We start from the raw sequence: 72089 nt of genomic DNA, 5'->3' as shown, positions 1-72089 counted from the left end.
ACAAATCACGTGTACTTGTGGTGTAATGGTTAGGGATGATTGGTCAGAAGATCACAGAGTTGCAGGTTTGATTCCCACCTTTAATTTCCCTACACCTCCATCCATGACTGAAGTGCCCTTGAGCAAGGCACCTAACCCCACATTTCTCCAAGGACTGTCACCAATAGGTGCTAGGATAAAAAAAAAAGCATTCACTTTTATAATGTAATGAATAACTATAAACTATGGTAAAACCATGGTTAGTTTTCATAGTAAAACCATGGTTAATTTTTTAAGGGTATAGTTAAACCGTAGTGAAATCATAATTGAACCATTGTCACGAACCATGCAAAAAAAAAACATGCAACCCATTATGTACCATGGTTAATTTCCATAAGGGAAGTCAATCTTGTGTGCTGTAGCAAGCGCTACCTGTCCTGGGGGACTCACCTGAGTAAATCCTGATAGCATATCTGAAAGGTTGTACGAGGCTAATGCTTTACTTGGTAAGGTCGCCTGGGTAAGGCTAATGAGACTAAAGCACACATGCATGCGTTGTAGTCTCTTTTTATTGGCTTTCACATTCTCCATTACGCTTTGAGAGGCATTATCAGAGACGATAGACAAAGAGGATAGATAAGCAAGAGACAGTTCATAAGTAGTTTGTTCTGGAATCAATATGACGTAAGGTTCTAAGCTGCCATTGGATGGCAGGCATTCATGCCCCTGTTAGGAGACTAGGAGACAAGGAGAATTCATACACATTTTGGAGACCAATCTTGATACCATTTCCTTACACATGCTACACTTTGATATTACCTTTCCAACTGGGTAACACTGAACCATGTCTCTTTACCATGAAGTTAAAACTTAAAGTTTTTGACCTACCTTCCCCAGAAACTCTGCCACTTCCCTCGTCACTCCAAAAAGCTCCCACTGACGCCCAAAAATGCTTTCATCTCCAATCGCCCTGTCTGCCTAGTAGAATATGAATAATTTCCACCCAACCCCGCTGTGTTTGGTGTGAAGTGTACGATAAGCCGTCTTAGCATCACAGAGGTAAAGGACTTACTCAAGGCTGTGTGCCAGTTTATTTCCACCGTAAACAACCACAGACACAACATGCCACAGGCAATAAACGTCTAGGCTTTGGGAGGTGACAGGATGAGTCAAAACAAGGCCTCAGGAGTCCAAAATATCCCACCCATTCAGTTCAGGTCAGGGGTCTGACAGAGCATCATAAGTAGACCGTCAGAGGCATCATTTTGGCTGTCAGTTAGATCTATGATTCACTACTCATGTCTCACACACAACACAACCACACAACATCACAAACACACACACACACACAGCCCCTCCGACACTACACACACACAAGCACACACTTACACACCACACACACACACACACACACACACACACACACACACTACACACACACAACACAACTTTTCATCATCAGACGCGCACACACAAACACCATCATTGTTTTTCTTCCTTTCCCCCATCTGCCGGCTCATTCAGTTCCCGCCAGTGAGGTATTACTCCACGAGAGAGAGTTGGGCATACAGCCCTGTGTTCCCTCGAACCACACACACACACACACACACACACACACACACACACACACACACACACACACACACACACACACACACACACACACACACACACACACACACACACACACACACCAGAGTACTCACTATGGTCTGTGTAATTGGCGTTTCGAGTGAGAGACTTGGCCAGAGGCCGCAGACAGTTATGGATGACAGGCCATCCAGTCATTCATGAAAGACTAGTGACTGGAAATAACTCCCCTCATTCTCCTTCCTTCTCTCTCTTGTAATGTATGCACAGTGCACAGACACACACGCACACACACACAGAAATGCAGAAGAACCAAAACAACTAAACTGTTCATATCCTGGAAACACACATACGGAAAACATGACCAACACAAGTTTGTTTGTGTGTTTACCAACAAAAAGGCAACTCACGGTTCACAACCTTGCACCAAAAACATGAAAGTCTACACCATCACATACATAACATCCAATACAACACCTACTTCAACCACACACATACACCTACAGGATAGCTATAGAAATGTCTCGTCTCTCTCCTCATCTCTCTTCTTTCTGTCTTCTCTCTCTCTCCTCCAACTCAGTCTCGATTCCCCTCGCTCTCTCCTTCAGTCTCCTCTCTCCCTCTCCTCTATCATTGGTCTCTCGTAAGGTTTTCCAGTTGAAAGTGCTTTTTTTATTTATTATATTCTGTCTTTGTTGTTTGGTTTGTTTTTTTGTCTATAGGTTTGTCTGCGTCAACTGGGTCTAAAAAAAAGTTTATTTTGGTAGTATGCATTGCTGAAAAGTTATTTGAAAAGAATTGAAGGTCTTGTATGGGACCATATATTCATGAACTAGAAGAAGAAACAGAAAGAGAAGAGTGGGGGAGTAAAAAAAGGATGGTGATGAATGATGACCGATGACGATGATGATGATGATGATGATGCATGATGATGATGAATTTTGTTTATATTGAAAATTAACTGTAAGGCCTTGTGAACAGTCCCTACCAATAAACCAAAGTAAGCAAAACAAACAAACAAACATGAAAGTGAGTAACTTTACTCACTAGTTCCATTCAACAAAACTTTTTAAAAAATAAAAAAAAACGACTGCTGGTGCTCTAAAGGAACAGATTAAGACTCCGAATTGCCCCGGCTCAAGCCGAGACAACAAGAAAGGACCCCCACCATGGGTGTTGTTGCTAGTTTTACCCACATAAAGGAATTTCACAGGTTTTCAGTAAGTTTAGAAAGAAACTCCATGGTGGGTTGGGGGTATTGGGGTGAATAGAGCAAACCAGAAAATATGAAAATAGAGTTGTGTGATTTTAATGCAATATGAAAAAAGAAATATAGATGCTTGGCCTTCAGGGCCGTACTTAACAACTCTTGGGTCCCGTGGGCCTGCCTCCCTGTAATGGCCAGTGCAGGTAATGTTGAATGAATAGAGTTTCTTTAAGACCTGAATTGGCTCCATTCACATTTGGTCCCACCCAAACGTTTTTTTTTCATCGCAATTTCATTTCAACAATTTCAGAGTTAATTCTACTCAATATCGTGTAAGCATTAAAACAGCTGCAGAGTTGAAATTACACTGGCCACCTGCAGAAATGTATTCTGACTTTTGACTACATGTTTGAGTAAACTTGACTCATCACAATGCTGAAAATATTTATGGATTCATACGAGTTAACAGATTGTTTTCTGAAACATTTTATACTCCATTGTCCACTCAAAATTGAATGCAAAATTAAATAGAGATTGAGTATTTCTAGAGGGCAGCTGTTGGTAATTTTAAAAAAAAGTTTTTCAGACACAGCACAAGTCAATATAGATTCTTATACATCCGAAAGAAAACTACTTGCGTGAATCTGAAAAATGCAGTACAGAAAAATATTCAATTAAACACAAAGCCCTGTGTGATATGAAGAATTTGAACTCAGCGACCCAAAAACTAAAAACAAATGAAAAACGTTGGAAATGTTGGAACTTGACATTCAATCCACTCTCCAGGGGCTCATCACACACCACTGCGTTCTCACACACAGAGATACACGCACAGTGTGTGTGTGTGTGTGTGTGTGTGTGTGTGTGTGTGGTGTTTGTGTTCCTGTGTGTGTGTGTGCGTGATCCTGTGAAAGAGTGTGTGGTGTGTGTGTATGTGTATGTGTGTGTGTGTGTGTGTGTGTGTGCGTGCGATTCTGTGAGAGAGTGTGTGGTGTTTGCGTTCCTGTGTGTGCGTGTTTATCAGACTCCGCAGGGCCACACCCCAGGTCGCGGTAATCCCAGCGTGATCCTGGGCTCATCTCCAAACCACGCTGACTGACTGGGCCAGCCAAGAGGCAGTCAACACCAGCTGATTCACCATAACATGGGCAGCTTTAAATCCATTACATAGCCACTCAACACTTATAAACACTATACCATGACACAGGAAAACAACAATAGCCAGTAAACAGCTATTTCCATCACTTTTGTCCATACCATGACAAAAGAACTCAAAAACCACTTTGAATTCCTTATCATGACATTGACATTCAGCAATAGCCTTAACTCAATACCATGGCATGGGTAGTCAGCAACAGGTTGAACTCCAACCTCATACAATGGCAATGACAGCTCTAACCTAAAACATGACGTATGCAGTCAACAGCTTTAATAACCTTAACCCATGGCTATAACATCACATAGGCACTCAACAGCTTTAACTCTATACTATGACATAGGCAGTCAACATCTATAAACCCATAACATGACATAAGCACTCAACAGCTACAACTCTGTAACATGACATACATTAGACTATCAGCAGCTGTACGCTCACACCATTAGATAGGCATTCAGCCTTAACTCTATACCACAACAGAAAATGCACAGTAGGCCCCTTGTGGTGGGCTTCATAGAATCACCTCAGTTACAGACTTACTCATTAATGCAAGGTGTTTTGTGATGCACAGTTGTAGTGAACAAATGAGTAAATGAAGAGTCTAGAGAAGAAGGTTTAGACAGAGATATTTATTGCTCATAACAGAATAAACACTGGTGGTTTTTCATACATATCCATCCATCATATATAGCAAAAAAAATTAAACAAAAAAAAGACAGCAAGTATTTAAAAATCACATCTGAATATTCTGCCCCCTGATTCCATGCTACAAAATAAAAGTCCTGGGAAGATCATGTACGAATCTTCACACAGTTCCAAACTCTGGAAACTATTACCTCAGTACATTGTTCAGAAAACAAAAGGAGGAGTACTTACTGTGTCATCGAAGTCACGTCAAGTCATGTAGCAGCTGGTACCAAAGGAAATGGTGAAACTTTGCATGCCACTCAAAAGCTCACGTTTCCTCCTGATAAGAAAATTCAAGTCATGGGTTCATCTGTGGTTTCCCACCAGAAAAAACAAATGTAAGACGGACTTTAACTTGCCAGAAAAATACACGGCAAGGTCAAAGGTATAGAACATTTGAGAGCAAAATAAAGTTAAAAAACATGTTTAACATTTGTATTAAAACAGGATGTCATTTGTATGTGTTATTATGTTCCATTATGCATTCGCAAAACTTACCTTGGCCAGAGCAGTAAAACTAAAATAGCAAAACTAAGTAAAACTAGACAGTCAGCTATTACGCTAATGGTATTGTTACACCCTTAAAGGGACACTGTGAGATTTTTAGTTGTTTTAGTATATTTCCGCGAAATTCCATGCTAGCCCATTCACTAATGTTAGTTACCTTTTTCATGAATACCTTACTAGCCACCAACAAAATTCTAAGTATTCATTATGACTGAGAACATTGCACTTTTCATACATGAAAAGGGGGATCTTTCTCCATGTCCCGTCATTTTGAATTTCCAAAAATAGCAATTTTTAGCTGCAAAAATGACTCTACTTGGACCATACTAGAAAATATTTGTTTATTACTTAGTAAACTTTCATGTAAAGATCGAATTTGGCAATAGGCAGCCCAGTTTCAATGAGCAGTATAGTTGAAGTACCTTTTTTGACCATTTCCTGCACAGTGTATAAGTCTTCTATATGCGATTGTGAGTGTCTCCTCTCTAACTATTGAGCATGTGAGTTCATGTAGTTAAGTGTGTGTGTGTGTGTGTGTGTGTGTGTGTGTGTGTGTGTGTGTGTGTTGTGGTGTGAGTGTGTTGTGGTGTGAGTGTGTGCCTGCAAGCGTGTGTGTGTGTGTGTGTGTGTGTGTGTGTGTGTGTGTGTGCGTGTGTGTGTGTGTGTGTGTTAGTGAGTGTGTCTGTGAATGTTGTTAATCTAACCACCAATGTCTTTTGCTTTCTATGTGTGTGTGTGTGTGTGTGTGTGTGTGTGTGTGTGTGTGTGTGTGTGTGTGTGTGTGTGTGTGTGTGTGCGTCTCAGGTGTGAAGGGTCAGGTGCTGGATGGTGAGGGCACTCCTGTGCAGGATGCAGTGGTGGAGGTGGAGGGCAGGAGGAATCTGTGCCCCTTCCGCACCGGCCCCCAGGGAGAATACTACCGCCTGCTGCTCCCCGGCAACTACACCTTCAAGGTGAGCCAGCGCCCTCTGCTGGTTAAAGGCACAATTACAGCCATCGAGATACTACTGCATGCATAGGCTATGTATACATTTCCAAATACTATACAACCAGTTGAGGTTACACAGTTACAGTCATTGAGCACACTTAATTGCAGAGTATTCAATTTTTGAATAAAATATTGTCAGTATTCAGTTCACAACCTGTTCCGGAATATTCCACATACATGGAACAGCTTTTTGCAATGAGCATTCCGGAACACGGCCGGGCCACATTTGGAATGAATAAAGAGTTGGGGCTAACAAATATACAGATAGGCTACATATATACACATCTTGTCATGTTGCTAAAATAATTGTCCAAGAAGACCTTAACAAAACAAGGCTACAAATTCCTTCACTTTTCCTAAACCCTCACAGCCCTATAATCTGACATCTGACATTATAACCCCCCACTTTAGGGTTAGAGTGTATGTTTAAGAGATAATTATATGGTGAACATTTATCCCCTCCCTGAAAATACCTACTACGCCATTATTTATAATAATAAAAGGGGGAGGGGATCATCGTCCACGTGGGGTGTTTGATAGTAGACAGTTAGGGTATTAGAATTGAACAGACATGTCCACAGCGAAGAACATTAATATCACTGTATTGTATTGTTACTGTAACTCAAGTGTGTGTGCGGAAATGATGAAGTGCTACAGTATAAACAGACAAACTCAAGAGCAAATCTTTACAAATAAATAGACAGTAAAACAGAAAAAAAAGAGCTTCCATCTGCTGCTCAGAAGTGTAGCCTAAATACGAAGGATGGATTAGTCTGCGCTCAGGGAAGCTTCACATTCATGAGAATTTGAGGGCTTGGGATAAATAAATAAGGAACTCTTAAGATCAACCCCCTCGCAGTCAATTCAACAGTGTTATAATCTGAGACAGGGGCCAAATTTTTAAAAAAATACACTTGCTCTCCCCTTGCACCTGGATTACCGCCCTCACTTGGGCCAGAGACGTAAGGACGTGTGGTGTGTGTGTTGTGTGTGTGTGTGAGTGTGTGTGTGTGTGTGTGTGTGTGTGTGTGTGTGTGTGTGTGTGTGTGTGTGTGTGTGTGTGTGTGTGTGTGTGTGTACACGCTCCTCACTCTCTCTCCCTTTGAAGATTTAAAATTCCATTCAGTAAATATTTACATGATAAAGCCAGGATTCCATCTGTGTGGATAGAAGCAGAGAGATCAGAGAAAGAGTGTGTGTATTTGTGAGTAAGTCTGGGCGTAAAACGTGTGTGTGTGTGTGTGTGTGTGTGTGTGTGTGTGTTTTGGTGATGTGGTAAGCGTATGCCTTGAGAGAGTAGAGCCCAGTAAGTGGTGCATGCCTGATCAACTTTAGTCCACTAAGTCCTAAGAAGGCCGCCCTTGCTGCGCTGCCAGACATCCTCTTCCTGTGTGTGTGTGTGTGTGTGTGTGTGCGTATGAGAAAGAGAGAGAGAGAGAGAGAGAGAGAGAGAGAGAGAGGAGTTAGAACTGTCTTTGTGTATGAGAGAGAGAGAGCTCTGCAAGTGTGTGTGTGTGTGTGTGTGTGTGTGTGTGTGTGTGTGTGTGTGTGTGTGTGTGTGTTCGTGTTTCCATGCACACGTCTGGCTGTGCTGCTGTCTCTTCCCCTCTGTGTGTTTCTGAGTCTTTGGGGGAAAATCCCATCGTCACGCTGCGGGGTGATTTCACCCCGCGCTACAAAAAAAAAACACGCTAACGCCTACAAAAAACGCTACGCTCCACTCCCTCCATCCGATATAACATTCTTCCCTTTCTCTCCTCTCCCACCCCTTTCTCTCCTCTTCTGTGCTGTCCTCTCTACTCATCTCCCCTCCATCCAATTGCACTGTTACTCTCCACTTCTCTTCTCCTCTTCACCCACCCCTTTTCTCCCTCCTCACTCCACCCCTCCTCTTCTGTGCTGTCCTCTCTACTCATCTCCCCTCCATCCAATTGCACTGTTACTCTCCACTTCTCTTCTCCCCTCATCCCATCTCTGTTAAGACTTGACTCTTCTCTGTTCCAATACGTCCCACTCCTCTGCCCTGATCTTCCCTGTTCTCCTTTCCTCTCTTCACCCGTCGTCGTCTCCTCTCCCATCTATTCACCTCCCTCCTCTTTCTCCTCCTGCTCCTCCTCCTTCCATTTTGAACTCTGCTCATCTTCTTTTCTCACCTCTCCTCCTCCGTCCTCTTTTTTCCCCTATGCTACTCTTCTCTTCCTTTCCCTCCGCTCCTTCTCTCCGTTCATCCCCTCTGCAATCGACTGTGCTCTTCTAATTATTCTCCCCTCATCTGCCAGAGATTCCTTGTAAGTATAGAGATAGTGTCCAACATAATAGTTTTTTCTATGGCACCTAAACACGTGACCAGGTTCCGGTCCCCGGGGGCGGAGTCCATAATGCTCCCTAGCATTGAATAGAACAGTCCTCAAGGTCTGCCTAGGTCTGCCTAAAGGGGGAGTTTCCCCCCCAAAATAATAGAAAGAACCAGAAAACACTAGTCCCAATGATACCTCTCTCTTCCTCTACTCGCTCTCTGCTCTCCGCCTTCTGCTTCTCTCCCCCTCATCTTTCACCACTCCGTTTCGAATCCTAACTTTCATTCCCCTTTTCTCCTCCTCATTCCGCTCTGGGGATTTGGAAAACAACTAGCGAAGGAATGTGGAACGGACGGTGCACACTGTGAAAAATCTCCCACTACACTTTGGCCCAGGAAACTGTACTGGCTGGGGAGTCATGAGCGCACAGACACACAGACACACAGACACACAGACACACAGACACACACACACACACACACACACACACACACACACACACACACACACAGACACTCCCATTCACTCATCTGAGAAGTGTACACAGAGGGACTAAATAAAGGTCTCCAAGGGGGCCCCAGATTGGCCAGTATTTAACTGTGAAAATAAACATCGCCAGAGAGAGGGAACGGATCCTAGCCACCCAAACATGCCGTCTTCTGAGAAAAGGTTATCTAGTACGAGAGACCAGTCCCCAAGGACAAATCAAAACAAATACTGTATATAACCTTATTGCCTAGATCATTATGTTCACCTAAGACCTGGTCACATCCGCTGTCTATTTGAGCTAGTCTATTTGATTTACTGTACATACTCTAAGACCAGGGCCCCGACAGTAACAATGCTATCTTTGAATCTGGCTCCCCTAAAGCAAGGGCCCAATATGTGCAATATTTCAGTGCAGCTCCCCATATATGCGAGACTACAGTACATGTAACCTTGAGAATCACTAAGCCCTGAAGCCCCCCCTAAACTACTACATGACACATATTCCAAAATGTGGCTTTCCTGTAAGACAGGGCCATCATTCGAGAAGAGAGAAACCCATGCCTCCAAATGCACCACCCTCCAAGGACTAAAAGACCCAAGCATAGCATACCATTTTTGAATCTCGCCCGTCACCGTGTATGAGAAACCAGCCTTAAGAAATCCTAACACCCAGCCCCCCCCTGAAAGACACACAATCTCTGAATCTGCTCCCCCAAATAACAGACCAGACCTCGAGAATCACCAAGATAAGTCCAGGCCTCAATGGTGGCTCTGTAAGGTGAGGATTACTGGTAGGCCATGTAAGTGGGGGGTCATGGCGTGTCAAATGCAGACCGCCAGGATTACGGCCATATGGCTGTGTTTTGGGCCTGTAGAGCCCAGGTTGTTTGTTTTGGACTGTTGGTGGAGATTTGTAGGGACTATGAGAGCAGGAGTGTACGGTAGCCAGGGAGGAATTATAACATGCAAGCCCACTGACAGGTGGGTGCAAATGGGTTAGTTGTAATGGGCCCAAAGACAGAGAGGTTGGGGGTAGGGAGTGGGGTGTGGATTGGTTCCGAATTACACTGTAGGTTATGTCAGTGATTCCCAAACTGTGGTCCGGGGCCCACTGGTGGGCCGTGAAGGTATTCCAGGTGGGCCTTGAAATCATTTTCTAAAAATCGAAATAATATTTGTGCGTGTTGTTATTAACTACTTATTTGATTTGCATTGTTCATTTGGTGAGAGGTAGACCACAAACATTGGGAACCCCTGGGCTTGGTTATTTTGCCCCAGTCCAGTTCAGGCTCAATGACTTAGCCTGGGAACTCCCCCATAACTGCCCTTTAGTTTCTACACAATAGTTTCGATCTGAAAGAGACAGAGATGGCGAGGTATGACTCATAAGATAAAACGTACAAGATCATTGGAATCTGTGTCATAATGGCCAAGCATTTCCCGAACCTTACAACATTTCTTCTATTCTTTCCCTCTGCCCAAATCATCGAGAGCAGGGCATTGTGGTCCATATAGCCCAATATTTTTATCATCCGGCCCCATACTGAATGTAACAATAGGCAACGTCTTCCCCAAGACCCTAATCTCGCACCTGTGGATTAGGTCTGTGTGTTTAACCACAGGCAAGGCATGACTATCAGGCAACATGCGTAATGGTGAGGAGGCTGACACAAACGTAGCAGATGCACATTATGTAGGTTAGTATTTGAACTAGTCAACCAAATAATTATGAAGAATTCTGATTAGGTGCGCTGGCAAGTCGATGGGGTACACCCCACCAGGCTAGGGTTAGGGCAATGTAAACACACTCAGCTGATGCTATGGACGTCAGCAGCTTAGGTCTTGTGTTAACATGGCATGTTAAGCTTGCATCTAGTTTGCCTGAAGAGAGGACTATGGGGACAGAATGTGCCCTTTTACAATCAGTGAAAGACCGTACGTCAATTATATTATTGTATACAGGCCTTGGAAAGATTGGCTGCCTGAGCCACAGTATCATATCTCCCTGCAGCTACTTTCCTTTCAGAGATCTGTGTCTGTGTGTGTGTGTATGTGTGTGTGTGTGTGTGTGTGTGCGTGCGTTCATGCACATTCCTCTTAAATAAGCAAGTTCAATGTCAGCAATTGCAATGCAGTGCAAAGCAAGAGCCAACTCTTGTCAGCCTAAATTCCAAAGCTTCCTATCTCAAAACTTTAGACTTCATGGCTACAGCACAGAATGCAGACACAGACGCAGACTTGCATAATGAAGTGCTTTTCTCACAGTCTTAACCGTCCTGGACATTTTTGATGCCATCACCCTTTTACACACATATACGCACACATGTACACATATATACGCACATATATGCACGCTAGCACACACACACACACACACACCTCAGCAATTCAGTTGTGTCTGCATTCTTGTTCAACCAGCAAACATAATGCGTAATAGTGGCCAAAACTGTGAGCTCTGAACGACAGGGCCTGCAATAATGCAAAGCTGATCTATGCGTGCCAAACCTCTCGACACTCAAATAGGTTGTTGGCCATTATGTGTGATCAGAGGCCAAAGGACTGCTATTCCGATAACTGAACACATAAACACCTCTCCATCATTGGCAGCACTACTATCATCATGTCATGACTTAAGAGTTGTCCCCTCTCTTCTCTCTAATGAAGACATGTGGCGTCAAAGAGCAAGTCTTAATGCACTGTTAATGGAATAAATAAGCGCAAATAGAAAATGTCTATGCTGCACCAGTTTTTTTTTTTTTTTTTTTTTTTTTTTTTTTTTTTTTTTTTTATTTTTTTTTTGATTTATTTTTTTTTTTTCCATTTTATTTTGTGCCCCCCTCACTGACTTTAAATGGTTGGTGTCCCCCTGGACACTATGCCACTGACCTTTATGGATATAACAGTATTTTGCCTCGCTAGTATAGTACCACCAACTGGGCCGTTGATGCATAGCGGGAGGCTCGTGTCAGTGATGCACATAAGACCTGGCTGCAGGGGCATTTGTTTTTTTTTTATATTTTTTCTTCCCTGAGACACACAAACAAATAAGCAGAGGAGAGATGGAATGTTCGCAGTCAAATGATTATGCAGACATCCTGCTTTCTAAATGATCCACACTATCTCAGATGCGTGTGTGTGTGTGTGTGTGTGTGTGTGTGTGTGTGTGTGTGTGTGTTTTCTGTCACTGCCACTCTGTCTCATGTCTTATGCAAGCGCTCCAGAAACATTTTCCACTGAGGCTAAATCCACTGGAGTTATGGGGGAAACACAAATAAACAGGACAAAACATTTGTGGGTAAAAGTAACCCCAATGCAACCAAGCCTGAGTCTGGAGGGATGATTTGAGACATCAGGCCGACACATTATATTTGTTTTTGTTTTTTTAAAAGAGAAAACATGGTAGAGTACTTCAAGAATTGTTCAATATCCTGGGGGTTTATTATTAATTTATTGGCATCGCATTATTTTACGGGATTAATACTACAATTGAATACAATTCAATAACATTGCATGTTGGGATATTTATATTTGAAGCAATATAAGGTGGGGGAGTCGAGGGTTGGGGTTTGAGGGGATGAAATAGGCTGGAATGACAGAAGGCCCAGAGGTATTCTGATGATTTCCAAGTCTTAAGGGCACCTTTACCATAAGATAACCATGAGACTGCATGCGAGGGTGCAGTTCCTCCTGCTCTGGAAGTATGCAGAACAAAAAAAATGTACGAAAGGAACATTATATGTATATTTAGAAAACCCTTCAGGTCAGGATGGTCTCAAGAATATAGAACACCATAGAGCTCTAATGCAAAGATTTCTCTTTGGACAGAGAGGACTCATTTCATAGGGGCAGACAGAACTGACACTTCAATTCATTCTACTGCAAGCTGCTACTAATGAATGGAAGTGGTTCAGCTTCAGTAGAGAGTTTGTTGCCTGAAGAGTGAAGGAAGAAAATAAGCACGTCAGTTAATGAATGCAGAGATCCTGCTTGGAAATGTTCGCAGTCTTTAATAGGCTGATAGGAACACGCGCGCAAGCAAGCAGACACATGCGGGGGCACACGCGCGCACACACACCAAAGACCACTGGCAGGCACTGTGTTAGTCACAGCCTATCAACATGTTCTCATAAAGTGGGTAATGTCAGTCGGTCTTTCCCTGCTGAGCGTAGAAGAGGAACTTAACAATGCGTGAAACGGTCTCCGTGAGGCTGTAATGTCCGCCGTAAGGGGTAGCAGGTGTGTGCAAGACGAGAGGCCATTAAAGAGACTAAGACCTGCAGTGTGGTAACTGCAACCACAGCATTGAGCCCACATTATAATTGTAGGGGAGGTGGTTAGGCGATTTTGTCCTAAGCCTAGCCAAGGTTATTATCTGTGGCCTTGTTGACGACGTGTGTGAGCCTGGCAAAGAAAAGAGATGAGCTTAGCGGAAAACACAAAGGTTAGTGTTCCTACTGAACTAGTTAAACTAACAATATAAAGAGGTCAATCATCAAAGGCAATATACAGTATGTAAAACACACTCAGCTGATGCTATTGATATAGTATTGTGTTTACATGACATTGTAGCCCTTTCACGGCAAAAGGATCCCAGGCGTCCTCACTCTATGTTTGCTGAAAAAGCTTAACTTTATCGTAACAATATTACTATGACGTTACCTAGAGTCTCAAGTAACTAATTAAGAAATGGTTATTACCATTTGGGTAACCACAAGGTTATAGAGCAGCAGGCCTATTTGACTAGCGGACTGTTTAAAAGTGCCTGCAGCCCAGCAACTGATTTAAAGTTCAATCATTGTAGGTGATGAAGTGCATTTTTTTATGTTGTTATATTTTACTTATCGCCCCAGCAATGTTTTTTCTTTTTTTCAATTGAGCCTAGGTACTGAAGTTTAACAGCACTCTAATGGAGGCTCTGTGTGAAAGGGTTAAGCTTACACGCAGTTTGCCTGAAGAGGGCTATTGGGGACATTGAAATGTTCGGCCACAAGGGGTAACGCTGCAGTGCAGGTGCATTTACTGTAAGATAAGACCGGAGGGGCATTAAAAGGGGCTCAAGTTGAGAGGCACTGCGGACTGCGGACGGTTCGATGGCTGCTAAGTGCTAAGTGTTTGCTTTGAGGAATTTTCTTATCTGAACAGCCTTATGTCATCATCGGAGAATACCCAATGGGGCAGCCAAACGGGCTTTTTTGTCCCCGTCTAAATGTTGGCCCACTGGGACCCACCTGGGATATTTGAAAGGAAGTAGATCATCCTTGATTTGACTCTGTGTGTGTGTGTGTGTGTGTGTGTGTGTGTGTGTGTGTGTGTGTGTGTCGGCCTGGACTTGTAATATGGCATACCTGGCATTTCCTGCAGGGGCCAACGGTCCTCAGGAGCCAATGTTTTTATTTTCGTTTGCTTGTTTTTATCTTAAGAGAGTGGTCCACTATTTAAAAGCAATTTACAGGCCATAGTAATTAAGAGATCAGTTAGCACTCAACATATAACAGGGATAATCCCACACCCACTCCCCATGAAGGAATGTACTGAAACCCTTTAACTCCACACACACAGCATGTTGTTATGAATATTACATAACCAAGAGTTGTGATTAACGACTTGTCTCTCTCTTGTATGTTGTTATGAATATTACTGTCCTGAGGAAGATCCCACTGTGGATCGAAACGTTTCCATTTGTATAATGAAATAAAGTTCATATTTTTGGAGCTCATGCCCAGCGGACCACTTAATCACACCATGAATATTACATAGCCAGGAATTACAGTTACGCCTTGTCTCTCCACACAGGTGACGTATCCAGGACACGACACGCTGGTGGAGACGGTGGCTGTCCCCTACGGTCCCGAAAGCTTCTCGGCGCTAAAGCACGACTTCCAGCTACAGCGGATTGTCAACACAACAAGCACCATCGCTACACCCACCACACAGGTGGCCTCACCGCAGAACAACAGCGCCGCCCTGCAGTTGGCACCCGTCACTGCGCTCCTCCTGTCCCTGCTGCTGCAGTGCGTTTCAACGCTACTATGATACGAAACGAAGGACTTTTTAGGACTTTTTAAAATTGTACTTTTTGTTGTTTTTGTTATTTTTGTAATGGACGCTGAACTCACCATTTGCCCTTCTTGCAAAGCCACTCAAAGCATTCTAAGCAGATATCAACTTTTTATTTGTTGTTTCATTTGCAAACGTCCGTCTTGTTATTTACACACATAATAGCTACATTGGGCTCGCGTTACTTCAAGCCAAGCATGTGTGAGCCCTGGTTAAGAGGACTGAAAGGATCTCCAAGTGCCTCGAGAGGTTAAACAGATAAAGGCAAGAAACACGAAACCTTGCTTTTCAAGTTGAGATAAACTTTCATCTACAAAAAAAGTCACGCAAACAGTGACTTCTCGGATTTATGGTTGATATGAATACATCAACACACACACACACACGCACGCACGCACAGCGTCTGTGCTGAGGTGATCCAAAGCTTCTCTTATCGCGCCTGTGTGCAGATAAGGAGCTGTCGCCTAAACATAAACGCGACACTTGACTCTGGGATATGGATCAGTGTTAAGACATGAGGAGAGATGTCAAGGAGGAAACCCAAACAAGACGCAGGAAAGAAACACTCAGGAGAGGGAGAGTGTGTGTGTGTTTGTGTGAGAGAGTGGCAGATTTCTCTCTCACCCATCAGCTGGATGCCAAAGCTGCTCCTCAGCCGTTTATCACTCCCAAACAAGTCACAATTATCATGGGGGAATTTGGAAGGAATGCGCTTTGATGTTTTTTTTTCTCGTTTTTTTTTTTTCTTTTCGTACCACTATGTATTTTCCCAAGACAAGTTCCCTACATTCCAAGATATCAGAATAAAAAGAGACGTAAAGCCAGAATACACTAAACTGTATCCACCACACACAGTCAGTCACATAGTACCATTTGTCAGACAAACAATAAAATACGCAGTCTCTACATTTCCCCCACTAGAGGGAGCTATTGAATTCTGAATGGCCACCGTGGAGTAAAAAATGAATATTCATAGACTGTCTTAACAGAAACAAATATATTGTCTATATAACAGAACAAGGAGCAGCTGTCCCAGGATAAATTGTGAAAGTGGGAATGCACTGTGCCCCACTCTCATAGACACAGATAAACAAAATCTAATCTTGTTCCCAAGTCAAAAAGCCCAACTTATGATACCGGATGATTCATGATTTCACAAACCCCTTGATATCCAAAGTATATCAGTAAACACCACTTGCAAACCCCATGTGGAAAGATCTAGTTTGATTGAAGGAAAATATTGAAGGGGTCCTCATTAATGTGTATCAAAATGTCCTTTGCTTTTTTGTACGTTATTCATGACTCATGGCTGATATTTTATTTAACTGATAATTCAAAATAACAGGATGCGTAATGTTTTTCTTCTGAGGAAATTCAGCTGGGAATGCCAAGCTTATCCATAACAATGTGAGAAGATACATATTATGCACAACTTACCAGTGTGTTAAAGCGAAGGCCTGTGAGATACATATTTAAAGGGTGGTAAGACGGATTTTTTCTGATTTATGTCAAGGCCTACTAAATACTTTGAGGGTTGCCAGATATGCTTGCTTTCAGTCTGATTCATGTTCAGGCATACCGGTAGTTACTTTTATACCTCACCACCAGGGCTTGACACTGGCACTAGCCAACCGGCCAAATGCCTGGTAAAACTTGGCTTTGGCTGGGTAACAATATCAGTGTCACTAGCCAATTTGGCAGGTATAGCTTATTCTATGGCATGTCATACGAGACTAAGCCGATTCTTCTGCACTTCTAAAGCTATGCACTCATCTTCTAAGGTTAGATGTACAGCGTCATAATAAACAAACAAACAAACAAAATCTAATTTTTGGCTAGTAGAATAGCTGGATGGCTAGTGACTCTGGAAAACCCACTAGCCACAGTGGCCAGCAAGGGCAAAAGTTAGTGTCAAGCCCTGCTGACCACACTTGGTTAAATGAGCTATCCACCTCCCCCTGCCCTGCCAGACAGAGAAAGACACACACATTGCACATACACAACCAGTTCCATGTTTATGATATGCTTAGAATAAAGCATTTGAACGTGAAACCTACAGGTAGTGAGGAACAGACAGACAATGTTCTTTGCTGCTCCCAAGCGTTTATGATACTCACTATAATTCATAAATGAATCATTCCATAAATGAAGTATCATGTCATACCATATCATTTTTTGAGAGTTACATGTGTGTGTGTGTGACTGTTTTATCTACTGATCATCCCAATATTGCTTTTTTTTAAATGTTGCATTTCACAGGACTGTTGCAAGGACAATCCAGGAAGCATGAGTGTACAGTACTCTACACACACATGCACGCACGCACGCACGCACACACACACACTACCGGTAATCATCCACTCTTCTACCTCATCCCATAGCTTGTGTTCTACGGCTATGTTGCAGTGGTGCCTCTTGACAATAAAATCAGACCAACAAATGTGTGCATTTGTATTTGTGTGTGTGTGTATGTGTGTGTGTGTGTATTTGAGAGTTATCCACATCCATAATACCCTATAATGCCATCATCAGGCCACCATTTACCCAAAAAAAATCACTGATCCTTCGTTTGAAAAGGAGTAAGTGTACACACGCAACATCAAACGTATACATCCTATTTTCACAGCACTAGTAGCTATATCTACGGTACTTGTGTGATATACTTGTAGCACACTTGCTATATCCATACTTGCCCATCATAAGCACCCTTCACACCTGATGTGCTCTGCATCAGTGGGATGAGAGAGAGTCACAAACACAGTGGAAGACACACAAGGTGCAAGCCAAACTGCTTCCTCCCATCCTTTTCTGTGGCCTCTGGCCTCGTGGAGCAAGGGTCGTTGACATTGACGATAAAAAAGTTTTTTATTTAATACTGCCTCATGTAAAAGCTCTCTCAGAGTCATTTGCAATTGGAATTTTGATTTGGGAAAAGCTCCCCCAAATTGGGTGATAAGTCAAGAGGCAGGGAACCCAAGTAAAAAAAAAGTGTACTTAATATATACTTAATAAGTACGTTTTATTGTATTTAAAGTGTACTTCAAAAGTGTGTATTTAAAGAATGTTATTTTGGGACAACTTATAGTATACTTAAATGTACTTGAAATATAATTAAGTAGAGCTTAAACACATTTTAAGTTGACTTTTTTGTACTAAATTAAACTTTGTATAAGTGTACTTAATATACTAAAAATATATTTAACTTTAAGTACATTATTAGTATACTAACCAAGTCACTTTAAAATGTGTTTAATGTTTACTTTAGCATGCGGATAAGTGCATTTTAAGTACATTAGAAATCTATTTTAACGTCATGAGAAAGTACTTTATAGTATACTGCAGAAGTACATACTTAAGTTGTGTTATTTTGGGACAACTTATAGTATACTTAAATACACTTGAAATATAATTAAGTAGAGCTTAATCACATTTTTAAGTTGACTTTTTTGTACTAAAATCAAACTTTGTACAAGTGTACTTAGTATACTAAAAACATACTTAATTTTAAGTACATTATAAGTATACTAACCAAATCACTTTAAAAATGTGTTTAATGTGAACTTTAGCATGTGGATAAGTGCATTTTAAGTACATTAGAAATCTATTTTAACGTCATGAGAAAGTACTTTATAGTATACTGCAGAAGTACATACTTAAGTTGTGTTATTTTGGGACAACTTATAGTATACTTAAATACACTTGAAATATAATTAAGTAGAGCTTAATCACATTTTAAGTTGACTTTTTTGTACTAAAAATCAAACTTTGTACAACTGTACTTAATATACTAAAAATATATTTAACTTTAAGTACATTATAAGTATACTAACCAAGTCACTTTAAAATGTGTTTAATGTGAACTTTAGCATGCGGATAAGCACATTTTAAGTACATTAGAAATCTATTTCAATGTCATGAGAAAGTACTTTATAGTATACTGCAGAAGTACATACTTAAGTTGTGTTATTTTGGGACAACTTATAGTATACTTAAATACACTTGAAATATAATTAAGTAGAGCTTAATCACATTTTAAGTTGACTTTTTTGTACTAAAATCAAACTTTGTACAAGTGTACTTAATATACTAAAAACATACTTAATTTTAAGTACATTTCAAATATATTCACAAAAATCGCTTTAAGTACATTTTAAGTGTATTGACTCTAAATGTATTTTAAGTATACTACAAGTAGATTTTACTTTAAGCACATTTCAAATATATTTATTTTAAGTACACTTTAAATATATTTCAAAAGTATATGAAAAAAACATTGATGTAATCCCCAGTTACTCATTTCCATTGTACATTGTCTTGTTCACAACCATCAGCCATTCACATGAACCTTCCTTTCACCTTCACTTCAGACAACAACCACTGCCTCAACCAGGATTCGAACCCACAATTCACTGAACCACAGACCTGCACTCTAACCACTAGACCACAACTACCTGTTCTTTGACAGGCACAATTACGTTCTTGAAGTAATAGTCTTGAGTAGTACACTTTAAGTATACTTTTATATACTTAATTATAATACTTAGAAATCATTGGTGGTGGTATGCTTTTATCGAATTAAAGACACTTTTACATGTTTAATTTGTGCACCAAAAAGTACACTTAAAGTGCACTTAATACACTAATAACACAACTTAAGTACAGACTTCAGTATTGTGCTTAAAAGTTTAATAGGTAAGGCCTTACATGCCTTTTTTAAGATCTGTTTGTGCTCTTCAATATGGTGTTTTTACCATGAAAATACATTAACAAAATGGAAGGTGGAAGGTTATTTAATGTTACAAACCATAAATGAATAAATAAGCCTAGGTTAAAATACACTAAAATGATGGTTTAAAAAAAGTACCCAGGTGAAAAAAGTGTATTTAATATACTTAATAAGTATGTATTTTTGTATTTAAAATATAGTTCAAAAGTGTGTATTTAAAGAATGTTATTTTGGGACAACTTATAGTATACTTAAATACACTTGAAATATAATTAAGTAGAGCTTTAACACACACAAGTTGACTTTTTGGTACTAAAAATCAAACTTTGTACAAGTGTACTTAATATACTAAAATCATACTTAACTTTAAGTACGTTTCAAATATTCTTTCTAATACCAAACTTTAGCACATTACTTTTAAAATACAAATACACTTAAAATACACTTAAAATATACTACACTAACAGTATGTTTTCAAATACAGCACTTAAGCACATTACTTTAAAAATACAAATACACTTAAAATACACTTGAAGTGGTTCAAGACAACAAGAAAAATAACATAAAATCTTTATAAGTGAGTACATTTCATTAAAGACAATTAATATTAGTGTCAAAAAGGCAATATAGTAAGTATGCATTTTTTAAGAACAAAGTTTAATACATTAAACTAGCAGTACATTTTCTAATACCATACATTACTATAATGGTGTACTGTGTATGATTTTTTGTAGTTTATTTCCAAAATTCATGCTGGAAAAAGGGGAGTCATTCATCATCATCATAAATTGAGGTTCTTGTCCATGTTCCAGATATAGACTTTTTTTTGCTAGGAAAATGACTGTACTTTAGCCAGTAATTAGTTTATTTATTTTGTAAATATAGTTACAATACATTTAAATACACAACACTAATAGTGTATTCTCTAAAAAACAATCTTTAGCACATTACTTTAAAAATACAAATGTACTTAAAATACATTTAAATACAATACACTAATAGTGTATTTTATAACACTACACTTTAACACATTACTTTTAAAATATAAATGTACTTAAAATAGACTTAAAATAGAATATACTAATAGTATATTTAACAATACCACACTTAAGCACATTACTTTAAAAATACAAATGTATTTACAATACATTTAAATACAATACACTAATAGTGTATTTTTTAATAAAACACTTTAGCACATTACTTTTAAAATACAAATGTACTTAAAATAGACTTTAAATAGAATATACTAATAGTATATTTAACAATACCACACTTTAGCACATTACTTTAAAAATACAAATGTATTTACAATACATTTAAATACAATACACTAATAGTGTATTTTATAATACTACACTTTAACACATTACTTTTAAAATACCAATGTACTTAAAATAGACTTTAAATAGAATATACTAAAAGTATATTTAACAGTACCACACTTAAGCACATTACTTTAAAAATACAAATGTACTTACAATACATTTAAATACAATACACTAATAGTGTATTTTATAATACTACATTTAAGTACATAACTTTTAAAATACAAAGATACTTAAAATACACTTAAAATATAATACACTAATAGTATACTTTATAATGCTACACTTTAGCACATTACTTTTAAAATACAAATGTACTTAAAATACATTTAAATAGAATATACTAATAGTATATTTAACAATACCACACTTTAGCACATTACTTTAAAAATACAAATGTATTTACAATACATTTAAATACAATACACTAATAGTGTATTTTATAATACTACACGTTAACACATTACTTTTAAAATACAAATGTACTTTAAATAGACTTAAAATTGAATATACTACTAGTATAATTAACAATACCACACTTAAGCCCATTACTTTTAAAATACAAATGTACTTAAAATATATTTAAATACAATACAATAATAGTGTATTTCATAACACAACACTTAAGTACATGACTTTTAAAATACAATTGTACTAACAATACATTTAAATACAATACACTAATAGTGTATTTTATAATACTACACTTAAGTACATAACTTTTAAAATACAAAGATACTTAAAATACACTTAAAATATAATACACTAACAGTATACTGTATAATGCTACACTTTAGCATATTACTTTTAAAATACAAATGTACTTAAATTAGACTTAAAATACAATATACTAATAGTATATTTGACAATACTACACTTTAGCACATTACTTTTAAAATACAAATGTACTTACAATACATTTAAATACAATACATTAATAGTGTACTTTATAATACTACACTTAAGTACATAACTTTTAAAATGCAAAGATACTTAAAATACATTTAAAGTATAATACACTAATAGTATACTTTATAATGCTACACTTTAGCACATTACTTTTAAAATACAAATATACTTGAAATACATTTAAAATATAATACACTAATAGTATATTTGACAATACTACACTTAGCACATTACTTTTAAAATACAAATATACTTAAAATACATTTAAAGTACAATACACTAACAGTATATTTTATAAAACTATATTTAAGTACATAACTTTAATAATACAAATTATTTTAAAATACATTTAAAATACACTTAACTATAAGTATATTTTTAAATACCATACTTAAGTACTGTACTTGATAAGTAGAGTGTACTTAAAATATACTTTCAGAAAATTAAATATATTTAAAGTACACTTAAGTACACATTTTTTTGACCTGGGAAGGACAGGAGGTGGTAGTAGGACCTGCACCCACAAAGTGTTAATTCCCTGTCCATAAATGGGTGGTACCCGATCAACCCAGTCCTAAGGAGGGGGGGCCCGCACATGTCCAAGGGGGGCTGGATGAAATGAGCCCTCCTGTCCCAACCCCTTTTCCCTTAGGGGTCTCGTGTACGAGGTAGCATAGAACACCACTATGGCAGGTAAATGATAATAACAAAAATGATTTCATTCATACAGAGGTAACTTTAAAGGTTTTTTTTTTTTTACTGAAGTGCTCGAGTATGGCAACCTTTAAATACTCCCTGTGATTCAAGTTGTAGAGATAAAGTGCACCATCAAACAGACAGGAGGAGTTTGGAAGTTCCCCACCTGGTGAAGAGGTTCTTGTCACGCATTTCTGTTGCCACGTCGACCACCAATAACAGTCTGGCTCCAGCGGTGCTCAGTTCGGTGGGGCACTGACAGGAGTGGGAATGCTGCAGCGCTGATGATGGCCTCTGAAAATGATGAGCACACTGGAGAGTCAGTAGCATTAGGTTGTATCGGGTCATTGATTGCAGTGACATCTGAAGTAGTTGCATTAAGACGCAAGAAACAAATCAACTTTTCTTTCAGCTGTAAAATGCTGTTCCCAAGATAATTTCAGTGGTCCCATTAAATCTGGACATTTTAAACAGCACTTTGGAATTTAATTTGTGACTGTCCCCTTCCACTTGTGCAAGCGGACTACTACTATGTTCATTTGGTCAAATGAGACCGTGTGTGTTTTCACTTCACCTGCCAACCTGCGGAGCGACTGGTAGGTCGGATAGGCGACTGTGCACATAGATTGACATATTGACTTGCCTTGTTATGGCGTGTACCAGGAGCACATGCAAAGGACTTTGATTGAAGACCTTTTATTGTGCTTTGTTGTGCATTTACTGTAAAAAGTAAAGGAAAGAAAATACTGTAGTTTTCCTTTATTGGGGCACCCCTTATGTCTGCCATGTTTATTACGAGCAGATGGTATCACCAGCAGACCACATCACCCAACTGCATTCACACAACAAAGCAAACTTTGGTTCTTGAAAGGGGATAAGCCTCTTAAGTATATAGAAAAGGCCTTTTGCAGAGATGAAGTAGACCTTTGGACCTGATATTCAATGTTTACTGTTGTGTAGTCATAGCTTGCAGCAGCAGTTTATGCTCCCCAAATTTCCCAGACGCCAAAAAGAATACCTTCACCAACCATAAATTCATTTTCAGCGTGGCAGTCACAAAAGCTGAACAAAGACTAACTCAAACTGTAAATAAATTATTGTTTTTACTACGCAGAATGTATGACAAAAAGTTCAGTGCACGTTAGCAGAATTCCTCCTACATGGCTACATTCAATACATAGACATTAATGAATAAAATGCAATACAATGCCAAAAAACAATGATGAACCTGGTGGGAAAAAACATACCAGGAGGGGTGCTTTTATACTCTTGCGACATAATGCATCCAATAACCTGCATACCATGTTAAATAATAAGAATATAATAAAAAAAAACACCATCACCCCATACATTTTTTAAAACAATGTGAAATAGTCATCTCCATACACACACACCGTGCTACATTTGCCCTCTCCAGAACCTAAAACCTCCACCACTAAAGTGCTCAGAGTTCTCTCAAGAGAGAAAAGGATTTGGATTAGTAGCAATAATGTCTTGCTTGCCTATGTGTACGTGTGTTAATGCATTGTTTGCCTCAGTCTGTGTGCGCTTGTGTGTGTGTCTGAGTATATGTATGAGTTGCCTGGGAGGGGGTCTACACAGGACAGGCCGAGACATGCACATCCTGAGCAGTTAATGAAAAGTGGCTTCCAAGCAACCACAAAGGACTGCTCTACCAACAAAGACTTAATGACAAAAAGCCCATCAGTTTCCAGGCTGTCAGATCCACACGGTACAGCAAAGCACCACTCCACCCCACTCTCCTAAACACCACCTTTAAATCCATCTTACAATATTTAGATAGCAAAATATTACAATATTTTTTAGATAATGTTACAATATTTAGATACCTTAGCATCACCACCTTGTGAGAACATTTACCTCGCTTTATTTTATTTACATTTATTTTAAACTGAGAACATAAACCTTCAAAACAAAAAAATAATATTTTTAAAGCAAAAGATTTAAATTAAAAAAACAAAAACTATTTACAATGTGCCAGAGGTAAGAGAGAGAGTGTGTGTATGTGTGTGTGTGTGTGTGTAAGCAGGCCTCAGCTAACATATGTTAGCACTACACTTTGAATGGGCTCTCTGCAGACAGGACAGAGTTTGTTGCGATTCTTCAACTTCTTGGCGCAGGTGTAGCAGGCCATGAGGTGGCCGGTGCGGCCGTGCACGATGCAGCCGTTCTTGGGGCGGCTCTGGCAGATGACGCAGGGCTCCAGGCAGCTGGCGGGCAGGCAGGCCTCCGCACTGTTGAAGCGCTCCAGCTCTGGCACCTCCTCCTGGCTGGAGGCCAACCTGACACACAAGAAAAGGTTAGTTTACAAATATTTTGTACAGCACATTCCATCATAGCATATAGGCTCCAACTCCATATCTAACCTCCCGTCCTCTGCTTTGGCTTGTGGCCTTGTGCCTCGCTGATGCCTCAGCTCCATGGGAAAAATAATAACGCTACCCTGCCTTCAGAGAAACTTTTGGGGGGATTTTCCCATTCAATATACTGATAGCAAATGTGAGCATGACCTTTGAATTAGGCTATCGCGAAATATTGAATAACTTAAAACTTCTATTGTCAATGACATTTTGCCTCGCCCCACAAGGCCACAAGCAAAAGGAGAGGATGGGAGGGAGGTACGCTATTGAGTTGGACCCATAGATAGAGGCAGCTCAATGTCCTTCACAAATTCAAAAGCATTATAACACAGATCGTATTTCACACTATCAGCAAACATTTAATAATTTTATTGCCACCGTTTTTGCTCAGCACACACACACACACACGCGCGCACGTGCGCGCACACACACACGCGCACACACACACACACACACACACACAGCGTCAGAGAGACCAACCTGCTGGTGGATGCAGAGGAGGTGGAGGGCTGCGAACAGGCCGAGGTCTGGGAGTCGGGGAGGCAGGAGGCCGGAGAGCCAAGTGCACAGGACTCGTCTACCTCTTTCTCCTTTAAAACATCAAAAGCAAAGCCGACGTCATTATCAGTTCACTAAGTAACATCAAGCATTGCAAAAGAGGATGTACGCAATGTTCCACCAAACACCAAATCCATGCAACTTAAAATGTGCAGCTCAAGAGAAAACCAACAACCTAATGAGCCAAAAAAGTTAACAGAATCAGCATTGTTAAAAAAAACAATTGTTTAGCAAATAATAATGAGTTAAAAAAAACCTTTGTTTAAGGTAAATTTGCTGAACTGCTGCATCTGAGAAAAGTTGAGTTGCACAGATGTCTTCCTCTGTCTTAGTTATTTTTCTTTTTTCTTCATTAAAAAAAAACACATGCACTCACACACACGCACACACAAACCATTCGAAACACAGTGAATAACACGGATATCAACGATAAACCGATGGTAGACATACGGTAGCATCCTTGGTGGGCGGAGAGCGAGGGGTGGAGGAGCGTTTTCCGTCGGGCACGTCCAGGCCTTCATCGCTACAGTCCACTGGCTGCAATTTTGATGCCAGGGGCTTGGAGTCCGGGCTGGCCTCGGCAGCAGGCGTGTCGGTGGGTGTTGCCGTGCCGTCGCCTTTGGGGAGCCAATCATCCCGCAGCATCCAGCAGCGCCTGCAGTTGCGTGGCAGCGGCGGGTTCAATTCCTCACACTTGGGGCAGTTCCAGTAATCCTGATGAACAGCAATGAATATTAATTGAATTGAAAAGAATCAATTGAATATTAAACTATATTTTGGCAACATATTAAAAGATGAACATACAATTGTCTTTCATTTTTTTCAGTTGGCTATGGGAGGGCATTTTACCATAAGATAGTGGATGATGATATAGTGGATGTGGATGACTATATACTCATCACAAATAGAAATACATTCTACTGAACAAAACAAAAGCAGCACACGCGCCATAAACATCAAATGACTGAAAATTCTAAACCAGAAGATAATGTTGTATATGTATATGAAATTAACACGTACAGCTTCTGAAATCTCTGTGTCCTCATCAAACGAGTCTTCATCCTCGGCTTCAAAAATGGTGACCTCGTAGACCTAAGCAGTGAGAGAGGGGTGAGGGAAAGACAGATATGGACGGAGAGTGAGACAAGGCCTCTTGGACTTCTTGGCATAACCAGACTTTCACGAGGATTGTGACTGGCAAAGCCAAGATAATAAACAGAGCACATTTTGTTACTGGAGCGTTCTACAGTGGTTTCATTACGTGAATTATAAATTGTGAGTGTTAATGGGATTATGATATGAAATGCAAAAAGGCGGCAGAGAGAGAGCAAGAGCGAACCTGAGACAGACCAGAAGAGAGCGAGAGATATAGGGCTTTCCAGTGAGAGCAAGAGACACAGAGAGGAATAAAGAGACGGAGAGAGAAAGGTCGAGGCAGAGCGAGACCTGGTATGAGGAGTGAGACATCCAGACATGAATGCTGGATAACTGATACAGTGTGGGTGTGATAGGAGGACGCTTTAGATGGCCCAGCTACGAGTGTGTGTGGTGGTGAGGTGCAGTTTGAGACCTCGTCCTCGTCAGACACGGAGGCCTCGTCGCGTTCGCTGTAGGTGTCAGAGTCGATGGACTCCACCTCGAATTCCACGCTGAACCTGTCTGCGTCCGCGTCAGAGTCCTCGCTTGCGCTGTCATCTGTGTCATCGTGAGTATTAGAAATACCTACTTCCTGTGGGAGGAGAAGGGAAAACACGGTCAGTACACTGTTTTTATATGCATTTATGCCTGCATACATGTCAATACAAGACACAAGAAACCAGATGTTTTATTGTCATATAAGTAATAAGTTGTGTGCTCAAGTAAAGAAATTACATATAAATAAGTATTACAAGACAGTAATACAGTATTAGAGTAATACAGTATTGTTGAAAAAGAAGAAACCCCACACACACACACACACACACACACACACACACACACACACACACACACACACACACACACAATATAAAACCACTCACAGTGTTACTGTGGGAGTCCGAAGACTCACTGCTGCTGCTTCTCCTGTTGCCGCGGAGACCGCCAATCACGCACCAGGACAGGCTGTCGTCAAACGTCAACGAGAGGCTATCGGACTTGTGGCGCTTCCGTCGCTCCTGGGGCTCGTCCTCGGTGGTGGACCCAGCTACAGAGAGGAGGAGGAGGGGGTAAAGAATAAAAATGCCATTTGAAAAGTTGCTGCAGAGAGAAAAACAGAACATGAAGACACACAAACAATCTTTTCTGCCACACACTAGCAATCCCATTTCTGCCTGATGAAGGTCTAGCAATAAGATCAATAAGCTTGACGAAGACTTGAAGCGCACAGATTGTGCTCTTAAATTCAAAAGATGTCAAATATTTGCCACTAGGCTGTTATCTTCATCTCAGATGTTCTTTCATATGGTTAATGAGGTTCTCAAATATCTGGCATTACACTTGTGTCAGCCTCACAGCTCACAACTTCGGTCACTTACTTATTTCTAGAGATGTGTTACAGTAAAAACATTTGAGCGTTTCATCGCATTCTCAACAACTGTGCCATGACCGATGTATTGGGAGATTGATAGCATTGGGCAGGGAGCCTCTGTGTGTGTGTGTGTGTGTGTGTGTGTGTGTGTGTGTGTGTGTGTGTGTGTGTACGCGCGCGCACACACCAGCAGCCTGCCTGGGATTCCTGTTTTTTTCTTCATTTCCATTCTAAAATAACAACATATTTTCATCTATGCCCATCAGTACATCAGTAGTCCATCTGTGGTGGAGGCATCATCCCTCAGCCCTTGTGTTGAACACTGTTGTCATTGTGAGGCACATATGGGGCCAAAGAAAGGCCTCCATTGTGGAAGGCAAGTCATCTGAACATGCTCAGCTCTGCTCTCCTGCTCAGGGCAAAGTGTCCTCAAAGACTAATACGTAACCGCCAGGCATATGGCAAGAGAGGGGCGACAACTTCTGTGGAAAGATCTGTGCCAGCATCATCACGAGCAGACACACGGGGGGGTTCCCCATCAAATATGGGTGTTGGGAGGGAGAAAATGAGAAACTGTTGAGGGAAGATGGACCCATCTGTTTTCGCATTCCACTTTCAACAAGCCCAATTCGCCACGGTTCTCTATGGCTACTCCACGCTCATATTTCAATTCTGCACACATTATGCAAGTCGACTTCCCCTCCGATAGTCTACAGCTGAGTAAATGGACACACAGCAGTGATGTCAGTTGGTGAGCACACCATTTCACTTCAGCAGGATCAGCAATTTTGCACTGGTCAACACCAATTACACAGCTCATTTAACCCAGGACATATGCCAGTGATGTAGTAGCACACTTACGTAGGTGGAAATTATGAGAGCTTACCGGTACATAACTAAGGGAGCTTAGGCAAAAAGAGTCCAAGCATCTTGATGCATACTTAGGCCAAATGGCTAGACTTCAGCTGCCATTATGAGTCGATATGGCAATACGACACATGTCCTCTCAATTTTTAATACTTCATTCACTTTAGCTCATGTTACATCGACTAATAAGCCTATTCAAATCAATCTAATTCCTCTACTCTTTCTCTGTGGTCTCTTGCCATGGTGTGGTCCCGTCTCTATGGAGAAAACAATCAAGACCCCCCCCACTTGACATCCAGATTGCAAATGGGTGAAGGGCCTTTGAATTAAGCTTTTGCAAGATCATGAAAACGCCAATCAGCAATGGCGTTGAGTCTCACGTCACATGATAGGTGAATTGGCGAATAGAAGACCAACTAAAAGACAACGGCATCCATAGCGCAGGTTTTAGGTGATGCAGCTTGGGTATCACCTAAACCAAAACCTGCTTCTCTGAGATGATGTGACGGCAGAGTTTCATCAGGAGAACTTTATTTCAGCTGTGTTTGCTCTTCATGAACATTCAATTGGTACACAAGTGGCCCATCATGCTGTTGCCATGGGGACATGGCCCTTACAGTAGGAACTTTTGGAACCAATCTATCAGGGCTAAGTGTGTGCTTGTGCTTTGGAGTAGGACTTTCTGCATGCGTGTTCGCAAGGCAGTTGCCGGCTGTAGCCAAGCTCGGGACAGTCATCCAAAAGGCCTCCCCACCTAGGACAACTGACCCTTCTTTGTCCCTGTTGGAATTCCTGTATGTTTGTGTCAACAGCAACTTCGAGCCCCATTTCATGTTCAGTGAATGTTCATGTTCATGTTCAGCCCCATTTCATGTACATGATCCAGTGTGTGTGTGTGTGTGTGTGTGCGTGCTTACTAGGATCACTGCTTCGTCTTCTTCTACGAGATGAGGTAGTTGCATTTGAATCGGAATCCTGGAAGACAAAGGAGACTCTTACACCTAACTGCAGATGGACAGCTTGTAACACTATGAAGAGCCATTTCAGCTAGTAGCCATAATCTTGTTTTTTGCATGCACACATCTCATGCGATTATAAAAATACTTTCTTTTCTTTGAACACCCACACAGTCACAAAGGGTTAATTATAAGACAATTGACACATTTATTTACCTCTGACGTTCCCGCTGATTCGCTCTGGCTGTAAGATTGAGATAATACAGGTTGCGACTCTAGAGAAGATGAAAAAAAAGACATTACTACAGGCAATTAAGTCATTTAGAGGAATTTCAAGAAGCTACCGAACTTACAGGCGGATATAACAACAGTACATTTGCATTGAAAACTCAGTAAAATGCAAATAATACAAAAAATATTACTGTATACAGAGACATATTCAAGGGGTTTATACCTGTGGTTACTGGTTGTCTCACTGCAATTAGATTCTTTAAGACCATCGCAAACAGTACTCTGAAAGGCAAATGAACAGCTATGGTCAGAACATTGCCAGAGGTTTCGGTTTCACTCTGAATGCTCCTAATTTGGTTATCTTCTCCAAAAAGAGATAAGCAGCAAGAGATACACAGACAGGCATGACGTCATCATACCAGCTCACTGCGTCCTTTTTTAATAGGAAAGTCAATCGACTTCATACTCTTAAACGCACCTACTGTATGCAAATGGCAATAGCTCTAATTCAATCATGTTTGGAAAATACTTATATGAACATTTAAACCCAGAGGCCGACAAAAAAGGTTGAGACAGTAAAAAGTCCTGCCGTGTATTCCTTCTGCCTGTGCACACAACATCCAACTAAGACTAAATACCACATCTATCCAAAATTAGCTGGATGAGGGAAATTGTTGTCAAATATGTGACAGAACTTCTATGTGGTCAACCCAGTATCATCTTATGCATGAACCACCCATATAGTAATACCACCCAGCTCTTTTGCTTCCAAAACACCTTTTGTTTACACTCACAGCTGACTGAGCTAAGAGTTAGGCATGTGATGGTGGCAGCCAGGCATGTCTGGGGCAGAGACGCAGAGAGAGAGACAGCTGTGCGCAGCGAGAGAGCGAGAGAGCACCTGCCCAGTGCAGCCCTCTACGCTATGGCTCCACCCCAATCATCCCAAGGGAAATAACCAGACCAGCTGTTTCCTCTAACCAACACATGCTCTTGTGGGAGTGTGAAGGGGTGAGTGAAAGAGATTACAGGTGTTCTTACTAAAAATGACGGGCATTCAATTTTCGCAAAATAGGTGCGTGTGTAGGGTGCGATTTGCAGGAAAAACCAGAAGAGGAGGATACGTTTTAGAGCTTAAACACTGTAAATGAAGTTACATTCAACCACGATAAAAATCATGTAGAAAAAGTCAAACAGGCTTAGGATTACAATCATGTGGGATAAATCCCCCCATAGAAATGGCACCCTGTGTGTGTGTGTGAGATGACTGCGAGTGTGCCAGTGTGTGTGTGAATTATACCGTGGTTCTTTGACGGAGAATGTGTCGACCCCCAGTACGGACCCGAGAGCGTCTCCTCCGCAGTGCACTATGTGCTGCTGCTGCTGGTCGTACAGCTGCTTGCTACTGATGTACTTACCCAAGTACAGCATCACCTGGAAGCACACAAATGATTGAATAAGTAAGACAAATTAACAAATCAATAAGTGAACAAAAAACAATAAACAAACAATAACAATAAACAAAACAAAAAACAAGCAAATAAACAAACAATAAAGACAAATACATTTATCAAGAACCAAAACAATCAAGCAAATACACAAACAAAACCAAAAAAAATCCTTGCTTCTATATACAGTTTAACATCTTGTATATATGCTGTACTGAGGGTGTGGGTCGGGAGTATCATATATCTAGCCTAGTTCTCTCCATTCATCCTATGGCAGAATCGGGAACAAAGTTGGCTTTATACTTCTCCTATGCCTGAGAATTGGACCACAGATTACCTTACTGCGCATCATAAATCAGATAAATACTATTCTCAGATCGATGGACAGACATAATTTAAATCAAACCGACAAGGAAGTGCAAGTTCCAGCAGCCTTGAAACACAATCCCAATCACCCTAACCATTTGTCTTCATACTACCACAAAGCCCACAAACACTAGAACGGACAACAACCAATTATGAAGCAGCCACTGAAGCAGCCATTACTTTTTCATTATCTCTGCTGTCAGTCTAGTGTGGAGAATACCCAGAGCTGGTCACAGATGAGTAAGACATTCCACAGACTGTCTGTGGCAGCGCAGACACAGCCTGTCCACGTATCTACTGCGGCTTTAGGATGACTAATACTTCCTCAGTAACTCATACCAGCTTCACTTAAGCCCAAAAACCCACGACAGTCAACCATCTGCTCCTATTCAAACAAATGCAATAGTCTGAAACCGCTAGGTACACGTCCACTTTACAAGGACACTGGCTGATTCTGGGGCACCAAATGATGCTTGCTGTGCCGTGGTGTTTAAAAGCCCTGGCTGCAAAATTACAGAGGGCTTTGCCCAGGCAAAGCCTTGAATAATCCTAAATGCAAAAACACCACAGGTCACAAGAACATGCAGATATGAGACTGGTTTGGCAACACAAACAACCCTGAGCGTAGGAAACATGAGAAGTGCTTATTTTTAAACCTGAATCTCAAGGGAAGGACACTTTACCTATACCCAGTTAGTGATCTTTTACCAACATGAGGCATTGACAAAGTTAACCTCAAACAGGCTTTTAACCAAAAGCGTTGCATAGATACATTTAAACAAGCAAGGGTATATGCAAGAGTCTTCTGAAGAAAACCCATATTGTATATGAGCAATTCCTAAAGCTTAAGTTGTCTACTGCTTTCAGGAGAAAACAGAGCTCAGACATGATTGAGATCATGGCTTAAGCTGGAGATTCTCCTGGTTTCTGTATGAACAGCAGATGAGCAATGAACACTTGTCCTGAGACTCACCTCTTTGATGGTGAATATGTTCTTCACTGCACCAGCCTCCTTCAGTAACTTCTGCAGCTGCATGTTTGGTCGCACCTCAAGACACAAATAAGCATTTTTTTTTTAATTATTAACATTATTTTAAAAATCTATTCCACAACACAACAACACTGGACACAATCAGTTTGAAATATGATTTTATTATTGCCTTTACTCACCAACTTTTCATTGTCAGTGGTACTGCTACTTTGGCTACTACTGCAACTGTCTGCCATAATCTGTTCAAAAAGAAAACATAAAAGGAAGGGGGAAGAGAAAATTGCATCACATTAATACATTAACATATAAAAGTTATTCATACAAAAAAAAATGACTGAACATAGTACATTGAACAACAACTCACCTTTATAAATATAATTTCAGATGCTATATTACATACAACATAAATACAACTATACATAAAGTGCTGTCAGCTCTGATGTGCTTGTTGTGGGAACCCCTCTCAGGCCGGCTCCCTGTTTAAATAGACTCGGAGAGGCATGTCAGGACTAGAGCTCTGGCTGCTCTCTACCATTGGGCGGTGTAGCCAGTGAGCTACAGGCATACAGTGGGTGCAGGCCAGGGAAGGGCTTGATTGGGTTGCGTTTGACATTTCAAAGCGTGACTGTGCGCTGGAGGGTGAGTCACCCAGTGGCGAGGAGAGGAAACGCACCCGGGCAGCTCAGGGCGGGCTGCCTTGACGTACATGCCCGGGCATGTCCCATTCCGACAACACCGACGCGTGCAGTTTTTATTGTGTAACCAAACATAAATAGGGTTTTGACTGGGGGGGGTAGGGGGGGGGGGGAAATAAAAAACCGCAAGGACAGGGCGTCTATCTGACCGCTTCTCCAAACAAAGCTCGGGCAAGTCCACCAGAACAGCTGACATGCCGGGACCATTTGGACTTATGTTGGATGTTTGGGTTGACAAGCCATAAGAAGATGTTCTTTCTACAAGATTACAAGAATATTATGCTTTAACATTGCCCATTTCCATACATGCAAAGGAGCCAAGGGAACATTCAGTCTTTGGATTTCATTACACTCGTTTCCTGACATGATAGCTGGCTGTCAGTGTTCAAAATGTTTTCGAATAAATAGTAGGCCTATCAGATATTATCATTATCAAATATGTATTGCATTTGAGTTGCAATTTAAGTCTGAAATACGGATTCAAATTCACGAAATAAACATAAAAATAGTTAGGCTATATAAACCTTCGCAACAGTATACACTGCCGCAAGTGAATTTACATGGAGAAATCCAAAATCCATACTGACATCTCAAGTTAATTCAATTTCAGACAATCTCAACAGTACACTCACTGGATTCCATTGAGGAATGGATCGCTCAGTTTCAAGTGCATGCAGCACCAAATATTCTTTTAATTCAGAATGGACCGACTCTGGCTGCACTTTTTTCTAGCTGCATTTTAATGTGATGCTATGTAGTCAAACCAAGCGCACCTAAATGTTATGTAGTCTAGCTGTGTAGTACATGCCATTGTTTACCTTTCCGGCCGCCTACAGAACTTTATGTACGAGTAGAAGTTAGCCCAAGCCAAGCGGCGCCCAAACTGCTGCCAACTGCTACAGTGTAGGCTACTCCATGACAGAACCGACCAGCAATCAAACCAGATAGCCTATAATAATAACCTTTCAACAGTTAACGTTAAACCTAGAACCACAACACATCACAACAACTGACACCCCAATCTTACATGAAGTTCATCTCTCTGCAGACAGAAGAGGACTGTTTTTGGAGAAATTACCAAAGACATGCTAACTGGAATTTACCGCCATCGTGGACGATTTTCTGGGACCGTGTTTTTAGGAAAGCCCGTGGCTTCGAGGCCTTACCACATTGCATGAGCCGAAACCTTCAAGTACGTCTACAACTCTTGGTATTGAACACTGGCATGAACTTACACAGCAGATGTCATGTCTCTGCACTGTGACAAAGTGCTTGAACCATTACCTACAACGCTAATATTTTAAAACCACTGCAATATCTCGCAAGCTAATTCCACTTACCTTTCAGACACACAGCTTTTCAGCAAGGCGCGTGAAAGTGTCTTTGCTGCCCCCAAACGGTTGTTGATTTCAAATTTTAAATGCACGTGCGGTCAATTCGAAAGCAAAAGGTAGGCCCATACAAAATACCGTAGGCAGGTAAAAGGTCAATTATGGTCGGGAAAATTTGTCCCACTGCTAGTGTCCAGAGTAGACAGTGGTGTCTGAGTGGTGGGCCCTTATATACAGCACACAGTGTTGTTAAACTTTGCAGGATGTGTCATGGTCTTCATTGATCACCACAACCATCATTATGCCAATAGAAACTAACAGACATTCAACACTAATGGCAAGTCATTTGCATGCTATTGTTTTGACTGGGAAGAACCCTCACTCTCCAATCGAAAGAAACCTATTAAATAAATATTTAGTCTACAAATTGGCCAGTTTAAAAGACATGCTTAATTTATTTTGTAGTAAATTACACACATAGGCAGGGTGACACAGTCCTTGAGTCCCCTACATGTCTCAACATCTTACTGGGCAGGACCTGCTGGACTCAATTACTGGAAACCATTTGTCACTAGTGTCACATTCACACCACAGGTCATTCTTTGTGTGTGTGTGTGCGTGTGTGCGTGTGTGTGTGTGTGTGTGTGTGTGTGTGTGTGTGTGTGTGTGTGTGTGTGTACACGTGTGTAACCCTTCTTTGCATCTGCACTTGTTGCTCTGTATATTTCCTGTTCACTTTGTATCTGCCAGCGATGTTGGCTATGATTAGTGATTCTCTTTTGAAAGTCGCTTTGGTTATAAAGCGTCTGCCACATGCAATGTAATGTAATGTAGTGTGTGTGTGCGTGTGCGTGTTGGAAAATAGCATGCCAAGAGAATAGGCATTTGTTCATTTCCCTGAGGTTGCTTTCAGTCACGAAATTTTCACCTCTCTCCAACGCCGATTGATTATAGTTTACTATATGTTATGGACTTCTGCAAAACAAAATAAATTATTCAGATTGAATCAAATTGGGTGTTGAAATCTGTGAGAAAAGTAGCCAATATAATTTTGATTAAAATAGATAGCACATTAAAAGCCACAAAAACACAATAGCCTAATTGATAATTATGGTATGCCTGCATGCTAAATGACAATTATTGATAAGTCATATTATTGTATACATTATTTTGGAGGTTGGTGAAAGTGAACACGGAAAAAGTAGTTGGTCTTCCCCCCCCTCCCCCCCTGTCCCCCCTCGTGGTGTGCATCGTGTGTGTGTGTGTGGTGTGTGTGTGTGGTGTGGGGGGGGGGGGGGCGTTTTTGCATTTGTCCGTCATAAAGCTTTTAATGTTTTATCTAACATTATCCTTTTTTTTTTTCAAAATAAAAATAAAAGTGTCCTAAAAAAAAAACAACATTTTTTGAAAATTGCAATGAAAAAGAAAACCTTTTTTTTTTTTTGTTTCCTTTTTTTTTTTTTTCTTTTTTTCCCGGTTCAGAGATATCACTGTGTGTGTGTGTGTGTGTGTGTGTGTGTGTGTGTGTGTGTGTGTGTGTGTGTGTGTGTGTGTGTGTGTATGCAGGGGCGGCGCCAGAAATTGTGGGCCCCATGAAAGATTAGAATTTTGGGCCCCCTTAAGGGCCCCTGTCAGTGCTGTTTGTGCTTGGGCCCTTAAGGCGAACAATCATCTCGCTGTCCCTACGTTGAGATTCTAAACAGAGCATAACCCGCCTTAGAATCTGTAACACCTTTCCCCCCCTTGCGGCGGTGTGTGTGTGTGTGTGCGTGTGTGTGTACAGAATTCATACATTAATTATAGTAAATTACTCTGCTTTACTGCAATGTAATTAACATTCACTGTGCACTTGACTTGAATATTGTTGAATGCAGTTTGGGAGATGAGAGTGAGTACACTGAGCATGTCATCAACATCTAAAACTTTGTTGGGCAAAGTTGGCTCAAAGTCTGATGGCTTTAATGGTGAAACTAGTTTTGCTCGACAGCATATTGGTTTGTTGAATGCAGTTTGCGAGACTAAAGTTAAGACAAGTTGTAAAAGGTGTGTTTGGGGCCCCCCCCCCCCCCCCCCCCCCCCCCCCCCCCCCCCCCACCCCCCCCCCCCCCCCCCGGCTCTGTGTTTGTGTATTGTTCAGTGTTCAACATCACACATTTCAAACTTTTGTTGGGCAGGCAGGCATGTCTGGTGGACCTGGGTTGAAACTAAGTTTTGCTTGACTGTAAGTGGGGGGAAGTTGAGTAGTTTTGGCAGCGTTTCTTGGTTAGTCATTCTCAGAAGGATGAGTCAGGGTTACTTTTAAACCAACAACGTTCTTTTTCCTGGGTTTTAGTCTCGACATGTTTAGGCATGTGTGCACGTCCGCATTCCTTAGCAACGCACTGCAACGAGTATATCACTGTTTGATCGAAACATTATTTAATTAAATCTGATGAAAGCCAATCAGATTAAAGCTGCCTGCGCATGGACCTCGTCTAAGCCAAAGTGACAGCACTTCATAATCTTCTTCTGTTGACTCCTTGATGTCTTTACTCTAGGTGCACACAGTATTCATACTGGCTTCTCTAAAGTTATTCATTCACCACAGTCACACGCTAGCTTTGCTCTTAAAATCATTATACAGTAGTTTTATAATGGATTTAACTTATCACCAGCTATGTGAGTTCAGACTGATTGATGATGATGATGATGGTGTGTGTGTGTGTGTGTGTGTGTGTGTGTGTGTGTGTGTGTGTGTGTGTGTGTGGAGAAGTCGACATGGGGAGGACAAAGGGATCAACTGTCCTGGGCCCAGGTAGAGCAGGGGCCCAGAATCGGCTTCCTATTGTTGAATTTTTTCAGATTAATTTGTCCCGGATGAAAAAACAAAGCTCGTCAGCAACCCCTGGGTGGTGTCGTGCGTGCGTGCGTGCGTGTGTGTGTGTGTGTGCTTGTGTGTGTAGGGTGACTAGCCAGAATCCACCCAGTGAAGATACACTGTGTACCCAGAACTCCAAGTAGCCTTGAGGAATAACATAAGTGAGGTTTTGCTTCAGTGGTTGCTGTTTATAGCCACTGAAAGTTGTGCTGCGCTCCTTCCCTGTGGGTGTTTTTCACCAGCGCGTGGGCATGTAGGGCAGTGGCTTGGACACAAACACAAGAGAGAGAGACTCACAGAGAAGGGTTTGTTTTATAGCAGAGTCAACCAGAGTGAACACTCGGCTCACTGTAGAGTCTAGCAGCCAGCTCGTATACCCTGTAGCCTACCTGTAAAACTCAGCCCTGCACTCCCCAGCCTGTCCCACATCAGCCCCTGTTCCATTCCCTCACTCTGGGCTCCCCAATGTAACCCTCCTACCTTCCTCTCTCTTTCTCCCTCTTTTTCTGCACTCCCCAGCCAGCGGATGTTAGTCTAACTTTCTTTAATGTGGTGGGTATCAACTGTTATATTGAGATTTTTTTAGAAGTGGGTATATACGTGATATATATTTGTGCTATTCCAAGAACAATGGATCAATCAATATTAAGTGGGTATACTGAAATACCCCTGAAATTTAGAAGTGGGTATACTCCGTATACCCGCGTTCTACGTAGACTACACCACTGCTCCCCAACTCGCACCTCTCACATAATGACCCACAACCAGTGTGGAAGCCGACAGATGTGGGGCAAAGGGGTCAGTTCTGGGTCCGACCAAAGTTGTCAGCAGCCCTGTCCCCTGTCCTCCAGCCTCCATACCCTCCTCTCCCTTATGCATCCCCTTCCCAGCGTGTTCACCCCCCAAGTCCAACCCCCCTTTCCTTTCCCACTCAAGGCAAGGCAAGGCAAGGCAAGTTTATTTATATAGCGCATTTCATACACAGGTGCAACTCAATGTGCTTCACAAAGTTAACAAATGTAAATGAAAGGAAAACAGGGAAGAAAGAAGGAAATTAGAATTAGAGTCAAAAAACATTTTAAAAACATTAAAGATAAAAAACATAAGGTAAAAAATGAATAATAAACATAAAACATAAAAAAACCCTATAAACCTTGAAAAACATACGCAGTCTTCAGATTTTAACTGTTTCGACGACCAGAGGAGTCTGGCCTCCTTTTTTCCGTTTACCCTGCTAGAGTCTAGAATTGTCCAGGTGTTTTTGTCTTCTCTTAATTTTACCGTCTATTTCATTCAATCCCTCAGAATTTAAAACACTGTTTCGACGACAGAGGAGTCTGGCCCCCTTTTTTTTTCCGTTTACCTGATAGAGTCTAGAAATTGTTCAGGGTTTTGTCTTCTCTTATTTTTAACCGTCTTTTCATTCAATAATAATTAAGAAAGCATCTGAGAACAGCTTTTGTCTTGACGTCTTAGATTTAAAGCCTGTCTAATAGTGTGATGGCATTTTTTTACGGTCCATCTGGAGCTGGTTCCAAAGCTTTGAAGCATAGAAGCTAAACGGCTGACCTCTCCACCACCTTTGTTTTTGACTTTTGGAATCACCAGCAAAATTCTTCTGCCGGTTGGACCATAGTGACCTGGTCCGGTTGCATACAGCTGAAACATATACCTAGTAGATATGTGGGTCCCATTCCATTTAATGATTTAAACACAAGTTAGCATTTGCCTTAAAATCAATTCTGTAGGCTTACTGGGAGCCAATGCAGCTGTTCTTTGTAAGAACCCTTGCAGCTGCATTTTGTACCCAGTTGAAAGCTGTTTTAATGGTCGTATATTTGGGAGGCCAGTATAAAAGACTGTTACAGTAATCACACGTTTACTAGAAATGGAAGGCATTGTATTATCTATCTCCCAGATCATGTTTAGAAACATCAGGCCCCCCTAAATTTAGAGTACGTTTTTTTGATGTGATAAAAATGCAAGACTTAGTAATAGCTTTCATGTGAACTGTTGAAATGTTAGGTTCACTGTCTCAATGAGGACCCCAAGATTTTTTTAACTGTTTCTCCCTTGGGTTTCAGTACCTTCAGCCTTCAAGGTGATAGTAGCAATCTTTTGTCTCTCACTCTTCTGTTTCCCAAATATAATTACTTCAGTTTTTTTCTGTGTTTCAGCTGGAGGGAAATTGTGAGACATCCATTTGTAATCTTGGTCCATGCAATGATAGAGTGATTCAAGGGGGGTGTAGTGAGTCATTGGGGGACATAGATAAGTAGAGCTGGGTATCATCCGCATAGCTATGGTAATTTATGGAGTTATTCTCGATAATGTGTCCCAGTGGCATATACAGATTGAACAGTAGTGGTCCCAGAATGGAGCCCTGGGGGACCCCACAATCCAGAGACATTGGTGATGAAGTATGTCTTCCAATGGTGACAAAAAAACTTCTTTGTTGTAAGTACGATTTTAACCAGTCGATCACTATGCCCTTAAAGCCAACCCAGTGTTCCAGTCTATGTAGTAGTATAGAATGATTAACTGTGTCAAAAGCAGCACTTAAATCGAGTAGCACCAAGACGGATGATTTGCCAGCATCAGAATTCAATCTTATGTCATTCATAACTTTAATAAGTGCTGTGGTAGGCACGGAAACCTGATTGAAACTTATCAAAATAGCTACTAGACATTAAAAAGGCAGTTAATTGGTTAAAAACAATTTTCTCTATTATTTTACCCATGAATGGTAGATTGGATATGGGCCTATAGTTGTTTAGTACCAGTGCATCCAGGTTGTTCTTTTTCAGTAGGGTTTCACAACTGCTTCTTTCAGACAGCCTGGGAATATGCCTGTTTGTAGTGAGGTGTTGATGATCTGAAGTACATCTGGTGATATTAGATGTAAGATGGATTTGAAGAAGGTTGTTGGTAGAATATCTAAGTCAGATGTAGAGGAGCTAAGACTTTGTACCGTTCTATTAAGAATGTCCACATCAACTAAATTAAAATTTCTCATGAGGTTAGGATTTAACTTCACCGTAGCAAGTTGGTCCGAATCTTGGGTCGGTTGCACATGTGTGAGTATGTTTGTACGTATTTTTTCAATCTTTCCTCCACTCAGCCAGCCCCTTTCCCAGAATACCCTCCACATCTTGACCCCCCTCTGTCTGCACTCTTTCTTCATTAACTTACGACCCCCACCAGCCGGTCCTCCTCTTCCATAACTCATGTACCCCCTTCCCTCTCTCTCTAGCCCAGTGATTCTCAAATGATGGGCCAGGGCGGACTGGTGCAATTTGAAAGTATTCCAAGTGAAATCATCACTTGAAATCATTTTCTAAAAATCTAAATATTGCTTTCGTGTGTCACGTTGCTGTTGATTGATTTATTTGACTTGTTGTTTATTGGATGAGAGGTGGCCCTGAACATTGGTGAAAATTTCAAGTGGGCCCCAAGTTGGAATAGGTTGGGAACCCCTGCTCTGGCCTATACCCTACCCTCCTCTCATCACTGCAATACCCCACCCCCCCCCCCCCCATAGTTTTCTCTTCTCTCCAACCTCCACTCTAACGACAACACCCCCATACCCGCTCTGACCCCGACCCCTTCCATCTGAACTCTTTCATCACCACCTTAGGACCCCCACACCAGGCTGAGGTCTAGACTCTGGCTATGTCTCAAATGACGCACTTTTGTCAGTGCACTGACAGTCAGTGCATAGTGCACACAGTGCACTGAGGTCTTAGCGCATAGTGTCGTGGAAAAATTTGAGCACTATGCACTGTGCCCTCGCTGGAAGTGATGGCTGAGCATGGCATTAGCTCGCCAAAATATGAGTTGGCTACTGTTTACAATGCACAGCGTCTGGTGCTTGTATTTCTATGTCCTTCACCCCAAAGGACAACAATCACACATACAATACTTTGGTTGGCATGAAAAGGTTGCTGTCCCATCAACATTACTTATAGAATTAGGAGACTGTTGACCAAACTCTTCTACTGAACTGAATGCCATATTTCCTCCATGTCATTGCCAACATGGCCGCCGTTTAGTGCGTGCAGTGTCCATCATTCAAGCACTGCATTTTTCCGCCATGGTTAGGGGATCATCCTGGCACTTTCAGTGCACTGGCTCAACTGAAATTTTCAGCGTGAGCACCCTAGGCACTGAAAAACAGTGCCCGAAGTGCACAAGTGCGGCATTTGAGACACAGCCTCTCTCCCTATGGGGAAAATAATAGACTCCAGTCCACACTACACCATCACATTCCTCTGTGTTTAGCCAAGAGCCTAACTTCACTGTGTTTTCTTTCCACACCCCCTCTTCTCCACATCTTCCATCCTCACCAGTCCTCCTCCCTTTGTCTGAACCACATCCAGACACACATCAGAACTACCTCCAGACAATGTAGTAAGTGTGTATTTTGAATGTTAAAAAATCAAAAAACACATTTCTCTATGTTTTCATCTGCAAATAAATGACTGAAAACAAAGTTCATGTCTGCGACATAAGAAAATCAGTCTTGCAGGTAAAAAAAGAACACTGGCCTCCAAATCTTTTGAGTATCCATATTGCATTACACAATTCACAATCTCCATCAGCACAAATGTAGACTCAGCAAATCAGAACATAGGAAAACAAATAGTTTCCTGTTGTGTTGGCTCTTGTCTCCAGACTCCTGGATGTCTCTATTTTGACCTCAAAAAACTGCAATGACAAGGTTGGCTGTGTAGGCCTACAGTTCACTTAAGTAATCGTTTTTGGTATTCATGGCTACATGTGGCCACATTTGTCCTGTACAGTATGCCTGCTCCAAATATGCCCTTCCCAAATACATACTGTATGTTTCAAACACTGTATTGTCTGTCATTCCTAAAAATCCTGACTATGCCTCAAGGCCCCTTGAGGTCTGCTTTTTTTCAACACAAGAAAGGATAATTACAAGGTCTGAACAGTTTACTCTCCAGAAGACAGGAGCTTTGATGTTTCACTATGGATGTCTGGACTGAACTTGCCATCACTGGGTATAGTTTGTTTAGTGTCATGATGACCTGCGCAATTCCATTTCAGAATGTTCTATAGTGTGGAAGACGAGACCCAGAGACTACATTTATGCCATTTTAACATTCTGAAATTAAGTAAACAAATTAGTATCCCTTGACATTTTTGCAACTTTCTGCAATGTAAGATCTACCACAGAATACTGGCAATATTTGTAGGGTGAAAAAACACTTGGTAAAGGAAACAAAAACAAGTTACGCAATTTCCTTAAAATAACCTGAAATGCGCGGACGTTGCATCAGCCAAAATTGGAACCCTGTCACTTTGGTCTGCGTCACTGCTCTTTGTGCAATACCTATGTATAAGGCTAACAAAACACCTACAACTTCAAAACATCTCCACTGTAGTTGTAACAGCAACCTTTCATCGACAGCACATGACCAACACCTGATTAAGGAATTCAGCCGACGACACAGTTGGACAGTGATAGCACAATGATTAAAGCACGTAAGTCATTTAGATCTTAGATATGGCCTTCAGCACAGACATGTACAGACTTGTGCCTTTTGTATTTGTGTGTGTGACTAAGCTACTGTAGCACTTTCTACTGACGAGTCATCACATTATGACTCAGCAACATCATACTGTAAAACCACTCTGACTTGCAGTGTGGAAGTGGTTGTCATACTTTTCAATTTCCGTGCTTTGGAAGCAGAATTGTTGAACTGATTTGGTTGTGTGTGTGTGTGTGTGTGTGTGTGTGTGTGTGTGTGTGTGTGTGTGTGTGTGTGTGTGTGTGTGTGTGTGTGTGTGTGTGTGTGTGTGTGTGTGTGTGTGTGTGTGTGTGTGTGTGTGTGTGTGTGTGTGTCTGTGTGTGTGTTGAAATGTTTTTAAGTAGTATTGCTTTCATTTCAAATAAAGAAAAAAAGGTCCATCTTCAATAAAATACTTTTATTGTAGAGTTAAGCTTTATGAAAAAAAAAAACATAATTAAAAAACCCTCACTCACTCTGAACACATGTCCAGCATTAAAAGTGCAGTCGACTCGTGGTCTTGCAGCCATACTGTGTTATTCTGTAGGGGAAGGGGTAGCATCCTTAATAGCCTGCAGTGTTTAATGTGTCCTATTCCATGTTCCTCTGTTCTTGTGCATTTGATAACAGCTTATGCAAAGCACCACAAATATAATGTAACTACTGAAAATGTTGCTGCAGCAAGGAATTAAGACAAACGGGATGCACAAAAATTGCAACATTGTCTGCAAATCATTTTAGTTCCTGCTAACCTTTCCTTTGGCCTTTGATCTTGTTCCTCTGTGTTGCACCCCCCTTCAGAGAGAAATCAATAAGGTTTCTCAACTGTCAAGCAGAGCAAAACCGGTATTTGGGGGATTTCTCCCCATTAAATTCCCTGATTGCAAATGAGACAACTTCTGATTTGTTTTTTGAAGATATTAAATAAAACCTTCAATCACTTCAACCCCAACTCTTCATTGGCCGCCAACATACTGGCGGAGGCCTTTGCCGCTATACAAAGGCAAAGTGCAGTTACAACACATCTTGTCAAAATTGAATTTACACCAAAACAACTCCTTTATCTTGTGGCAAAGCCTTATGGTCCAAATGTGTCCCGTTTTAGAGATATTGCCATGCCAAACATTCAGCAAATGCAATATCCAACCCAATATCCAACACTTTCAGTTTCAACGTTGGCATAGCTCCTGCACTCTGCCTGTGTAGGGCAGTTGTAGGGCCCTCACCTCCATCCCCTTTTGTAAAGCTTCCTTGAAAGGTGGTGCCGTATAATGCTAAGTTATCATTATTGCATCACGAGGCCAAAGGGTTCGGAAAAGGACAGGAGGAACTAGGATGACTCGCAGCCAGTGTGTCTCAGTCTGCAGCTCCTTCACAGTTAATTTGTTCATCGGGCTGGAAGCCATTTTTGTTTGCTCAACATGAAACACTACACTGCACTTTTCCAACACAAAATGTTCATAACAGGGCAAAGTCACTGATTTGATGATGGCACTGATGCATCACAGTACAGACAAAAATCTCCCAAATCATCTTCTCCACCGACATTCTTATGAGTTGTTATATTTGAGTACCACTTAGTTGGGTAAACAAACTCATTTTTTAAAGTTATCCACTACACCTGTAAACCTTTCTATGCTCTGCACCTAACCTGCCTTTATTAGTCCATTCTACTTATCCAGCATGAGTTGTGCCCTCATCCCATTCCCCTTCACTTTGTGCTTCTTCTCATAACCCCCACTCATCGCCCCAGACTGAACCACAATCTTGGGAGGAAGAGGAGGAAGAGGAGGAGGGGGCAGGAGTGATCCGTCCGTACACACTGACCAATCACGTCACAGTCTTGGGAGGAGGAAAGGGGGGGCTTGAGCTTTCCTGGACACTGACCAATCACGCGCTGGCAAGATGACTGATTGGCGTCCGGGTGGTCCTATGGCCTCTGGGCGAGGCGGCTCTTGCCCTCCTCCTGCTCGGCCAGCTTGAAGTGCGTGTAGGCCAGGATGCCCACCAGGGTGCAGGCGATGCCCAGGCCCTGGTGGAGGGACAACGGGTCCTGGAACAGCACGTACCCGCCCAGCAGGGTGATGCAGAACTTAAAGTGGCCAAACATGTTGTAGCTGAGAGCAGGGGGAGCAGAGTTAAGGAATATACAGAGTGACAAACATGCCACGTTGTTGACCCATACTGTGAACAACTTGTATAATGATGAAATGATAAAAACACCAATACTGTTGATAACTTGTATATCGTATTACAAAATTGAATGATAGCCTGTGCTGTGACACTAGAGAGCTTAGTGATTTAAGTGGCAAAGCATAAGTGCTGTTGGGCAACAAGAAAAGAAGTTGCACTGCAGGTATGGCGTAAATGTTCTAGGTACTCTAGTCCAGAGGCTAAAATTAAGTACCTGTACTCTGTACTGTACTGTACTGTACTGGTGCATGCTGGCCCACTTAAAGCATTGAGCGAGTTTCCAAAAAGTACCTCCTCTTACCTACCATTTTTATTTATTTTTTCCCAAGTGTCATGGACTTTCAGTAACGTAACTGTACTGAACTATTCAGAACTGCACCTATGGACATGGCTGATCAATATAATGTGTGCACTGCACACAGTAACAAACTATGTGAGAGGAAAGCAGACTAAGAATAAGTAGAATAAGGAAACTTGTCAGTTCCTCATGGCCCCCCTATGATTGTATAAGGGGAAACCACATCCTCCCGATCTACTTCTCTCTGCTTGCTGATTGCTCACGTCCAGATAACCATCAAGCATCTCCAGTGGAAATAACACATTGGGTCCATTCCAATATGGAAGCTTGCGTCCTCCACTTGTGCTTGTGGCCTCGCCCGCCTCCTGGCCCCTCCTCCATGGAGAAAACAATTAAGTTTCCCAGCTGTCAGCCAAGCCGAAACAATTTTTTGGGGACTATTCTTCATTCACTATCCCAATTGCAAATTAGAAAATGACATTACAATTGAGCTTTTGTGAGATATTCAAATATAATGCTGTTGTCAGTTATGTCTTCATGACATATTACTTCCTGGTACGAGGCCACAAGCACAAGAGGAGGACGCAAGGTCGCATATTGGAAGCACTCCACACACAGACGTCTAATCAGCTCTATAAATGTGGTGAGACATGACAACAACCTACTTCTCAACGATGGACCTTTTCATAACAGGGACAAGTGTCTAACCATTCATGCTGCTGGTGTAACCGTTGATAAGCCCTTGCCTTACTGCTGAGCAGACTTAATTGCATTTTTCACTGTCTAAAATATTAGTCCTTATTTTATCGTCATTACACATACATGAATACATGTGTCGGTGTACATTGCCTTCTTGTCTTTAGCATAGAGTATTTTTCTTAAAAGCTTTTTTATTATTGCTTCATTTACTTTTTCTCATCACCTGTTACCCTCTCTTGTTTGTTCTGTATTGCACTTTGATGTTCTGTCTGTCTATTCTGTCAGTCCTATGTATGTCTATCTCTTTGCAAGGGATAGAGAGAAACACAATTTGAATTTCCTTGTGTGGCTGTGGCCTGTGCATATGAAGATACTAAGCCGACTTGACTTGATAGGAATGAAATGTGCACCAACACCTTTTGTTTCCAAATGAAATAATGGAGGACATGCACTGTATACATTTTAACAAGAGGGAGAAAGGATACGTGACCGCTGAGGTATTTCCAATGATCCAGTAGATGGAGAGGTTTACTAAGAAGGCGATCAGTCCGGAGAGCAGCACCATCAGCTGGGGAGAGAGAGAGAGATAGAGAGAGAGAGAGAGAGAGAGAGAGAGAGAGAGAGAGAGAGAGGTGACTTCATTAGATATGCTTCTGTCACAGGAATTTCCTCATCATGCTCAGCATTATGATAACACATTTATATTCTGGTCTTGAAAGCCAAAATGCAACATGCACATGTTTTGTTTGTAAAATTGTGGTTGTATAACTACCAATTGTATAAACTACCGACTGCTCTCGATGATATAAGCTCTTTCGCTTTTGAAAGAAGGTTATTGATGTTTCAAACTTTGCAGCCAATCAAATCACTCGTGCCCCGTCTGTGTGGCTGAGGCACTGCCTTGATTGGTTGGGATCCCTTTGGCACTGTGCTGATTGGCTGGGTGTAACTCCAGCCACTGGGGTCCCTGTTTGCTCAGCCAGGACTGAGCACAAACACCTCAGTGTCTGTATAGCAACTAACTGCTGAACAGGCACCCAACTGCAAGAGAACTAAACTAAAGGCCTGAGAAACGAATAGGCCTACATTTCGAAACATCCATACCTTAAGACATGCCTTAAGGATAAAAGTAATGGCAACGTTTTTGGTCATTTTAATGTACCGGTAATGCAATATCCTTCTTTATCAATACATTTTGTTAGGACAATAAACCCCAAATAATGTACTTCTCAAAAGACATCAGAAATAACGATTTCTGAAAAATCACATGCTACAGGAAATATTGTGTTCCATCAGCAATTCACACAATAACACACATTTTTAGCACACACCTGTCAAAGAGAACTCTTGAAATCACCTATGTCCAGAAACATAATGTGTCCTTGTTATTTGTGAACAGAGGTATGTGTGAGTGTGTGAGGAACAGGTGTGTGTTTGTGTAGTTTGGGAACATGGGTGTGGTGGCTTTTCCAGAAAATTCCTCTCTGCTGACAGCACGGGTGTAAAGTAAGGGGTCTTTCACCAACGCTTGCAGGGGCCAGATACAGCATAGAACACTCGGTCTTCAGTCACTTTTTGCACTGTTTGCACTACTCCTAATTTTTCCACGAAAAAGGGATAAATCATCACACACTGGTGAACTTACATTTGCCGCATGGTTTATTATGGTGAATTATGTGTTCTGTGATTGCTTCATCCTGTTCACTGTTAGGTGTAGGCATCACGATGCATTGCGATACATGTATTATTGCAATGAATTGTGATGTTTACTACATTTTCTTTTTTTCACATATGCCAACATTATACAATAAAAATGTAAATAAAAAAAACTATGATCGTTTATATGTAGATGTGAACCTACCTATATAAGATATATAGGTTGCACAAAGCTAATAATCACTTTTTCTAAGTTTAAAAAAAATAATGATGATTTGAAGCTTGGAAGCACCATCACATCATATCATGTGATTGTTTTCTGGACTGAAGGGTAACAGAACTTTGAAAGGACATATCATGATACTACCTCCTTGCATCGTGATGCAGTTTTTTGACTCACAGCCCTATTATCAATTGCATATTGCGCAAGGGGTCACGCACCAATCCCTGCAAGGGCTAGCTGTGTAATGTAAGGGGTCTTCCACCAGGGTTCGTAGGGACCAGGGTCTGAATATGCATCTATTCTATTCTACTTTATATTCCAATATATTCTACTTTATATATGCCAACCCCTGCAGGGAGCAGTCATATGCCAGGGGTCTTTTACCAGGGGCCTGGCTGCAGGGACCAGTGTCCAAAGACGCCCCCATAACATAACACAACACAACACAACACAACACAACATAACAAAACAATATTATGCAAGGGGTCTCTCACCAGGGCCTGCGGGGACCAGGGTCCGAAGATGCCTCCCTCCCCGGTGAGGGGCTCGAAGAAGGGCACGATGAGCAGCAGGAAGGCAGAGGACATGGGGGCCTGGTAGTACAGCAGCTGCATGGAGTTCACCTGCAACTCGTGCTGCTTCGCCCCCACCCACTAGAAGAGAGGGAGGGATGGAGACAGAGAGAGAGGGAGGGATGGAGACACAGAGAGAGAGAGGGAGAGAGAGAGAGAGAGAGAGAGAGAGAACACATTTTGTCTTTTTCCAAGAAATATACATTTTCTACATACAAGAACAAAGTGTGTGTGCATGTGCGTGTATAGGGTGGTGTTGGGGTGCAGAGGGGTAGAGAGGAGGGAGGGGGGTGGCAGACAGAGAAAGATGAGAAAAGACTGTGTGTGTGTGTGTGTGTGTGTGTGTGTGTGTGTGTGTGTGTGTGTGTGTGTGTGTGTGTGTGTGTGTGTGTGTGTGTATTGCAACAAAGGAGTGGGGTAACAACAACAACCCGAGGCAAATGCACACAGAACAGATAATGACAAACAGTGAGTCTACATGGCCAAGGAAGGACCCCCTCAGATAGCCAGAGGACTAAACTGCATGGCTTGCCATTCCAAATACTGAGAAATGAGCCTGCTGGAACCTGCAACTGTTGTAAACAGTTTGATGTGCGTCACATCAGATGTTCTTACAAAAGAGGATCATAAAGCGTGTTGGGACATTGTGTTCTGGATGTTTGTAGCAATCAGTTCTTACCACTGCCACAGTGACAAAATACAGTACTGTCCTACAGCAGAGAATGCCATGCGTCCCCTGACACTGCAAGAGTTCTGTGTAAATGCGCGCTATGCGTAAAAGCGTTGCATTTACGCAAGGCAAGTGTGCAAATGGTGAGTAAAATGCTGTATTGCGCTACACAGTACACACGTATGCTGCTGGACATCTCAATGAAGTATTTGTACCTTCACTCTTCCACGTCACAGCAAGAACGGGGAAGACCTACCACTTGGTAGAGTGAAGTGACCAGGACACCCAACGTGGCAAACACGATGCCCAGGAGGTTGAATCGGACATCATAGTAGGAGTTCAGCATCACTCCTAACGTGATGGGAACCTGGGAAACAAAAAGGTGTGTACAGTCATTAAGTGGACTAACAAGAAGCCCAACTGATAAACCCCAGCAACTATGGCCATTAATTCTCAATAGATTAGATTTACAACCGAACAAGTGTTATCCTGGGGCGAAGCGGGACAATTAAGATCACGTGACACGTCAAAGTGACATGAAAAGGCAACGTGAGGCTGAGGGGCAAATCCCCACCCCTGAGGGAAGTACAGGGTGCTACTTACCAGTGTTAGCTTTATTTTAGTGGAAAATGTCTTCCTGTAATACACAGTCTGTATGGCAATTATTACTGGGGTGGTCATGGCTTTGGCCAACTGGTAGGTGCCGATGGTGTTGTTCTGGAGGGACAGGTTGGTGAAGGCGACAAATCCACAGAAGCTCAGAGCCAGGAGGACTATTTTAGACGGCTGCAGGCTCTTGGGGGCGAATATGTCCATTCTCTGGCAAACCCACAAGCCCAGCCATGTCACCACGAAGTGTACCAGTGTCAGTGTCATGTTGGGGAATCCGTAGTGCACATAGATCCATTTGTTGATGAAAACGATGCATATGGACGACAACAAATTCGCCAGCAGTCCAGTGATGATTCGGGTGTTCCCCAAAAGATCCGTCAGACGTGTGGCCATGGTTCCGAGTTAGCGGGCCACACGGAGTCCGAATGGGTCCAGGTAGGCTAGTGGCCAAAGAGTGGGGCAGCTTGGCTAGTTACCCCCAAACTATCCAACTAAACTGGCACCTAGCCACAACTGAAAATGCCCGTCTGTATGGGTGTTGCCAGTTCGCAGTCATTCGCGGAACAAATAGTCCTCTACAAAGTTCTCGGCTGTTGATTTTCCACTCCAGCATGGACAGTACAAAAGGACCACATTCTGGACAAATACTAACCCTAGAACACTACCTTTCAGAGGCGTGTGGTCTTTTTTCTCTCCATAACACAGGGTGGCGTGACATCACAAAAGCGACGCTTTCTTCTGCACAGCAAATCTGGCGCTCTGCGCCACGTCAGTGCTCTCTATCGCCTCACAGTGGACCAAAGAGAAACACACCAGCATCCTTTCAAATGTGCCAGCGGGCCAGCATTCATCCATGCATCCACTTACACGTGCATGTGGATGTGGATGATATCAGCTATGCAGATTGAATGCCCAAGCCCAACTTCACATTAACGGAAAATCAAATAAAAACACTGGAAAGGGGTGGGACACACCCAGCTTCCATGTTCTGTAAACTGTCAGCCGGCAAAGACGCAAAATGCAAAAACAAATTAGATCTATTACAAGGGACAGAGGTACAGATACTGGTAGCCAGACATAGCAGAACCAGCACAGGAACACTAAGTGAATACTGAAGAAATCTCTCCAAACAAGACAAAATTGTACATCAAAAGCCTTTATTTATTACAAAACACGCCAAAAGATCACAAGTTTGTAAAACAAGATTGAAAACTGAGCAAAGAGACAAATAGAAAGGGGAGAAAGTGGGTCACTGCTGGATCTCGTAGCCCAGAGGATCCAGGCCTTTGTCCAAGAGCAGGAGAGAGGACTCTCGCAGCCTCTGCAGAAAGTTGTGCAGCTCATCCTTGGAGAACACCTGGAGAGGAGGACAAGGAATCAATCAATCAATCAATCAATCATATTTATATAGCACATTATAATACCATGTCTTCATTCAATGTGGAGAAGGATGGCAAGGCAAAGAGGAAGGCAAAGAATGTCTGTCTAAAAGATTAGTTGTAAGCAACTAGACTTCTAATAAAAGCGTGAAAGACATTTCGTTCCTCATCTGAGGGAACATAATTTTCAGACATTAAGGAACAAAATATTTCTGAGAAGCTCAAACCTACAACTAGAATTCTTCACCTGTATCAAGGACGTTTCCTCTGTGGTGTACGACTATTGATTGAAGTACCGTACTGTAGCTAATGTTTGCCACCCAGTAATTGGTGCACGCACACACCATAACCCATGCACCAAGCCCGGTAGTTAAGGGTGGTATCGTTCTGGTGTTCCTGGTGTGTGCGTTGTTCTGAGGCGATGATATCTGCGAACCATAGGTGTTCCTGGTTCCTGTGTGTGTGTGTGTGTGTGTGTGTGTGTGTGTGTGTGTGTGTGTACCTCGTATAGTCTGTGTTGTTCTGAGGCGATGATGTCAGCCAGCCGTAGGTGCTCCTGGTGCCTGTTGCTCCTCTGCAGGACCGTCTGCAGCAGGAACGCCATCATGGGCAGACACAGGCGCCGCAACACACACATCTGGTGCACGCGCTCTGGCTCCTCCTCAGCATCCTAGATGACACGCACACATGTTTATGGTTAATTTTAACAAAAGCAGGAGATAGATGATCGTTTTTATTTAAATCTGACTGAATGACCACACGCGTCATGTTGTACTGACCTCTCGGACGTCGACCATCCAGCCCCCGTCCACAAACAGCAGCACGTTATAGATGCGCTCCTTCACGTCCTCAGTCAGGGCGTCCAGACCCCCCTGCCAGCGCTCAAGATCCATCTATACACACACAAACACACACACACACACACACACACACACACACACACACACACACACACACACACACACACACACACACACACACACACACACACACACACAAACACAGTTATGTTCCATTTGACGTTTAGAAATCCTTTTGAAATCCATACAGCAACTACTCAGCTACTTATTATTGTCATCACTAAACGCAGCCAGACAATCTGCGGGAAGGTCCATTATACAAGTATATTTGCAAACAGACATTTACAATGGTGGTGTGTCGGGACCATTTTATGGTCAGAATGTCCAAGATGGATAGTATTTTTCTGCTGTTTCGTAATGGTGGTGTGACATCTATTTTTGTTCTCAGCCCACCATGTCTAATATGTACTAAGGATAGACCGATATATATATATCGGTATCGGGCCGATATTTGCATTTTTTAAGTGTATCGGTATCGGCCGATACGCGTGTGGTTTTGGCCGATACGCAATATTTATTATTTTAGGTCATTCGTTTTTTTTTTTAAAAAGCACCAAGCCACTTTCTTTTTTTATTACTTGATTGTTAGACATTACTTGATTAAATGTTACAAGTTCTACCTCAATTTGATCATGTTAAAGGAATGTTTATTTTTAACTTGAGACCTGGAATATTTGGCTTTTTTTTTTTTTTTTTTTACCCATATCGGCCCCAAATATCGGGTATCGGAAATCGGGTATCGGCCAAGGGTGATGAAAAAAAAAAATCGGTATCGCATCGGCCATTAAAAAACCTGTATCGGTCGACCCCTAATATGTACTCCTCTTTCTGTCTGTAATGGTGGTATGACAGGGCTGTTCTAGAGTCAGTTTCACCACATCCCAACCAAAATATAATACGTGCTCTCCTGCTGTTAGTAAAGATGGCGGTGTGAAGTGAGAAAGAAGTCCGTGACACTGCTTGTCTTACTGTGTATTTAATAGAGCAACGTTTTGACCTTCAGGTCTTCATCAGGCAAAGTGTCACGTTGCTCTATTAAATACACAGTAAGACAAGCAGTGTCGCGGACTTCTTTCTCACTTGGATCTACTCTCATTGTCCTGCACCTGGCCCATCGGGTGGGATGTGCACACATCTACTCCTCTGATAACGATGACAGTGTGACATGGTGACTGATCTGGGGCCAGCCTCACCTGGTAGTCTTTCTCCTTCATCTCGAAGGCCACCTTCTCTGTGAACTTGGCCTGGGCCGCTAGAGTGGGCTTCACCGGTGGAGCGTTCATGTGCTTGAACCACTCGTTAAACTTCTCATGGGCTTCCTGTCAACACACACACATACAAAACACACATATATCAGTTATATTGACTCATTACGTGGCTCGTCTTCTGTCTATAGAATGTGCGTTCATTTGAATGGGGCTCCCCAACGTTTGCAGGTCTGATATTTCTTAATAACAGACTTGTGAAGTCAATAACAGACCGCTGCCAATGGCAACAGACTTTTGGCTGCTAATTCTTGTGTGTCGTATCACTAGGCAGAGTCTGGTCATTACCTGCTCAAAATCAGCTGGTGTATGCTAAGCAACATAATTCCAAAAATTGTTTTTCGTTATAGAACACTGTATGCAATTATTTGGCGTCAGAAATTATTTTAATTTCCAAATAACTAAACTTTTCACTAAATAAATGTCGTCATAATTATTATGAGTAATGAACAGTCAAAGGGTATACAAGTGAGACAAATTTAGGAGATGCGGTCCCTGTTGTGGAATACAGTGCTGTGTGTATGTTTTTGGCCCCCTACTGATTTTTCACCTTTTTTGTGGCATTATTCTCTTAAATGAAATAATCACTGAAACATTGCATTTTATGTTTGCTTGGGTTATCCTTGTTTAATGTGTGTGTGTGTGCGGGCGTCCTCACCAGGTATGCGCGGATGCAGAGGTGTTCTCGTATGGCGTTCTCGTCCTCGGCAGGCAGGCGTGTGCCCATGCCCTGCTCCTCACACAGCCGGCAGATCTCCTTCATGGAGTCGGCGGGCACCTTGGCAAACACCTCCTTGGCAGCCTCATGCTTCTTGGAGGCTGAGGAGAAACAAACACACACATGCAAGATTCTCATTCATCAAAGTCGTGGTACTCAAGAGGTTTTTAACACTTGAGGGTTTTTTAAAGCTTGAAGATAGACAACACATTTCATAAAAATATAAGGATGCCTGAATACTCTGTGCATAAACCATACATATTTATTCATATTTAATTCCATTTCCAATGTGCTAAACCATTCTTAAACCATTTCCCATGTGCAAAATATCACCGTCTGTGTAATTAATTTCAATTGTGCATAGCGAGCAAGTTTCCCTGGGTTTTAGTTTAAAATTAGACAATTAGACAAATAGACAAAAGATGAATAAACAACAGGAAAAGCGTACCCAGGAACTTCCTCATGATGGCGTTGGTCTGTTTCAGGGCCTCCGCCCGCTGTGCTGGGTCGAACACCAGCCAATCAATCACGTCGATCTTCTGGCGGTCCTCCTGCGCCAGTGCACACGGCCACACAGATGCATTGTGGGAAACAGAGACAGAGTGTATTGAGTATGCAGGTAAGGAATTCCTTTTCGACCAATTGATGTATTACTAGCTAATATACTGCTCAAAAAGAAAAAGCAAAAAATAAATAAATCGATAACGCTTAACTTGATGCTGGCTTCATATGCATGATATGACCGTGTCATAAACATTACGTCAGTGTCAAACATTTTATTATAGTTGTCATTAAGTGACATTCAGTTATGGTAAAGACAGCCCAAACAATGCCCACTTTTCATGATCATAAAACGTTTATGGCATTAACAATGTCCACTCTCCTGCCCATGACTGTCATACGACACGGTTTTTACACTGTTATGACAATGTCAGATCATGCGCATAATGCCGATCAACGTAGCTCTTTGAGTGCCATGGACTTGAAAACGAGTCTTTTCAGAATGTATGGCACAGTGCCAAAAACTTGATATCAAGTCAATTGCGTTTTTTTTATGGGGGGTGGGGCCTAACACGTTGATCTGGTATGTTTGTTGTTCACATGGACAAAGAACTCAATTTTTTATGGCTCTTGAAAAATCACTCAATCGTTGAAAAAAGCCCAGCAACCCCCTGGTCTGAATTTGAAAATGGCTGGCACTCAATGAGTCAAGTGTTACTCAATAACCCATCCAAGATATCAATGACATGATGTTCCAGTTTAAAATTTTGATTCTTCATATAGGGGAAGGTGATTTCAAACTGAAGGTTGATCGATGTGGCAGTAATGTTTTGATGTTTTCTTTATCTTTTGAGCAGCACAGATTAGTTTATGCATGCAAGTATATCATGAGTACATTATATTTTTTGTTAATGCTCGTGTTTGATAGGGTAAGGAGTTTCTTACAGCGGTGGTTGCCGTGTCCAACGTGACGTCATGGTGAGCAAACTCCTGGCTGTCTCGTTCCCGCACCGTCTCCACCACCGTCTTGGTTATCGTGGCAACATCCAGGCCTACCATAGCAACACACAATAATAAATAAACAAATTACACAACGAGTGGTACCAGGGGCTTGTGGTTAGTCATCAGTGTTTTCTTATGATCTAAAAAAGGATTTCCTCAAAATGTTTTCCACATACACTGCAAGGCCACAGCAGCACCCATTCCACAATGCCTCATTTCTCTCAATCCCCCTCTCACCAAACTCATATTCCAGGTCCAGGCTACTGTTGATAATATACCTGCTTTACGTAAAGCCCTCTTCCTGTCAACAGTGGAGTTTTAAAGGTGCACTGTGTAGGCTAATATGTTTAGTAGTTTATTTCCAGAATTCATGCTGCCTATTCAGAAATGTTACCTTTTCCATGAATACTTGCCGCCATCATAAAAATCGAATTATTCATTATAAGTGAAAAAAATGCACTTTTCATACAATAAAAGGAGATCTTCATGGTCAGCCATTTTTTTTGAATTTCCAGAAATAGACATTTCTAGCTGCAAAACTAGCTGAAAATATTCATGAAAAGGACAAATTTGGCAATGGGCAGCACAGCTTTAGTGAGCAGCATCTTTGCAATACCTACTGTGGCCACTGGCCACCATCCTACTCAGTGCACCTTTAAATGCCCCCAGTTTGGTCCATGATTGTATCCCACAACACACCAATCAGTTTCTCTCACCGGCTTCGCGGCCCAGCTCCAGGCAGCGTCGGCGCTGCTCGGTCTCCGTGACGGACTCCAGGAAGGTGGCGTACTGGCCGACGGCCACGTCCGGGGGCAAGTGGCTGACGTAGAACGCGATCAGGTCCGTCTGCTTGCCCTTCACCAGGAGAGCAATGTAGCCCTTCAGGACCTCCACCGAGATCTCCTCCTGATATATGAGAGAGAGAGAGAGAGAGAAAGAAAGAAAGAGAGAGAAAAAAAGTGTTGAAGAATATGCATACAAATACACTTACACAATATGCAGCCAATGAAATACTTACGTGTACATAAATACATCACACGTATGAATCAAATCACATCCCCTGCCAGACTAGTATCGTTAGCTATGCCGATTTCTGATTCCGGTTGAGAAGGACATGACCCAATTCAATTCTCGATTTGAGATCAGTTTATTTGGAGAATTCTTTACCAAGACCAGTTTGGTCAAATAATAATGTGTATGTGTCTCCGCACCCCGGTTCGGACAGTACTACGGAGCACTATTGGTTCCGACGATTTAGCTTACCCTCACTGACGTGCTAGAACAAGGAATGGACAGTTTCATCACAGCAGAGCATGGACAATCAATGGGTGACTCCCACAAAATAGAACTTGGCCGTAATTCTCCTTTGGCTAAGGCCCACCCTAAAGTGCTTTTTGACCAATCACAGCGAAGCAAAAGGACAACCTCGGACAAACCTCGGACAGTTTTGACAGCGCTCCATTGAACTCAATGCTGAAATCGCATGTTTTCAAGTAGACCTAGGGTTTAGCAAGATATTACGGTTGTATTATTATTAAAATATGATTGGAAATTGTGCCTGGGGTATTTGTGACAAAGGTGCAAGCTTCCCCGCGATGTAACAGGAGGTAATCGATTTCCTCTTTACCTAAAACCGGACTAATATTACTAGCAGTTGAATAGTCTGGCTTGAAGGGTCTCGGCATCCTCACTCGACTAGAAAGCGCACGGATCAACAAGCATACTTTGTGTGCTCCAATCATGCCACCATCTCACTCGTGTAACTTTTCAGTAAGGTTGTAAGCAAAACACAAACCTATTTCAGGGTAGGATTTTGGTTTTCTGACCTAAATGAATGAAAAAACAGCAAAGTTAACTGTTAGTCACATCAGGATTGTTTTGACTAGCAGCTGATGGACGTTGTTTTCTTGAGCTATTGAAGACATAAACGCCAAACGATAATGTTACACATTGATGTGGTAGCTTTGAAGATGACAACATCCATCACGTTGGGTGATTTCGTCCAACAACGTCTACAGTTTGAGCCAGGGACATAGGCTATGCGAGTTAGCTTACCATGGTGCCACTGGTTACAATATGCCTATCGATACCAGGGTGAGAATATGAGATCCCACAACAGCTAAACAACTGTGATGCATGACAGTTCAGGAAATAAAAATTATGAAGGAGTGTTTTTTTATTTCTTAGGAGTGAACAACTGCTGCAATAGGCAGTCACTGCATTAATAACGTTGATATCACAGCATAGAAAGTTTATCTGTCCGACCTAGCAACTGTAACCCAAGAGGGCGGGGCTTAGCCAAAGGCGAATTGGCAGCCGACATCCACGGACATCAGCGGACATCCATTTTGTATTAAAAAAAAGTGGAATGGAATGTTGGCAGAGCAGTGCTCCACACTTGGTACGGAGGCTCTTATTCCTCACCTTGAGCTGCATGCCCAGGCTGCGGTAGAACAGCACCAGGTGACTCATGAAGCGCAACAGGTGGGACGGCAGAGACGGAACGTTGCTCATCCAATCACTGAACTCCTCCAGCAGACCTGATGCATGCGCGCAAACACGCACGCGCACACACGCACGCGCACACACACACACACACACACACACACACACACACACACACACACACACACACACACACACACAATTATTAAAATGCATTTCATGATGAAACTGAAAGAAACAGCATGATTATCCACGCAATGCAACAACACTTCCAGACACAAAGCCAACAAACACACAGAAAAAACACACACACACGCACGCACAACAACTTACCGTCGAGGTCTCCGAGAATAATGTATTTCTGGATGATGTGGTAGTGCTGCTTACTCTCCTCCACAACCCTCTATCAGGGACAAGAAACAAGAAAGATAAAAGCACACACCAACAAGAGAAGAGCAGTGTGTGATGTGGTAGTAGTGTTGTCACGATAGCAATATTTTGGTACCGGTACTGGTATCAACATATTTCGGTACTTTTCGGTACTAAAAAATAAAAAAATAAAAAATAATAATAATAATAAAAATAATAATAATAATAAAATGTGGTAGCGCTGTTTACTATCTACAGAAGCCTCCATCCAAGACCAACAACAGAAATGTGCTTGTGTGTGTGTGTATGTGTGTGTTGTATGTGTGTGTGTGTGTGTTGTATGTGTGTGTGTGTGTGTGTGTTTCTCTTCCTTACCTTGGACTCTGTGGTCTGCAATTCCTCAAACACCTTCTCCATGGTCCAGCTACAGGACAGACAAGTCAAAGAAAAAAAAAGTGTTAAAACAGCAGAACGTCTACAGTCACCATAGTAACACTAGCATAGTAGAATGGACCAAACAAAGCGTCAATTTTCATGCCGTGACATTTACACAATATTCCCCGTGCTATTCACCTTCAGTACCAAGAAGCCCAAATTGCTGGGTTTTTGGGGGCCACGTAAAATAAGACAACTCCCCCCCCAAAAAAAAATCCATTTGACTATCCAGATTGCACTTGGCCTGCTATTTGAATAGATCTGCACAGGCTGAGGACTGAGTGGTCAGTTTCACTTTACCCCACCAGAGGGAGCCATTTTGGCACAATGCACATCATTCTACCGGTGACACGCTGAAATAGTCATTGGAAAGATTTTACTACACTACCATGCCATTACACAGTGACTTTTTAAAAGGTGGGGTTGCAGGTATGACATCACGTTGGGAGAACTCCCCCAGGATTCTAAGGTTCTACATAGACTCCTATGAGCCTGCGGAACCCCCAACGTGATGTCATAATGGTACATTTTCTTAAAATGGTTAACCTGCAACCCCACCTTTAATACATGGCGACGTGATCCTTGCCATTCTGCCTGCCTTTTAATGCATTTCGACTCGGTCCTCAACAGGCAATTCATAATAGGGGCCATGTCTTAACGGGCTACAGTTTAAAGAGATCAGAGGCTTGCCTCATTTGTGTGTGTGTGTGTGTGTGTGTGTGTGTGGGCAGGCATGTGCAAGTACAGTATATGTGCGTGCCTGTGTACATCTCTGTGTGCGTGTGTGTGTGTGTGCGTGTGTGTGTGTGTGCTCACTTGGCCTCCAGGTATTCTCTGGGCAGCTCCTCCAGGGCCTCTGTGCTCATGCCTGATGACCTGATCTCCTGCTCCACCAGCGTGTCCACCATCACGCGGAAATGAGCCCACAGAGTGTCCTCCCACGACTCACACACCGGCAGCAGCTAGGAGACAGGGAAATGGCACAATCCATTGTCGTAAGAATTTTATACTTATATGATTCTAATGTATATTCTTGTATGTACATGTATATGCAGGAATATATATGTATATGTCTGTGACTGTATCTACAGAGTTCCAGTTGTGTTAAGGCTGTCTGTGGGTTGAGGTGTGATTGAGCTAATTAGCATCTGTAAAGCATCTGGGCTGGGTGGGCCAAGAGTATAAAGGGCCTGGGATGACACAGGCCAGGGTGCTTCCTAGAGAGAGAGACCTGAGAATGGTGTATCTCGCTGAGACGTTCCCTGCTCCCATATCGGGAGCAGTCAAAAAATAAAAATCTGCAGATAACTCACCGGACTCAAGTGCCTGTCTGACATTAATAGAGAAAAACCCCACACCATCTTTATACACTTGCATTCTTCTATGGTTATTTATTTATTTACACTTCATTTTTTCTGGACTTAACTCCAATTACTTTGATTGTTTAACTACTTTTTAACTTAATTCTTCAATGTCAACAAACTCTATTTTCTTGCCACGTTCAATTCATCAATTTTATTGTCAGAGCACTTTCAGCTGCATTTCTTGTATGAAAATGTGCTTTACAAATAAAATGATCACATCATATTATTATCCAATATTATCATCTCCCTATGATCCAGACACAGACAGCAGCTAAACACACACAGTGGAAAAAATCTATATATGTGTGCATGCCACTGACTTGTTCAAGATTGTACAGTAAAGCAATAAACACATATTTACAAATTCGCACACACACACACACACAACACAAACTGACCTGTCTGAGGTTGCCGCTCAGTGCTGCGTAGATGGCTCTCTCGTGGCGGTTGAACTGGTCCTGAGGACACACACACACACAGCCGGAGGGTTTCAAAAAATACAGAACCAAAGAAATATTTGCATGTGTGTATGCATGCGTATAAGTGAGTGTCCAAGAGAGAGTTTGTGTGTGCTACCTCCTCTGCCATTCTCCAGCAGCAGGCCTTCCATATGCAGCGGTGAGGGTTCCCCTCCACAGGCAGAACCTCTGATCCATCTACACAACACACAACACCATCAGCAAACCATGACATATGCACAATGATAAAAATACAAAATGACAGACTTCTGTCTGATCATAAACATGAGTCCCTGTACTCTGACTCCCCAGGGGATGTAGGTGTGTGTGTGTGTGTGTGTGTGTGTGTGTGTGTGTGTGTGTGTGTGTGTGTGTGTCTACTCACTCTCCAAGATGTTGGGGTCATGGTAGAGCTTCCAGCCCTCCAGTGTGGCTGCTCTCCAGGACTGACCACAGCGCTTACACAGCCTCTGAGCCTACACACACACACACACACACACACACACACACACACACACACACACACACACACACACACACACACACACACACACACACACACACACACACACACACACACACACACACACACACACACACACACACACACACACAGGAATACATACTTAAGAGTACAATACAGTCACATATACACAAAAACATACTTAGAGAACAGAATACATACATAAACACACACAGGAATACATAGACAACAATACAGTCACACACACACACAAACGAGAACAATACAGTCACACACACACGGATGACAAGGTAGAGGTCACTCCGTCCTCCTGACTGTGTATTACTTGCGTTGGTTTAAGCCCCGTCTTAGCCCCTTGTTAGGTCATCCACTGGGCTAGGTCATTTTAAAGTTGTTTGTTATAACTTAGGTCAAACATTACTATCAGGGCTATAGTACTCAAGTCCAGATTCAAGTTTTTCTATGGACTTGGTCTTGGACTCTACAAAGATGGACTTGACTACAGCCCTGGTTGCTCTACTACGTGTTCAACTGAGCATTGCAATACATACAGTACCTACCATCAAACACACACACACACGCACGCACGCACACACACACCACCTCTCTGCACACACACACACACACACACCACCTCTCTGCACACACACACCACCTCTCTGCACACACACACACACACACACACCACCTCTCTGCACACACACACACACACACACACACACACACCACCTCTCTGCACACACACACACACACACACACACACACACACACACACACACACACACACACACACACACCACCTCTCTGCACACACACACACACACACACACACACACACCTCTCTGCACACACACACACACACACACCACCTCTCTGCACACACACACACACACACACACCACCTCTCTGCACACACACACACACACACACACACACACACACACACCACCTCTCTGCGCACACACACACACACACACACACACACACACACACACACACACACACACACCACCTCTCTGCACACACACACACCACCTCTCTGCACACACACACACACACACCACCTCTCTGCACACACACACACACACACACACACACACACACACACACACTCACCACACTCTCCACACACACACACACACACACACACACACACACACACACACACACACACACACCACCTCTCTGCACACACACACACACACACACCACCTCTCTGCACACACACACACCACCTCTCTGCACACACACACACCACCTCTCTGCACACACACACACACACACCAGTCACCACCTCTCTACTCACACATCCACACACACACACACACACACACACCACACACACACACACACACACACACACACACACACACACACACACACACACACACACACACACACACACACACACACACACACACACTCTACTCACCTCGTCGGTCATGCCGGCGCGCACCAGTGCGAAGAGGTTCTTGAGGAGTCTGGCGTCGTCCTCGCGATCCAGGTCCACCAGGGGGCGCTTCTGGCGTATGGGGGCGTCTGGGTCCAGCTCCGTCACCAGGGGACGCATGAAGCCCACCGGGCCCGAGGACTGGCGCTGCTTCAGGGCATGGAGGGTGTTCTCCCTGGAAGTGACACACACAACAAACACATAGTTAGAGGAATATGGGGAGGCAATGGCAGACACACACAAACTAGAGGAAGCATGAAGCCCACGGGGGCCGACAAATGGCGCCGCTTTTAGGGTGTTCTCCCTGGGGACTGTCATGCACGCGGGCGCACACGCACGTTGGAGGAGCACACACAGACCTTCATAATAAACTAACCCCACTCATCATAGTCGAACAATGCACGCAAAAAATATGCAATAAAAAATAAAAAATAAATAAAAGCAATAAAAATGAGAGGATTAAACTAAAGAGTTATAACAAGAGCAATCATCTATTACACAGCAATCTGGTCCCAGCCCAATGCTAGATGCATGTAGTGTGTGGGGCCACCCGCAGACATAAAACACTACGGGTGGATACACAAACAGACAAACAGATCCAGGGGGCGCATTCCAAGAACATTATTTAGTGATACATCTGTGGTAAACCTGCCAATGGATAGTCCTCCACACGCGTCATTTACTTCAAATAGATGATTTACCACTAGTTCAAGGTTAACTTAAAAAGGTACACTGTGCAGGAAATGGTCAAAAAAGGTACTGCAACTATGCTGCTCATTGAAACTGGGCTGCCTATTGCCAAATTTGATCTTTACATGAAAGTTTACTAAGTAATAAACAAATATTTTCTAGTTTGGTCCAAGTACAGTCATTTTTGCAGCTAAAAATTGCTTTTTTTGGAAATTCAAAATGGCGGACCATGGAAAAGATCCCCCTTTTCATGTATGAAAAGTGCAATTTTGAATTTGATGGTGGTGGTAAGTATTCATGAAAAAGGTAACATTAGTGAATGGGCAGCATAGATTGTGGAAATAAACAACTAAAAATCTCACAGTGTCCCTTTAACCAGGTTCACTACTTAGCCAGGTTCTTAGACTACTACCCGGTAGGGCTGCACGATTATGGAAAAAATCAAAATCACGATTATTTTGGTCAAAATCATAATCACGATTATTAATCACGATTATTGATTTTTGCAGATTTTTTTGAAAATTATAACAAGATGAAATATAACCAAGAATGAATTACATACGGGATGAGCAAAATAAAATGAATTGTAATAATTATGTAAAGGCAATAGCATGAAACTTAAGTGGACAGATTTCTGGCCAGAAACACCAGCCTGTCAGTATGTTCTGGCTTCAAGGACGCTCTCAAAAGTAGGTCACTACTGCCACGATTAAAATCATAAATTCGATTTCACTATTTTATCACGATTTTGATTATTTTTCGATTAATTGTGCAGCCCTACTACCCGGGTCAATGCCACACCCAATACCTTTCAGGGGGCCGGTAGGCAATCATGACACAAGGGGAACTCACCAGCAGACAGACTTGGCGTAGAACTCGATGTTGTCCGAGAAGTCTCCCAACTCATCCCTGGCTATACTCTCCAGCCAATCAACAACCAGCTGCAGAGAACAGCAGACAGACACACAATTCAGCCACCACAGTCATTGATATGCATTACACTATGACACGGTGTGTGTGTGTGTGTGTGCACATTGCACTGCAGTGTTAACCAGACTGTACAAACAACATTGCATCAAGCTATGACATGGCATGTGTCTGTGTCATTTCTACCCAAGTGTGCCAAACAATTGCATCAAAATTGTGTGTGTGTGTGTGTGTGTGTGTGTGTGTGTGTGTGTGTGTGTGTGTGTGTGTGTGTGTGTACCTGACTCTGCCGCACCACTTCATCCTTCTGGAAGAGCTGCTCCATGATGAGCTTCTCGCTTGCACTGGGATTCTGAGGGGACAGAAATGGGGATGTTATAGAAATGGGGATGTTATAGAAAAACAAACGCACATCCAAAAAAAAAACGTAGATACATAGCACGCACGCACGCACGCACACGCTCCTACTTACAGCTACATCCATCATGATGTCTTCCTCCACAGCTGCCTGGACGCGATCCCTAAAGGGCAACAAGCACACACTCAGCACACTCCCAACTGCTGAGACACGCTACTACTGAGGTAAGGCTGTGTGTGTGTGTGTGTGTGTGTGTGTGTGTGTGTGTGTGTGTGTGTGTGTGTGTGTGTGTGTGTGTGTGTGTGTGTGTGTGTGTGTGCGTGTGTGCGTGCGTGCGTGCCCATGCGCATCACAGTAATCAAGTATCCACATGCACATGTGTTCTACACAAGTCTTCTGTATGTGTTCCATATAGTTTTCATACAGATGAATTGATATGATGAACATGTTCAAACAGGTGTCTGAACAAGCTAGTTGAAGAGAGGTAATCTTTGGCGCGTGTGTTTGAGTGCATCTTAATATGGGACCTTGCCTCCTCCACTTGCCTCCTCCACTCGCTTCTCGTCATGATGACATCACTGACAACAGCATTATATTTCAATATCTTGCAAAAGCTCAATTGTAGAGTCTTTTTCTCGTTTGCAATTGTGAGTGAAAAACAGTCCCTCAAAAGTTGTTGTGGCTAGGCTGACAGCTGGGAAACTTTATCGTTTTCTCCACGGAGGAGGGGCCAGGAGGCGGGGCGAGGAGACAAGTGCAAGTGGAGGAGGCAAGGTCCCATATTAAGATGCACTCTGTGTGTGTGTGTGTGTGTGTGTGTGTGTGTGTGTGTGCGTGTGTGTGTGTACCTGTAGAGGGATGTGACCAGTCTCCATGTGACCATCTCCTGCTGCAGTAGCCAGTATATGCCGGCCGTCTTGGAGCTCTTCTGCTGACCGGTGGCCGAACGCAACACCAGCTTCTGCAGAGTGGACACCTACAGGACACATCCAGACACATCATTGAAAAAAATGTGACAGACAGACCCTCTTCTGTTTAACCCTTCGAGGAGTACCATCACAAAATGTGATTAGAATTTTGCCCAAATTTTGAGTTCTCATTATGATGTCATAAGGACTTTGCAAGATTTTTAACACAGACTTCTATGGGAGCAGTAGAGTGTTCAAGTAAAATTCTAGAAGAACCTGGGGAAAGTCCTTACTCCTCTTCTGTTTAAAGTGTATATCGCAGGTTAACCACTACTTTGGATCAATGTGTACACACTGTATTCAATAAATTATCCACATATATAAGTCCCTCCAAAAACGATGTTAAACAACGATTTTTGTTGTTTGTTGTGGCAAATGTTGGTTTAACCGTAACCTGGCGACTACGTCAGGCGAGGCCATGGGTGAACGTTCTAATTTTATTTGCCTGGAATTTTACATAGGCGAGGTGACGATCACTAATGATATAACGGCCGTGGCCTGCAGGCCTATAATAGAAATCGCAACTACCGGTAATCGTGCGGCTTTTCTCATGCAGGGCACTGTAACAACTTCCAAATGATTTAGTAACTTGTGACCAACTAGTTTTAGTAGAAATGCTATACAGGGTTGCAAATTCTGCTCGGACATATAGCCTAGGCTAGACTATGCGACATGGGCTTCTTTTTTTGACTAGGCCTAGTCCCTTCATATTTTTGGGCTTGCTTTTAATCATTTTTAATTAACTGCCAATATCGTGTCAGCTAAATGCAATAGGCTACCTAAATTACAAACAGCACAAACGGGTCTCTTGAAATGATCTGCGTAGCCTAAAATGTGGTGCTATTCGCCCCACAGGGGAGTGACTGTCCATGGTGCTGAAATCGCGTCAAACTTTTCCTAGGTGCAAAACAGTAGGCTAAAGTATACCACCCGAGTCATGTCGCTGTTGTAAAAATCACATGGACTATTTTCAGTTCTATAGAATTACATGCAACTTCAATAAAGGTCACCCACATGCGTGTAACAAATCAATAGCATAGGTAACCCACGCGGCGGCGGGACTATTTCGGTTAACCTATATTCCTTGAAAAAAAAAAAAAGTCCGAGTGTCACAAAAAAACGGCACTGTCCGTAATTATAGGCCTACCAAACGAAAGTATCCATATAGAAGAAATCAAGTCTTCAGTTTCAATAATCCACGTTGTGTGGCGCAAATGTAGCGCCTTCCGAGTCTCTCGCGGCCAAAAGTGACTAGCTCACCTCTGATGATATAGCCTACTTATGTTCCAGGTTACTCACGGCACTGAGACGATGCAGGATAATCCATGGAAAGTCTTCAAGTAATCCAAACAGAGCGGTTCAGTAAAACAACAATAGTCGCCAGATCAAATAAACATAAATACCAAAACTAGCCTATAGGCCTATGTAGATTTGGTATGACGTTTGATAAAAGCAGAGGCAAACAATCTTTCAACAGCGTTGGCTGGAGCCTTCGAGTAGAGCCTTTTGGTTGTATCTTTTGCAGTCTCTATTTTCCTACTACGCGCGTTGGATCCACGTTTTTAGATGCGTCCCAGCATCTCTATAAGAGGGTAGGCTATGTCTGTCCGTCCGTCTGAAACGCGTTCTTCAAATTGTTCCCTTCTGTGTCCACAAGGTGGGAGAGTTGACTATTTGGCCCGGAGCACGCAGCTGATTGCATTGTGAGACAAGTGCAGCGCGAGTACAATGCAAGTGCTGGTACATTGAATAAGAAGCAGTGATAACGCGCCAGTTGCCCTAGCCAGGACAACTGAGGGGGCATTCAATTTTCGGCATTATTTTGCGTTTGGGCCGTGGGAGGCAACTTCGTTTCGTTTTCACCAACACCACTGTGAAGTGTGTGTCACTATGTTCACGGTCTTTGCCCCCTTATGAGACTTCGGCCCGAGGATGTCAAACGTGAGGGGGGCGCTTATGTTGTGTATGATAAGTGTCACGTTGTGCAGCTCAACTATGTGGTTTGTCAGAAACTCGCGGCAATGACAATGAAACGTGGTGCTCGAAACAAGTAGACAAATGCGCCATTTGACATACGGTGTAGGCCTACTGATGTTCTCGGACGTATTGCAAGGGAGGTTCATTCGTTTTCTGCTGACGGCCGTGTGGACCGCACAGGTGCTTTCCGCTGTGCCCAGACAGATTGCTTTGCAGTCGTTTGAATTTGGTAATCTCTGGCACTCTTACAATGCAGCCGACTGCTTTGCACCTTGCCGTTAAAAAGCTTGGAGCGAATGATTCACCCAAACGGTTTTATTTATTTATTATTTGTCGCTGTTTAGGCTAGATTCTTTCCCACTTGGACATGATTCTGAAATGGCGTGATAGACCTACTAAAGGTTGCTACTAACAATGTCTGGTAATTTGTAGTGTAGGCCTACTTGACATTTGAAATCACATGGTAGGCCTACTTCTCCAAATTCAAGCTTTCGAGACTCGCACTTTGAGGCAAGTGCAATCGTACCCCCCGTAGCCGCCCCCCCCCCCTCCCCCCCCCCCCCCCCCCCCAATTTTTTTTTTTTTTTTTGCATTGTTCGAACACTGGTAGGCTATTTTACTGCCTCACGGTCACATGGCACCCTGTAGCGGTCATGATATAATATTGCCAATGATATTTATTGCATACCCGTACGGCATAATTCAATCACACACCGTAAAGAATACAGGGCTACCGCTACTGCGGGCTACTGAATGGCCTCGCCTGACGTCACACAATAGATTAGAATTCTTTGAACATGTTACTGAAAATACACACTTTTCCTCATTAAATTTCATTTTCTGATGCCCTATTGCATGAAAAAAATGATGGATAATTGTTGAAGTGGTAGAACTATCAAAGTAAGTCCATTATTTTGAATAAAAATTAACCTGAGATATACACTTTAAAAACACTGACACACAGACAGACAGACAGACACATTGTCACACACAAAAGTTCTTCTGCACAACATCACACGTGCACATGCACACCTTCACACCTGCATATCCAAACACATCAACAATGGCGCACAGACCCTGTTCTGCTGGACAGAAACACACAAACCACTGAAACCCTGTCTCCTTTTCCTTTAGTTAACACTACTATACTCCAGTTTAAACATTACTGTTAGCTGCTGCACCTGTTATTTAAAAATAGTTGTATTATTATTATTACTATTAAAGCAATTCAAAGAAATGAATCCACTTTAAAACATCCCTCTTTTCTCTTTGGTTTCGACAGCACACCCACCAATGAGGAATCACAGACACTGGCATCCTCTCTGACTGACACCTCACTTAGTTAATTAGACAATTACCGGGCTCTCGTAGTTGAGTGACGGCTGACTTAGCCAATTAGCCAGGATTATGCAAAGCTTGGCTGTGTCTGCCACCGTGAATAAATCTCCATGGCAATTTGTGCATCCCCGGGCATGTGGGGAAAGACCGCCTCAGCTGAATTCAGATGGGAAAGGATACTGTGGAATGGGTTTTCATCAAATAGCACTCTGGTTTTTGGCAACGTACTATGCCAAAAGCAAAAGTCCCAATGGTTGTAGAAGTGCTCTTTGCTGTAGCAGTCGAAGCAGGTTTTGAGACCTCGGACTCCCAGTCGGGTTCGAGGCCAGCTCAACTCTATTCCACATGTATACCATGCATTCTACTCTACCCAACACAGCATTTTCAACTCCAAGCCATAAGCCTCGTTCACACACGTCGCTGCTAGTTACTCGCTCAGCGAATGAAGTCAATAAAATGTCTATGGCTATGTCTCAAATGACGCACTTTTGTCAGTGCACTGACAGTCAGTGCACAGTGCACAGAGTGCACTGAGGTCTTCAGTGCATAGTGTCGTGGAAAAAATTGAGCACTATGCACTGTGCCCTCGCTGGAAGTGACGGCTGAGCATGGCATTAGCTCGCCAAATATGCGTTGGCTACCGTTTACAATGCACAGCGTCTGGTGCTTGTATTTCCATGTCCTTCACCCCAAAGGACAACAATCACACATACAATACTTTGGTTGGCATGAAAAGGTTGGTGTCCCATCGACATTACTTACAGAATTAGGAGACTGTTGACCAAACTCTTCTACTGAACTGAATGCCACATTTCCTCCGTGTCATTGTCAACATGACCGCCGTTTAGTGCATGCAGTGTCCATTATTCAAGCACTGCATTTTTCCGCCATTGTTAGGGGATCATCCTGGCACTTTCAGTGCACTGGCTCAACTGAAATTTTCAGCGTGAGTGCCCTAGGCACTGAAAAACAGTGCCTGAAGTGCACAAGTGCAGCATTTGAGACACAGCCTATGTGTTCCAGCGAGACAAGGAGGCGAGAAGTGTACAAGCGATGCGATGTGGGCGGATCCAGAGTTGAAAATGTTTTAACTTTGAGCGAGACGAGTAAGCGAGTAACCAATTGGAATGCAGAGTTCGGTACTTCTCGTCTGTGCATTGGCAGTTAAAGCCGCGTGAACGTTTAGCGAACGTTCCATGAGAGAGTGGCGAGTAGGCGAACGAGCGAGAAGCTAGTAACTAGCAGCGATGTGTGTGAACGTAGCTTAAGAGTGCATCTTAATATGCGTCCTTGCCTCCTCCACTTGCGCTTGTCTCCTCGCCCCGCCTCCTGGCCCCTCCTCCGTGGAGAAAACGATAAAGTTTCCCAGCTGTCAGCCTAGCCACAACAACTTTTGAGGGACTGTTTTTCATTCACCATAACAATTGCAAACGAGAAAAAGACTCTACAATTGAGCTTTTTGCAAGATATTGAAATATAATGCTGTTGTCAGTGATGTCATCATGACGAGAAGCAAGTGGAGGAGGCAAGTGGAGGAGGCAAGGTCGCATATTAAGATGCACTCTGTGTGTACCTTGTCTAGGCATATGGCCTCGTAGTCCTCCAGGAGTTCGAAGACGGCGGTGGAGGCGTGCTTCAGGAAGGACTGCAGGAAGTCTGGGAACAGGCTCACCGACGCTGCAGGGGAACAGCACAGGACAACAACATACAGAGAGTTACAACTTAGCACAGTACACCCTGGATGTGTCGTGTGTTCATATAAGCCACTACTCTACACTACGCGCCACCATGGGCCCTTTCAAAATGACCAATTGCTGCTCGAAACAAATAAATGTTCTCATTTCTTGTCTTAGAAGTTGCCTTTAATTGTGCAAATGTATGTATGTCGGTCGTGCCTTTTGTTTCAAACAGAGCCCATGTCAAAACAACCATGGAACATCACACCCTGTGTGTGTGTGTGTGTGTGTGTCTGTGTCTGTGTGTGTGTGTGTGTGTGTGTGTGTGTGTGTGTGTCTGTGTGTGTGTGTGTGTGTGTGTGAGTGCGTTGCAATATGCGACCTTGCCACCCCACTTGCTTCTCGTCATGATGATCACTGACAACAGCATTATATTTCAATATCTTGCAAAAGCTCAATTGTAGAGTCTTTTTCTCATTTGCAATTGGGATGGTGAATGAAAAACAGTCCCACAAAAGTTGTTGTGGCTAGGCTAACAGCTGGGAAACTTTGTCGTTTTCTCCACGGAGGAGGGGCCAGGAGGCGGGACGAGGAGACAAGCGCAAGTGGAGGAGGCAAGGTCGCATATTAAAACGCACTCTGTGTGTGTGTGTGTACCACATACCCGCCTCTCCAGGGTCCTCCTCTTTGAGCATGACCGTGCTGAGGTTGAGGTCTTCTGTGAAGCTGTTGTCGCCCAGGCCTGACAGGGGAGACGGGTAGAAGCTACCGGTCCAGTCACTCTCATCCAGGGTCTTAGAAGAGAAGAACGCAAGACAAAATTGAGTGAAAGTGTGTGTGCGTGTGTGTGCGTGTGTGTGCGTGTGCGTGTGTGTGTGTGTGTGTGTGTGAAAAAAGCAAAGCAGCTAGTTCAGCATTGCTCACTTTCTGCAGTTATAGGCAGTTTACATATATGGAGGAGATGCCACTTGTATCCTTGAAGAGGCTGTAGACCAGTATCATTTTGGTATTTATGTAAAAGACACATTATTGCTTCTTTAACATTGTTTGGGGGCGCTGTATTGTTTTCTCAATAATTATTGGTCCTCCCAAATAAACGAATCAAACTGTGTGTACAGTGGCAGTAGCAAACAGCAGAACAGAAAGTCATTTGACAGAA

At 42.4% G+C, this 72089-nt stretch overlaps 4 protein-coding genes across 6 annotated transcripts in view; 1 reads left to right on the top strand and 3 right to left on the bottom strand.

The window, feature by feature from the left end:
• Positions 1–15830, top strand: part of cpm (carboxypeptidase M) — a gene marked incomplete at its 5' end in the record, with an annotated part of 23161 nt that extends 7331 nt beyond the window's left edge. Inside the window, 2 exons of the mRNA XM_063192700.1 lie at positions 5934–6082; positions 14697–15830. Of these exons, the coding sequence (XP_063048770.1) occupies positions 5934–6082; positions 14697–14936 (389 nt within the window). The remainder of the gene's footprint in view (positions 1–5933; positions 6083–14696) is intronic.
• Positions 15831–23697: 7867 nt separating this feature from the next.
• mdm2 (MDM2 proto-oncogene) lies at positions 23698–35492 on the bottom strand. Of its 3 annotated transcripts, none has more exons than XM_063192702.1 (13): positions 34962–35492; positions 33106–33165; positions 32909–32983; positions 31422–31555; positions 30345–30403; positions 30107–30165; positions 29852–29909; positions 27580–27743; positions 27129–27287; positions 26579–26650; positions 26009–26272; positions 25481–25590; positions 23698–24922 (listed from the first exon to the last, which is right to left on the bottom strand). In XM_063192702.1, exons 2-13 carry the CDS (start codon positions 33160–33162, stop codon positions 24673–24675), a joined length of 1461 nt encoding a protein of 486 aa, XP_063048772.1. In that variant the 5' UTR covers positions 33163–33165; positions 34962–35492; the 3' UTR covers positions 23698–24672. The 3 variants fall into 3 exon arrangements, with proteins under 3 accessions (XP_063048772.1, XP_063048773.1, XP_063048771.1); XM_063192703.1 differs by lacking the exon at positions 34962–35492 and adding an exon at positions 34857–34914; XM_063192701.1 differs by lacking the exon at positions 34962–35492 and adding an exon at positions 33291–33423.
• An 8240-nt stretch (positions 35493–43732) lies between these two features.
• Positions 43733–51046, bottom strand: slc35e3 (solute carrier family 35 member E3). The gene is made up of 5 exons (XM_063192698.1): positions 50258–51046; positions 49911–50021; positions 48907–49065; positions 47019–47101; positions 43733–45460 (listed from the first exon to the last, which is right to left on the bottom strand). Exons 1-5 carry the CDS (start codon positions 50657–50659, stop codon positions 45274–45276), a joined length of 942 nt encoding a protein of 313 aa, XP_063048768.1. The 5' UTR covers positions 50660–51046; the 3' UTR covers positions 43733–45273.
• Positions 51047–51406: 360 nt separating this feature from the next.
• nup107 (nucleoporin 107) lies at positions 51407–71724 on the bottom strand (the record flags this gene model as incomplete). The annotated part of the gene is made up of 22 exons (XM_063192699.1): positions 51407–51623; positions 52148–52315; positions 52425–52538; positions 53699–53824; positions 54429–54589; positions 54937–55039; positions 55935–56041; positions 56708–56897; positions 58416–58531; positions 58770–58839; positions 59181–59229; positions 60057–60202; positions 61003–61062; positions 61181–61260; positions 61448–61538; positions 62979–63171; positions 64539–64627; positions 64894–64965; positions 65086–65134; positions 65820–65947; positions 70828–70931; positions 71595–71724. Coding segments are annotated over 22 exons (2454 nt in total), but the record flags the coding sequence as incomplete, so codon positions are not given.
• Positions 71725–72089: the final 365 nt, after the last annotated feature.

This window comes from Engraulis encrasicolus, unplaced genomic scaffold (assembly GCF_034702125.1).
Source record: "Engraulis encrasicolus isolate BLACKSEA-1 unplaced genomic scaffold, IST_EnEncr_1.0 scaffold_198_np1212, whole genome shotgun sequence".
In the NCBI taxonomy this organism is placed as follows: domain Eukaryota; kingdom Metazoa; phylum Chordata; class Actinopteri; order Clupeiformes; family Engraulidae; genus Engraulis; species Engraulis encrasicolus.
This window is presented reverse-complemented; position numbering and strand designations above follow the sequence as displayed.

Coding starts and splice junctions, on each gene's coding strand:
- mdm2 (XM_063192701.1), bottom strand. CDS start 33,347: ATGTATAGTTGTATTTATGTTGTATGTAATATAGCATCTGAAATTATA. Junction 27,288..27,579: donor CGGACTCCCACAGTAACACT/GTGAGTGGTTTT, acceptor CTCCTCCCACAG/GAAGTAGGTATTTCTAATAC. Junction 24,923..25,480: donor TCCTCTGCATCCACCAGCAG/GTTGGTCTCTCT, acceptor CTTGTGTGTCAG/GTTGGCCTCCAGCCAGGAGG.
- slc35e3 (XM_063192698.1), bottom strand. CDS start 50,659: ATGGCCACACGTCTGACGGATCTTTTGGGGAACACCCGAATCATCACT. Junction 50,022..50,257: donor CTAAAATAAAGCTAACACTG/GTAAGTAGCACC, acceptor TTTGTTTCCCAG/GTTCCCATCACGTTAGGAGT. Junction 47,102..48,906: donor CCTGGTCCCCGCAGGCCCTG/GTGAGAGACCCC, acceptor CTCTCTCCCCAG/CTGATGGTGCTGCTCTCCGG.